We start from the raw sequence: 60,948 nt of genomic DNA, 5'->3' as shown, positions 1-60,948 counted from the left end.
ACCTAAACCACTGATCCGGGTTCGATTCCCGGCCCCCTGGGCAGGTGGAGCTCGTCAGCTGTGGAAGGCAATCCACCTAAGAGAAGGTCACTCTAAACAAACCTACATCCTGGGGACCTCACTGCCACTGTCCAAGCTTTGCTCGGCCCCGGCAGATGAACCTCAGGACTAAAGGGTGGGCTCAGTTCAGCGCACGCTTTGTATCACCTAAAAAAAAAAAAAAAAAAAAAAAAATCCACTGCGCAGGCTGGAAGGGTTAATGACCTTTCCCAAATCTTCGCTTGCGAAGACTGGCCATTAAACCACTGATCCACTCTTTGGCAAGGGGGTCCACTCTGAACTTTGTGAATCAATGGGAGTGTCTCTGTTATCCCTTTGCATCCCTTACTTTTTTCCCTACTTACCCTTTTGTGTTCTTGGTCTCAGCAAAAATCATTGTAGGTTACTTTATAACCATTTTTCCTTTGTGTGCTTTATCTATATTAAGTAGTAGAGTGAACCTTGCCATCAAACTTTGTTGTGCTGTAGCAAATTTATATTAAACCTGCTTTTGCTGGTGATTCCTTAAGCAACCTAAACCACTTATTCGTGGCAGCAACATGAATGCTTTTCCTTGTTTACATTGAGCTCTTAACTTCCATTTTCTTTTGAGGTTTTGTTTGGTTTGTTTTGGGTTTTTTATTAAAGAAAAGAAACCCACACATCATTTTGTAATGATAATTTTTATCCAGATCTACTGACACAATGGGAGTCTTTACTAGAATAATTTCCAACCTGATTTAAAAAAGAGCCATCAACATCCACCTTTAAAAACCACAAAACCCTGAAGCCTCACACACAGCTAGTGCTATTTGTAACATGTTTCTTTATCCAAGTTGAGAAAAAAGCAGCCCTGGAATTCTGAATCCATTTCTGATCCTCCAGAGTCTTAGAACAACCCACCAAAAAGGGGATTGGCTCCAATATTAGAATTTTTGAAACAAATAGAAGCTAACATGCATTAAAAGTATGAAAAACCATATTATCTCATATTAACAAATCCTTTGTGGGTTTTAAACATTTTTAAGGCACCCAAAATGGAAGCTCACTATATGGCCCTAGATGTTTCCTGTGCCACATGTCATTTAACACTTCCTGGGCTGAGAAAATTCTTAGGAATTTTGTTTTCATTTTTTAAATTTTGTTATGAAGAAATTAGTTATACTATAAAACATTATACAGATACAACAGTAGAGTAAGTTGAGACAAGATAAGGTCCCTTTAAAAACCTAATTTTTTGTCTTTGTTTACAAATACCTGCAAATCCTGAACTGAGAACAACGCTGCAATACCAACTGTAGTGGCTGATTCAATTGTGTCTTGAAATCCATTCTCTGACAAATGTTCAGGGAGAAAGTTTTCCCTCTTATATGGATCTTGAGAGATATTGAAAAATAACTGCTTTGCAAAACACTCTGGGAAATGTAGTTCTACTGCAAATTGTTATTTTGCTGACTAAACTTTATTAACACACTGCGTAAAGGGGGATGAAGAGCTAGTAGTGTTTGATAAAACTGCATCTTATAGTTAAAGAGACCATGGCACTAGCAAGAGAGTGTTAGAGTGGAACAAGGGTCCATAACCTTGTTTGGGCTACATTTGGTCTGAGTTATCTGGTGGGTTTAGAGGCTGTGTTTTGGTTTCTTTCTGCAAAGAAGACATGTTTTTTATGAACATAATGTAGGACAGTTTGGTTTGGGTTTCATTATTTCCTATTATTTCATTATTTGCTATTATGAGTCTGAAAGCAACATGCAATAAATCATCGGTTGAACTCTGTTAAGACAGTAGGTTTTGGTTTTTTGCTTTTTTTTGTTTACTTGTGTTTTCTTGTTTTTTCTTTTTCCTTTTTTTTTTTTTTAGTAGTAGTACTTTTATTACATTATTTCAATATTCAGTGGGATGACACAGCGTTTGTTTTCTGTTGTCTGCAGGATGTAGTTTTAAATGGGGTCACCAGAACTGTGTGACACTTTTTTTAGAAATTCTCAGTTAGAGTTGCTGAAAATAATAACTGAGGTTCTGGCTTCTTTGTTTAAATTTTTAAATTATTGTCTGTCAGTAATGGTGGGCAGTGACTCAGGACTGAGCTCTCGTTCATTTTAAAGGTGATACAGTATTCACCTGGGAGGGAGGCAGGTACCAAACATGTCTAATGTGACGTGACAAACCTGGAACAGCACACCTGGCCTCCAGCTACTGCTGCAGATGGATGTGGGCCACCTACAGATCTTGTGCTGTAACATCTCTTCCTGTACAATATATTTCATATATATATATTCCCTAAGACATACGTATATCCACCTTAGAACTTAGTATCACTAGATACTTGTGCTTAGGCAACTGAATTATACCCTTCCCCATCCATGGAGGATTTCTTTCTAGCTTGTGGAAAGTTCCTGAAAGATACCATCTACTTTTACAGACAAAAATGCTTGGAATGACTGGTATTTCTCATCCTGGTTAAGGATTCAAATATATTGACTTCAGACCAAATTTATTCTTCTGTAAATAGTTGAGGTGTATCCAATGGCAACATGCTGTTTCCTTGATGTTAACCCCAAAGAAATCTATCATAAGCTGATTTGTTTTCACAGACTAAATTTACTTTGTAAGGATAGTGATTATAAACACATTGTAAAAATGTAAATACGTGCTCCTCTGTGGCTTAACTATATTTTTTTTTCAGTAGGAATTGAAGCTCCTCACCAAACTTTTCATGTCTTGACAATATTTAATAACTTTATAGTGCTTAAGTAACCTCTTTAATACAAACTAGGATGAGAGCAGATGAAAATGAGTACCAACATAACTGGTAATAGCTATGACTTCATTGAGCCAAAGGTTGTGCAAGTGTTTAACTTCAAACATATGTGGAGACCTCTTATGATGGACTTAAATGAGCCCATTATAATGGGAACAGAGGGCCACAGAACCCTTAGCTGAAATGAACCTTCTGCATCTTCCTGCTTTTTCAGGATTGTGTAAGTCTGTGGAGTGCTATCATCTGCTTCAGTGAGCAAAGGTATCCTCCAAGAAGAGCTCCAAGAAGAGCCTATCTGCTCAGCTATTTTCTATGGCAGTACTTCAGTTAAGTAGGACTCCTTCAGTACAAACAACTTGGAGTAAAATTGTCTCACACCAGCACTGAAGACAGATGGATAAAGGACTGCAGTGAATTTTTAACAGTGGTTGTTTTTTAAGTGTTTGGTCCCAAGAAACGGAAGCCAAAGCCTACCATATGCTTTCTCTGCAATGCTGTGGAGAGAACAAGTTCCCCTGGGTAGACAATCCAAAGACCCTCAGATTCACTAGGGCACTGCTAGTGCCTCAGCAGTTTCCAGTGGAAAACTCTGAGCATGGGAGAAGTCCATTTTTTGTGCGCTCTCTGCAATTTAGTCTCCACAGTCAGTTCTGCAAAGGAGATGCTACATGGACTCCTCAGAGTTGAGAGTCAAAACCACTTATGAGGGAAGATGGCTAACCTGAAAAATGGAAAAAAATCTTGTGCTAAAAGCATTGTGATGCCCTCTTTGTGCAAAATAACCTGCTGAGTTTAAGTCTTAATCAGAAATGCTTTGTCACTGGTGCCTAATGGCTTGACTTAGGAGCGTAGAGTCCTGAAGTCTTGACTTGCCCTCAAGATTATTTCTTGTTTAAATCCATTCTCTGTTGAATGCAAAACATGTAGATACATTCAAAGCGTTTGCCTATGTTAAAAAGGAGGAAAGATTCATATGGTAAGAAGAGAATGGACGTGAAAGAGCAGATTGCTGACTACAGAGGAAAATCTCAAAGCATACAAGTTAGTTCTCAACATTTTCTGGGTAAATATTGCAGCTACTGGGATAATATAATGCCAGATACTGCTGCAGCTTGGTTTTTATAAAGAAAAAAGCTGCAAGTGTATTTTAGCATTGTATCTCCTTTTGAATATATGTCCCAACTGCTCTCAGAAAACATCTTCCAGACTGGGTGTCTGAGTGTCAGCCATTGCTCTACATATTTTCTGGATCCTGACACAACTCATTTTTTGGGCTATCAGGGGAAAAAGGCAGAATTATGTCTGTTTGAAAAAAAAAAAAAAATTGCCATATCCGTTTATAGAACGGAGTTACCACAAAAAACATCCTCAGGTTGGTTTTTTGTATGCACTTTTCATTTTAATTGTGCATGACTATTCCTAAATCCTACAGCTAATTTAGTTATAAAATTAACTTGAACAGCCAGAGAATCCATTTTCAAAGTATATAAGGGATGTAAAAAAATCTCACAATCAATCCTGTAGGAATGTAAACTTTCCTATTCCATTTGCTCTGCAGATGGAAAGATGCAGAGAGGCAGCAACTTACAACATATCTCAGCATCTCCAACTTAATAATGTTTGGGTTTCGGGTTTTTTTGAGGGGGAGATAAGATGTTGGTGTTGAGATAAGCGTGTGTATTGATAAAACCCACATAAATAAACAGGAAAAGCATTTACAGAGAAGTCCTCAGAGCCCTGTTTGTTACAACAGAAATTCCACAGCATCCAAACTGACGAGAAACAATCTGTGTGCATAATTCATTTTATTTGAGGAAAGACGTGAGGAAAAAGCAATGTATTGAAGAGTACTTTTGGTTTTGTTAAACTAAGGGAACCCCTTGGGATGCCTTCTCTCATTTATCAGTTCCCTTTGAGAAGTAAGCTCAACATCTATGTGCATTTCTAGTGTCTCCAGAACAACAGAATATCATCACCTTAGGGCTTAGAAACAGCTATATTGTGTCTTCCTTCCTCAGTTAAAAATACTTATCTGCATGATTTACAGTACATAACTAGGTGCATGGTCTATTTATATATTGTAGCTTTTTGTTTTTGTTTTGCCCTTTTCCATAAAAAAGTGTATAAATTCAGTAACTCTCCAAAGAGTAAATTTTAAAACAAATGCCTTCTAAACCTATCTTTTAGCTCTACAGCTCCTACATTATCAAAGTGGAAAAAATGGACAGCAATTTCCAGATAATAAAGGTAAGTAAGTGCATATTTTCTTAACTTATTTTTATATTAAAAAAAAATCTATTTCTCTACCTTGGTAAAAGCAAACAAAGCTTGAGTTAGTTTTAAGGTAATTTTCAGGACTTATGCATCTGATTTAGTTTTCATTGTTGTGGATCAAATCCAAAATTTCAAAATTTCACTCTCTGACAGTTAAATAGATCGGGGCAAATACTGTCATTCCTTTTTCTAAAAAAAAAAAAAATAAAATAAAAGGCTATAAAAAATGAGGAGCATAATTAATTATAGATGAAAGATTCTGCCAGGTCATGACATTGTACAGAATGTTACTAAGTTTTTAATTAGGATGACTGTTCTGTTCAGCTGCAAGAGGATTGCAGTTTGCAACCCATCAAGAGTCATTTATAGGTTTCCACTCCTACCAACTTGTAGAAACAATACTACTCTTCAGGGAAAAAGAAAAAGAACACAGAACAAAGAAACTTCAGTCCTGTACAAATTAATTTTCCAAATGATTAAGGTAGTGAGTTTCATTTGGTCGAATTTCAGATTTTCTGGAACTGTCTGCCCTGCGTGTCTTAATTTGTAGTAACAACATTGGAAATATAATCTACTAAATGCTCTCTGATGAGGTACTGGGTGCAAGTGGTTCAAGAAACCTGTTCTGGTTGCCTGTAAGCCCAGAAAGCTGAGGCTAAATGAACAACTAAGTTGCTTAATAAAACCAGTGAAACTATTTCCTACCTACAGGTGACTTCTGACATCAAGGCTGGAAATGGCAACTTTTAAAATGAACTTTGTCTATAATATTGTTAACTCTCATTAACACAGTCATGAAAAAACACACACAGGGTCCTAAGTGGACTCCTGGGGACTCTCAGCACAGTCAGCAGTGTGGGGCCAGAGCTGCTTTGTAATCACCGTCTGTGAGTCACAGGAATAGAACTAAACAGCTGGGAGGGACCTACAACAACCATCCAATCCAACTGCCTGACCAATTCAGGGCTGCCCAGGAGTTAAAGTGTGTTGTTAAATGCATTTTCCAAATGCCTCTTAAACACTGACAGGTTCGGGGCATCAACTAGGAAACCTGTTTCAGTGTTTGACCGTCCTTTTGGTAAAGAAGTTGTGGGGTGAAGTCACAGCCCCACAACTGAAGTTTGAGGGGTTTGGAATGTTACAAAGTGTTGGGCCATTTTCCATGGGAGCAGTGGAGCTAATTAGATAGTTCCCATGGACACAGCCTAGAGCTCTGTGGCTGAAGTGCAGGTGCGGCATTCCTCGGTGTTTTTCTGGGAATATGTTTGTGTTGTGTGTGGGGGAAAGTAGAAGTGGGAGAACTGAATAAAAAGCTGCCTGCTGCGCTGAGCAGGCAAACATCTCTTTGTCTCACTGTCCTAGTGTGTCTTGTGTGTCTTTCTTCCCCCCTTTGGACCAAGGCCTTTCGACAGATACCCAGCAACAAGAAATGCTTCCTAATGTCCGGCCTAAACCTCCCAGGCATAGTTTTGAACCATTCCCACATGTCCTATCCCTGGATCCCAGGGAGAAGAGCTCAGCACCTCTTTCTCCCCTTCCCCTCCTCAGGAAGCTGTAGAGAGCAACGAGGTCACCACTCAGCCACCCTTTCTCAAATTAGACAAACCCAGATCCCTCAGCTGTTCTTCACAACACATGCCTTCCAGCCCTGCCACCAGCTTTGTTTTCCTCCTTGGGATGCATTCAAGGGCCTTCACATCCCTCTTAGCTGGTGGGTCCCAGCACTGCACAGATGGATCCAGGTGAGGCCACAACAACAGTGAACACAGTGGGATAATCACCTCTTTTTCCTGGATGATGGTGCTGTGTTTGATGCACCCCAGGATGGTGTTCATCCTCAGGGCTGCCAGAGCACACTCACTGCTGGCTCCTGGTGAGCTGCTGCCCAATGAGCACCCCCAGTTCCCCATCTGCAGGACAGATCTCTAGCCCCTCCTTTCACAGTTTAGACTTGTGCCAGGCATTACTCTGTCCTCGGTGCAGAATCCATCATTTGAGCTTTTTTAAATTTCATCCCATTAATCATAGCCCAATTCTCCAATCTGTCTAGATCTCTCTAAAAAGGCCTCCTGTCTCTCAAAAAACCCACACTTCCCATTTTGGTACCATAAACAAACTGGCCAATGGTGCACCCAACTCCTGCATCCAGACTGTTGATAAATATATTGAGCAGGACTGGCCCTAGGATTGAACCCAGAGGAACACAGCTGGTGACCGATCACCAGCCAGATTCAGTACAACCCTTTGAGCTCTGCCCTTCAGCCAGTTCTTCACCCAGTGCACCCTGTACCCACACATCCCATAGTTGGACCACTTGTCCAGAAGATGCTGTGAGGAACAGTATCCAAAGCCTTACTAACACCCAGAAAAACTGTATCCACCACCTTCACCTCACCCACTTGATGGGTGACTCTAAAATAGAAGAGTATCAAATTATTTAAACACAACTTTCCTTCTGTGAACCCACGTTGACAGTGCCTGAGGACTGAGTTATCTGTTAAATGCCTTTTAGCAGAACCCAGTATAATCTTCTCCACATTTTTTCTAGGAACTAAGGTTAGACAAACAGGTCTGTAGTTTCCTGGATCTTCCCTCACACTGTTTTTGTAGATTGGAATAACAATCAGCACTAGAGGACTCCTAAGCCTCAAAAGCAGATTCCCAGTGTAGTCTGCTAAATAGCTCCCTAAATAGCTTAAAGTTTGTAGTCCAGGGTAGCAACTGCTGTCTTTTTTTCCTCATTGCACTGAAAATTTTAAACACAACCATGTTATGATCTCTGTGGCCAAGACAGCTACCTCCCATCACATCCCCCATGAATCCTCCTCTATTTACAAACAGCAAGTCTAGGAGGCATCTTTCCTAATTGCCTCACTGAGTACCTGTGACAAGAAGTTATCTCCTACAAACTTCAAGAATTTTCAAGACGTGTTTTTCACAGCACTGTGATATTCCTGGTTATGTCTGGGAAGTTGAAATCTCCCATAAAGACAATTGGGTCTGAATAACTTGATTTTATAATTTCACAAGCGCTTTTTATAATAGAATCAGAGAATTATGAAGGTTGGAAAAGACCTCTGAGATCATTGAGTCCAACCATTAACCCAGCACTGCCAGGTCCACTACTAAACCATGTCCCCAGGTGCCATGTCTACATGTTTTTTTGAACACCTCCTGGGATGATTATTCCACCATTTCCTTGGGAAGCCTGTTCCCATGCCTGACCGCTCTTTCAGTGAATAAATTTTTGCACGTTTCATTTTTTCCTCTCTCTCTAGGAAGAGAGGAGAACTAAATGTTTGCTGTTTGTTTCCTTTGTCCAGCAATAAGAAGTAAATAAATACTTCCTGAAGCTTCTGGGTGTCTTTTGCCTGAGGCATGTAATTTCTGCTTGTCCAGTTTGCTGCATTTTTGTAGAGGATAGCTCTAAGGACCTCTCTAAAGTGTTTTATATGAACCTCATTACAACAGTATTGAAGTCCATGGCAGTCATAAATTGAATTATCTGTACAATACTGTGATAATTAGAGAATTAATCTTTCGGAGATGAAGATCCAAAGCACAGAAAATTGTCCAGAGATAAACTATGACAGAACAGCAATTAGATTTCAGCCAGCACCCCACACAGCAAACCACCTTCTTCTGGTGTCCTTCATGATCTGACCTGGGCTAACTCTGCAACATTGGTGCACAGCAGAGGGCAAGCCAGGTATGAAACCAAAACTATTTTGTGTTATTGACCCTGGTTTCTGCTCATAACCATCATCTCAGATGACACACTCTCACGGGAGCACAGCTATCAAGCCTAGAGCTGATTTGCTTTTCCGTAGCTTTGAGTAGAAGCAAACTTAAGCCAGATGTTTCCACCTGCCTGAGCATGCGCTCTTGGCACAGGCGGATATGCCAATCGACATCTGATATTCCCATGGATTAACCTGCTAGACTCACTTGAACATTAAACCTCTACACTAAGGAGGAGCTTCAAATGAGATCTCTACTGTGTTTGTGTCAATGTATTGTGTGTGGTGAAATCAATAATTCAAGGTATAATGTGCCTTAAAATTGTTCACTTTGGGTTTTTACATGTGAGTATTTCTATACTTTATTCTATAAGCAGATCTTTCTGGGTTAAGTGTTGGGCAGTCAAGGCAGATGATATCACATTTGTCAATAAGTAAAGGTGTGTGTGTTTCTATCTTCAAGTGAAAAAGGGCAAATATTTTGCATATGAAATATTATGTGTAACAGCAGAAAAGGAATCAGCTTCAGGAAATAAACTCTTGTCCATATGGATCAAGAGAGATCATAAAGCATTTTAAAGGGCATTTTCCCTATGCTATTTTCATTATAAAATAAGAAAAGTCCTAAATAATGTTTTATTTTTCCAGATTATGGCAACTTTTAAAAATATGGTAAATGCATAAGACCAGAATACTAAGTAAACCCTTCACTGACTGTGATACACGTAAGTGAAAGTCAAAGCTTTTTATGAAGTTCCTTCAGAATCCTGGAATGCAGAATTGAAAAAGACATACCATATTCTTTAAATGCCAAAGAATTATTAATTACATGAAAATAAGGTTTTACTTAGTTGCACCTGGAAGAAAAAAGAAGTTGCATTTTGTGAACTTTTATTCTGATGAGAGGCAGTATATGAACAGGATGCCTCAGGCTTCTGTGGCTTCTCATTTTTCATCTCTGCTGCACATAGCTTTGTTTTTTTCTTGTGAGATTATAATCAAAAGGGTTGATAGAGTAGATGATTAATAAAACAAAATATTAAGGGTTTTTTCAACTGCAATAAAGATCATATTATCATCACTTTCAGTTTTCTCTTTTTCATAACAATTTGCAGTTTTGAAATGTAAGCATTCATTATGTAGACATTCCTTAATTTTTAATTTACAAAGAAGGTCTTTCAAAATCCATTGAAATTTTGGTTTGTTCGTTATAGCCCTCTTGTTTATTACACCACGATTGCTCAGGATAAAGTTAGATGATGCCTTATAATAAAACAAAGCAAAATAAAAAAATCAAACCACAACCACTTCAGTCTCTGGTAACTAGGAAAACTCGCACATCACTCTTACTGCAAACACTTTCAGCACTATTCAAGGTAGGTAAAAACGCACCATCCTCTAAATGCCTGTATTTTCTGTACCTTGCTCATAAGTTGACCTGCACACAAGGCTGTTTTGCTGATGGTCAAAGACCTGCTGCAGCAGGAGAGGCTTTGATCGTGCACTTGCTAAGTGGCAATAGTGCCTCCCGGTGGCTTCCTCTCTCATTCGTTCCTGATGCCTTTAAATTTTACAGCTGTTTTTTTGGCTGAAATAAATCATTTTGTTTCTTTTGTATTTTGAATGCTGAATGTGCACAAGCACACTCCTTTTTTTGTATACAATAAGATGTAGACACATCCATATCTGCATGTGCAGGATGCTTTTTTCTGACTTTTTTATATGATTATTCTACTACAACTGCAGTAATTGAGACTCTGACTGAAAACCCCAACACACTGTTTTATTCTTATTCTTCCATGGAAAGATTTTTTAGGAAGATCCTTAAGTCCAATTTAGGTCCAGAGCAATTCCTTTTGCAGCGCCTGAGCAATCTGATTGCTGGCAACTTCGCACCGTTTTGCAGAAATGATATAATGAGTCTGTATCCTTCAACTTAATTATGTGCATTCAGTTTTTGTGTTGTTTATGACTTTACAAGAACACACAGATCCACTTGACCTGTCTGCACAAAGCCTACTGGATGCCTCAGCCCTGGGAGAGATGACTCACAGAAAGTTGCTGTGAAAAGAAAGGCTATGGAGGCAAGCTGTATGCTTTCAAACAATGGTGTAAAATGAGTTGAGGTAGATATGCCTTTTTTTCCTTATATTTTATTCCATTATATGCGAATTACAGAGCCTAATTAAATGTCTGTTTTACTGACTGTACAACAATTCCCCTTTTTTGAAGGTGAAATAAAATGAGACTTATTTCTTACTTTTTATAATAATACATTTTTTATGTTAATATTTTAGTTTTCTGTTAAAATGACAGTGTATTCAGTTTTGGGGTTGCTTTGTGGGGTTTGGGGTTTTTTTTCCTCACCTTAGTACTGTACTTAGGATCTTATATGACCATGGGAAAGTAGCTGCTTGGACACTCCAGGCCCTGCAAAAGTTACAGGCAACATTTTCCTTTTAAATATTTACCGATTTTAAGTAACCATTTTAAGCATGGAAGTCTAAAATACATGGCTGTCATGCATCCATACATTCTTGACTGCATCTTCTTTTTCTGAGTGGAATTCTGTCCAGAAAAACAAACAAAAAAAAAGAATTGCAGAGGTGAGTAGAGATGTAGGTTGGTCAGCGTGTCTCAGGTTGGGTTTCAGAAACTGAAGAGCCCCAAATTGCTGGTGGCTTTTGTCTCTTTGACTCATGACATCAACTGGTAATTATGGATTTAGACTTACCTTTAAAGACAGGAAACAAATGTGAGGTAGTGTGAATCTGTATCAGCAGCAGTTTCAGAGGCAGATGAGAGTCACCGACATAGGAATGTAGGAATTCTGAACCATTTGCAGTGTTTTGGCCTCACAGAGAGTGCAGATGTCAATTTGCTGAAGCTGTGGGGTAGTTCAACTGGATACAGGGTCATTCTGACCTCTCTATGTCAATAGGTGTGCATGCATCTATACTGTGCGATAAAGGTGTGTTAATACTGCCATGGGAGAACTATTTGTTGTGTTTTCTTTCACTGGAACAGTCCCCAGTGGCAGCTTTGCCATGGTGTTAAATACCTATTGTTATATAATGATATTTATTTCGTGTTCTTAAATGGATTAAGGACATAAAGCTATCAGAGAGTGTCCAAAGGAGGTGTACAAAGACAGTGCAGAGCCTTGAGGGGAAGCCATACAAGCAGTGACTGAAGTCACTTGGTCTGTTCAGCCAGGAGGAGGCTGAGGGGAGACCTCAGTCCACAACTTCCTTGTGAGGACCAGTGGAGGGGCAGGTGACCAGTGATAGGACCCAGGAATGTCCTGAAGTTGTGTCAGGGAAGATTTAGGCTGGATATCAGGAAAAGGTTTTCCCCCAGAGGGTGGTTGAGCAATGGAACAGGCTCCCAAGTGCAGTGGTCACAGCACCAAGCCTGACAGAGTTCAAGAAGTGTTTGGACAATACTCGCAGGCACATGGTGAGACTGTTGGGGTGGTCCTGTGCAGGCCCAGGAGTTGGAATCAATGATCCTTGTGGGTTCCTTCCAACTCAGGATATTCTATAATTCTCTGATATGAGTTCCTGCCTCAGGGTCTGATTTTTACCTGTGTTCTGTGTTCGGCATGCGCCATGTTTGGGCAATGGTTGTGTGAAACATGACAATTAAACCTGGTTTTTCCAAGTCCACATTGCTGAAAAAGAGGAAGAGAGAGTCAAGTTTGTCTTAAGCCAGGCAATCCAAGCAATTAGACCCCAAATTGAATCCAACAAGCCAGCTTGGATGGGGCTCTAAGCAATCTGATATAGTGGGTGGCATCCCGGCCTATGACAGAGGGGTTGGAATGAGGTGATCTTTAAGGTCCCTTCTAACCCAAACCATTCAATAATTCTATGATTCTGTGAAGTTTTTATGTGCTATTGAAGCAATATTTACCTCAAAAAACCCAACTTTCATGTCCACCAGTCTCTTTCTACATCTTTATTTCTGTGGTTTCCCGTTGCCTCATTTGCTGTCATAGGTTTGCTCGTGTTTGTACTCCACAAGGAGATTTCCTTGCTAGTCGAGTTCCTTGTGAGAGCAGAGGCAATCCTTGTCATGCAGCAGCTTTTACTTTGTTAGACACTTTGTCTCTCTTGCACATTCAATTCACTAGTGCCCTGCAGAAAAGAACATATTGCTTGACATAATAGCGCTGTTTAATAAGTGGTTAAATCTTTCTATGTTCCTGATATCTTGGCTTTGAGCAAGATGGAAGGAGGATATTAAAAGCTTTCAGTTACAGATGTGCGCTGGAAGGACAATCTTGATACTGTTCTTTGGTAGCACATAAAGGTTAAGTGTAAGAAGGATGTTATGCATTTGTGATTACATAGGAAAGCATTCTATATCTGCTAATAATCTTTCTCAGGCATACCTGTCTAACTTTTCAGTTTTGGCAAGATCTTAATTTAGAGCAAATTACTTTTTTTATTGCAGAAGTGGTCAGTACAGGTAAATTATGAGTTTTCCCCCTTTTTACTTTAGAACATCTGAGCCTCCAAGGCAGTAATTGTCTGCAACCCTCTTCTCCTGGCTCAAAAGCTCTGTAGAATTACTGTTATCAGTTTTCTGTCCTGTGCCAGTATATTTGAACAGCAGGGATGCTGCAGCCCAGAATCCAGGGCTGATAATGGTTCTGCTGCACGTTCCTGGTGTTTATGACATGTTGTCTGGAGCACAGCAGTACTATGGGAAGCGTCTTGGGTTAAGAAAGATACATGCTGTAACTGAAGCAATATTCTGTTGAAGAGACTGCTGTAAGTAAGAATCTTGAGTGCTGAAAGTTTTTCTTTCTAAACAGTTCCAAATTAATTTATGACACTGAGATGGTGTGTGAGTGCTTGCTATGGCTTTCAGGGGGCTGTTTGCTCACATGATTTAGTCTGGATGTTATTTTCTTTATCTGCTGCTCCATGTGCCTGTATTCTTTTTGCAAATGACAGCTCTGTGCAAAAGTGCCCACATGGCAAGAAGAGAATCCAACTGCTGATGGCAAGAGCAGACACTATATCGGAACACTCTCAAGGTGCTGATCCCAGAGCTGTCATTTTCTGGAGGAAAAAATGTCCGGTGCAGACAGGCATGAGGCAGACAGGCATTGTGTACAGAGGATAATGATGGAGAGGGATCCAGGGGAATGGGCAGTACCTGCAGTGAGAAAGAAAACATTTAACAAGGCAATCCAGCTTAGAGACAACAAGAAAACACAGCAACAGAAAAAGGCAGGGATCAGAGCGTAAAGAAGCATCTTCAGAAGAGCAAAGAGAGAGGGAAAACAGATGCAGTATCACTTCTTACACAAAAAGAGGGAAGCGAATTCAATACTACATTGAAGACTTATCTATGTATGCATTATATGTGTAGGTATTTACTTACACATACGGAGACATGTACTTGTATAAAAAATTCACACATTTTCTTAATACTGTCTGTATAAACATCTGCTGCTGGTATAAAATTATTCTTGTAGTGCATAGTTTGAAAAAGCTTATGAACCCCTTTGGTATGAGAGATAAGAGAGCTTCTCTACTTCTCAGCAGAGGGAATATTCCATAGCATTTCAATACCATTATCTTATTCTAGTTCCTCTGTAATTCTGTGAAGTGGATGTAGAGACTTGGATAATTCAAGTGTATGAGTTAATAAATTACACTTAGAGTATATCCAGTTACCATAATGGCTCTTAAATAATTAAACAAAGCAATCTTAAATAGGATCCTGCTACACTGCACTAACTAGAAAGGTGTCATCAGAGTTACTAAAAACCTATCCCTTAAGGTCCCATTCCACTGTGTACATACAGTACAATTAGTGTCTGCTTTGTGGGTCTAAAGGAATTGAGTGTAAATCAAAGGCACAGAGTGCTTGTAGGGAATCGAGCAGAATTTAATGATGAAAATTATGTGGGTTATGGAAAATGTGAATGATGAGGATGTATCAGATGAACCACCAAGCCTTGCTGCAACTCAACTGACCTGCCTGTAGGATGGCTGTAGCCCTCTTCCAGGTCACAACAGGAATTAATTCTTATAAAGTTCTTTCACACTCTTCAAAGAGGACACTACTTTTTAAATCAACACCTGGAATAAAAATGTTATTGGAAGACAGTGATGTATATCGACCATGCTTCAATCAGGCCTTGAAGTCCTGATGAAAGCAGAAAGCAATGCTCTTGTAATTAGTTCCACTAACATCTGACAATTTATTCACATAGGTGAAGGATACAAGATTAGACCTTTGTTAGGACTCTTGCAGGAGATAAATTTTTTCTGGATAGCTATGAGCTAACAATGGGCTGTTTGATCTTTTGTGGAGACCTAAACAAAAATTTAAAAAAGTACCCAAAAGCCTAAACAAAAGGAAAAAGAATATTTAAAAATAATATTCTCATCAAATTCTCATGCACTTAATAAAAATGAATAGTGATACAAGCATAGTTCTTTTCCATGGAAAGCTAGAGATACTGTCTGAAAACTGAGTAAGGGATATGTTAAGTATATGTTATAGGGAATATATATGTAAGGGAGTATATACGTAAGGTATATGTATATGCTATAAAGCATATTGACAAAAGATTCTCTGGAAGAACTTTACTCAAAGGCTTTTTACTGTCTGTGGTATTTCAGATGTTCTCACAGCAGGTGGACCATATATTGTGTTACTTTCTTTGAGAAATTGCAGGAAGGCAACTGGTGAAATACAAGGTGTCATCCAACAGTTGTTTCACATACAGTAAAGAAGATCAGTAATGCAGGTTTCTATGATTTATCAATAAAGATCCAAATCACATATTGGAGTTGCCTCTAGACAACTCACTCAATGCTCTTTTAATAGTAATAACTAAGATTTATATAGTTTCTCTCATCCCTCAAAGATCCCAAAGCATTTTATGAACTCCTTTGAACACTCTTTTTGAGAGGAAATGCAAGGCCTATGAAGAAATTTTTGGGCAAGAAACTACATATTGTTTGGCAATATATGCAATACCATCATACACCAGTTTAGAAGAGGAAGAGAAAGACAAAGGTGTCAAAACAGAATGACAGATAGTATAATTAGATAAATTATAAATAAAATCAATTTATCCAAGTACCCTGGTACTGGAATCCAGCCATTATACTGCAGGATTTCACTTTCCTTCAGAGAGAAGTTTTTATTTCTTAACATATAATGTGAAATCAATCCAACTCTGAGTGTTGAAATACTTTTCTATGTGTGCAGCTGCAATGAGAATGTATTTTTGTCACTGGTAGTTACACTGTCTTAGTATCCAAAATAAATCAGGTGCTGTTCAGCTGCTGTAGATATAGTTCTGGTGCTGAAAAAAAATTACGGGACAAGAAAAAAAGAAAGTGAGGGATACACAAGAAATTACGAGAGGTGATAATGTTTTTCTCCTTCTTCACACTTAGGATTTGTCTTGATCATCAAGCCTGATTTGCCATTCTGGTTTTCAAAAGAAACCCAGCTTCCCTACTTCATATCAATGGGGAGGTTGTTCTCACCTTCATGTCAATACCTGGGGCACAAGACCTGTGCTTCTACAGGCAGACTGGGTCCAAATCTGATTTAACTTGCATACCATGTAAATGCAGTATAAAGCAGGACAGACTTTGACATGCTGGTTTGTTTGTTTGTTTTAATAAACACTGTGAATGTGTAGGAGCAGGCTGTGATATTTTTTAATTCCTTCCCTTGCCCTTTTGAGTTTTCGGAAGCCCTGGAGAGGGTGCCTCTGGGAATTATTTATTTACAGAAAAGGGAAGAGAAGTTTATTGAGTAGTGAAAATATCATCTTGTTTTGTTGCTGTATTTTCCACTTTTATTCTGAGAGATTAACCTGTACAAGAAAAGCACTTTAATGGAATACAATTGCTCTTTGAAGAGGGCCTGAAGAGATATCTATGCAGTATTTATATGCTGTCTCAATTACCACTGCAAAATAGTTTGATGATTCAGCAAGGGACCCTAACAGTATCTTCAATAATTCTTTCCCGTTTAGATCTCTTAAGAACCAATTTTATACTGTTGCTTGGTCTTTTATTGCCTTTAAGTCACACATTTCAGTACAGAAGGTAGGCTCGTAATCTTCTGTGAGCTGGAAATGCAGATGAACCTGGCAACAAGGCTAAGCTGAATGGAAAACCAAGAGTTTGTAACAATGCAGGCTGCTCTGTACAAGGTATTTTGAGGTAAACATGCCTTGTTTCTAGTTACATTAAAAAAAAAGGTGCTGGGGATATACCCGGCACAAGAACACACAAAACATTCTCAACAGAAATGTGAGGCAGCAAATGAAATACTTTTCTTTAAGTTGTTTGTGTAGTTACTGTGCAAAGCAAAGGTATAAATTTTCATTGTCTCCAAAGGCAAAATCCTGAGAGTTAAGACAAGTGAAGAAACCTAAGAGCAGCAGTTGGAAAGAACTGGTGCACAGCCCTGTGTGGGAGGGGCTGTAAAGGAGAATATTCTCTACCAGTATCAGGGAGCCCATCAGGGGAGTTGGCACAAGCGTCACTTGCTCAGGAGCACACGACAAGCTGTTGTTGGGAGTATTGTGACAAGTTATATGGAGCACCAAGGGATTCTCCAGACTTTATCAAGAGTGAGAGAATCATTCCCACCGCCATAAAAGTATCTTGGCAGGCAAAGGCTATAAATGTAATAAAAGAGGGGGGTTGGGGGGAAATGTTGTCTGTGCCCATAAAAGAGGACAGTGATTGTGTAGTTTTAGTGCTTCATAAAATCCTTCAAGTTAGCAGGAAGGGAAGAAACTGGGTGAAAAGATGAGTACAAAGCAACCCATGACATTTTTTCTGGAAACTGGGAAGGTGGATGAGGGAAAACACTGTTGGATCCCTAGTCTGATTTTATACCTTTCTGTAAACAGCAGCTATTGGCCTCTATTGCAGACAGGACTCAGCAAGCTGGACCTGCTCTCTAATTCAGTATGGATATGTTTTAAATTTCTAACTAAAATAAAAGGTAATTGTAAGACTGAGAGAAGCAAAATAATTTCATTTAAGTACCTGAAGTGTTTTTACACATTCTTAGACAAAGAACCGTACAAAGGGCAGTGTGGAAGCTGGGAATTAGGTGACAACTAATTTCTGGATTTTTTTCTCTTTTTTCCTCTGGAAAGCCATGGCAAAAAGTGAACAAGCAACACAGCTGCTTTTCTTGATAGCATTCCATGGTTGTCCAACCTGATTTTGCATAAAAACCTTCTTATTACTGGTTTCTTTTCTGACCTAAATGATCACATTCATAGCTAGCAAATGACTGATATAAATTAGCTCACTAGCAATTGGTAGAAAAACTCTTGTTCTGTCAGTTCATAAGAAAAATTTTCTGGCAGTCCTTTACTTTTGCCTTATTTTCTTGAAGACATCTTTGAAACTGAATGCTTAAGTTCAATATATCTTGTATACTAACTGAGGCAGTGCTGAAAGATTTTTGGTTTACCCTAATTTTTTCTGCTTCTGTGAGATAGGACATGGGTAAGGATTCAAACTTGAAAACACATGCCACTGCAACAGGAGATTTCAGTTGTTTAGATATAGCAGTTAATGAGAGCTGTGATAGCTCTCTGGAGATACATAAAAGACTACTAATGACTGGTTCATTTATAAGTGATGAAGATCTCTCAAGATCAAAATCCTTCCAAAAATGCAATAAATAGAGAGCTGTGAACTTGTAGTGGTCTTGACAGTGGTACACTGTCATTGTCACCCCAGTGCTGAGATTTCTTTAATGTTCAACTTTTAATGGAACTATTTTTCATTTGTAACATCTTGCAAGACATTTAATTTAGCTTTCTTCTGCTTTGTATCTCTGCTTTGCAGAGCCCAGTGGTTTATGGCTGCCATATGTCAATGTTTTCTCAGTTACATCTTTTTTCTGCCTGCAACTTCAGTTTAAGTGGAGTTAGAAGATTTTGTGCAATTCTATGCAACTGCAATGCCTTCAGAGCCCTTCAGTCGGAAGAGGACTCACAGCCTCCACTCTTTGGATGGTTAGCCCATTTGGGAAATTTCAGAATTATTGTGCAAACATAGATCAGCTGGAAAACATTGGTGCAGCAGGTCTTACACTTGCTGAAACATCAGTGCAACTCTGCATTTATGCCTAGAAAATACTTCTCAGAAATACTATAGACCCCAGAGGCGAATATATGAAATTCATGCTACCCTCTCCAAAACACATGTAATCTCTAGGCACAGAAACACATTGCTATATGTGAACATTGGAATAATTTCTTTATGTATTTATCTCTTTTCAGATTTTACTCTGATTTGTATGCCAGTTCTTACTGAAGCTTTATCACTTAAGTATCAATTATAAATGCAAAATTTGATATTTTTTATGTCCAGATTTACTGAATGATTAAACTAAATCACAGAATCACAGAATATGATTCACAAGGATCATTGAGTTAAACTCCTGGACCTGCACAGGATCATCCTCAAGTGTCACATCATGTGCCTGAGAGTATCCTCCAAATGCTTCTTGAACTCTCTCAGGCTTGGTGCTGTGACAATTATTTACAGAATTGTTTTCTTCTTTTTTATTGATAAAAATACTTTATTGATTACCTGGAGCCTTGAACTTGGAGCAAAATCTAACAAATCTTACCATAAGAGTTTCTCTGAGGCACTGGGAGCTGGACATGAAGAGTAACCCCATGCTATTTGCATATTACTTTATGACTTGTGCATAAAATCTGTTCTATAAACTCAGCTTAGTTCCCTCACAGAATATTCTATGCAATCATGAGAAATAAGTCTCTGTTATTCTTTGCATGTAGCTCTCTCTTGCCCATGTGGGATGAATGGCAAGACAGCCATTAACTCCAGCAATTGACAATCAAGTCCATGATTTAAAAGTGAACTCAAATTACAATGGACAGCATCAGTGTTTCAGGAGCTGAAGAAACAGACGGTGGTTCATGACCTGAAAAGTATCAAGCATCTGTAACTTTCACTGAAGGCAAATTATAAATGCTTGGCACCTCCCAGTGCCTGTCCTGCTATTCTGAATGCAGATTGTGACTAGAGGAGAGAAAATGGCAGTTTAGCAGCAATAATTCTTTAGGAGTAAGCAATCAGAAAATTCAGCAGGATCTGAATTATGTTAAGATGGATGGATCTCGTTGTACCAAAACTAAAATTTTAATATGCCACACATGGATGAAAAGGATTATGACCACTGTGTCACTATAGAAACTATTATAGCTGTGAATAATAATGGTAATCCATTCCATTAACATGGATATTTATATAATATTGCTATCTGATAATGGATAGATCAGTAAGGGATTGTAATTACCGCTATTGATTAGCTCTAAATTATGCATATTTATGACTAATGCTGAAATAATATGTTTTCAAAATCCTCTCTTCCATTTTCACTTACTACTTCTTTTTCCCATTCAGCTCTCCAATCATTCCATTAGTTTGGGAACTTGTGAGGGCACAATCACCTCTTTTCCATTAGGAATTGCCTGAGACCAACAACTACCATATTTTTTGAAAATGGAATTCCAGTCTGACTTAATCCCAATGGCACAAAAAAGGTAAGATGCTGAATTAATAATGGTCAAAACATTATTAATAACAGGACAAAAAATTATAAATAAGTTACTAAAGTGTTAAATTATCTTTTTGTAACATCTGTTTTCATGAGGTCAGTCACCAATTTGGTTTTTGCAGATTTCCACAAAGGCCTATTTTTAAAATGATGATGCAAACAATTTTCACTTATGCAACAAAATACCCATTTCTTGGGGCATTCCCAAAGTGTTTTCCACATGCCAAGTTATATCACTTTCTCTGTGTTACTCACCATCTCTGAGCAATGAAGAAGAAAATTTAACTCAGCCAGAGGGTCATTAGGAAAGTGCAGCAGAGCTCAGATCTGTTCGCTGTGGCTTGACCTGTGGTTATTTGGCATTGAGACTTTTTGCACAGTAGCCTTTTGACTCTTACTGAATTAATTCAGTGTACAACTTAAGTACTTACAAGTGGAGTTTTCTGGTGCCTGGGGTTGCATCCAGATCTCAGAGGTTTGACTCTCCTTGTGATGCAAAGGAAGGTTTAGGCAGAGAAAGAAAGTTAAGATTGTGCACTCAGAGGATGAGGTTTCATGAAAAAGCTAAACTGGGCCAGAGGTACACTTTTCTTCCTCCTCCTCCTCCTCTGTCTTTGTTCCCTCTCTTATGCTAAAAGAAAACTGCTCTAAGAAGGACAACTGAACAGTTTTCTCCTGAATTCGTGAGGTGCAAGGTCTTCCATGGATGTAAGATGCAATGAGAGCAAATAGCCATAGGTAGGTCACTCCTAATGGCCATGAGCTCTTAGTAGCTCGATCATTTCAGAGCTCAGATTGGCCTCTGTCTGTGCAGTCTGTTGAATCTGCTAGGCATTTTCAACTTAGGCTATCTTCCAGAGATAAGAAGTCTCAACAAAGGTCTTTCAGAGGGTTTCAACTAGCTGTTTGGAAGCTAGAGCCCAAAGTCCTCTCTTTAGGGAAAGCCCCCACAATCATTCTCTCAAAGAGCTCATGTGATGATGATTCACTCTTGTCTTTTTAAAGAGGCAGGAAAAGCAGTGGCAGTGTCACTGCTTTGCCTTCAAGAGAAATGGTTAGAAGCTCTTACCCACAAAATGAGACCCTGCTTCAAGGTCTTTCTCAGCCATGATGGTTTCAAAGAAGCTGCTCTTCTCTGTTCAAGCACCATCCCTGCCATCAATAGGGACAGAAATCCTCTAACCCAGCTAGTGCAGTCTGCTGCCTAAGAGGAATCTATCAAGTGATACACTGTATAAAGATGTTGGTAGTACCATCAGATATCTCTGAAAACATAAACATAATCTGCAGCTTCCAGACAGTGGTTGGTATGCTGATTCATGTGACTCTGAACAGACCAGATGGGCTCATCAAGGCACTGTGGACCTACTTTATTTACTCTTTTTACCCTGTCATGGCCCAGGTGGAAAGCAAGCATTAGGAACCTGTGTGATTAACCAGGGCAATTCTGGGTGTGCACAGTGAGTTCAAAGCCAGGAGGAGAAACCTGCTTTACCTGAGGTGCTTCAGTGGTAGGTACTGGCTGAGCTGAGCACCATTTACTCCTTCCACTTCTGTTTCACTTGGCAACACCTTTCCCCCTCTCCACCCTGACCTGGCTTGAATTCCTCTGACACTTGTCATTTAACAAGCTGTTGCTCTCCCTGGCACCTTCATTTGCTCCATTGTCCAAGGTCAAAATCTTTCTACTTAGTTATCAAAAAGCATTTGATGCACCTGGTCCAAAATGCAGGTTATTTAGAGACAATAATGTGGTACAGTTGCTATGAGAAGGAGGGGATTTAGACATGTCTTTCAAACTCTCATCCCTCTGAGAAGTGAGAGGTAAGGGGCCAATAACCCTCTTCAAGCTCTGAAATATTAAGGACAAACCTGAAATGTTTCCCTTGCAGATTTTACCTCGAAGTTGATTTATTGGTACTTAAACACTCAAGTATACTCAGTAAATAGGACCACAGATGTGCCATATTTCTGACTTTATAAGCCTCATGAATTATGGGATATGAGCCCTTTTATCCTGTGCCCTGTGTTTGAAAGTGAGTGCAGTGATCTCAGCCCTGTTTCTAGTGGTCAGGTGTCCACCCTACTTCTTGGCCTCTGCAGTCCTTTCAGATGACAGGATGACAGCTTACTTCTGGAGGCGTATTTGGAGAATAAATAGCTTTAATAACATGCTTGTCAATTCATGACAAAGAAGTTTTGGCGTTTTTTACTCCCTATGCTTTTCCTATTCCATGCAGAAGCTGGACAATTCATTACCTTTTGTAATGTAACACATTCTGCCTTCAACGGAAAAAGTCACATTCCAGCTGAGTTAGTCAATACTAGGGTTTGATGTTCTATCAGTACAAGGAAAAAGTGGCAAAGATGTTTTTAAGTCTTTGTTCCACTCTCTTAGCTCACCTGTTCACCAGTCTCTTTCCCACTTTCCTGCAAACTACAGTATAGGAGCATATACAGGAGCAAAGTATTTCCATGGGTCAAACTCTCTGCTGCCTAAGCCTTATGCAGTCACAGTAAGACAATCAATCCTGTTCCAAACAGTCCAGGACATTTTCCTTCATCTTCTTTGTAGCTTTTGACACTCTTAGAGGAAATTAAACTTATTTTTTCTTCATCAGAATCACTGAATGATTGAGGCTGGAGGGGACCTCTGGAGGTCAAGCAGGCCACCTCGAGTCGGTTGCCCAAGGACTTCGCCCAGATTGATTTTGAATATCTCCAAGGATGGAGACTGCACAACCTCACTGAGCAACCTGTGCCAGTGCTCAATTACCCTCACAGTATATTTTACCTCTTGGATCTGTCTTGTCTGGGATTTTCTCCATCTTCTATATCCATTATTTTCATAAACTGCCTTAATAACATGCACTGCTGCCTACTACAACAGGAATGCAATTTTTATGGTCTATGATGGCTATAAATTTCACCCTTTCCTAAGCATCTCTTTCTTGACATGTACGTTTTCATACGAGAAAATCACAAACTACTACTGTACTAACAAGTCAAGAGTAACCAAGACCATCATCTGCCCTGAAACTATTGGCTGGTGTACACACTCCTGAAACCGTGGCTTCCAGACCAGGGTGGCGACATCCAAAATTTCTCTTAGGAGTGATCCCTACCCTGTGCTGACTCCCCAAAATGTCTAGGGGACCACTGGTTAGCATGGACCAAAACAGCACCAGGGACCATCTGAATGATTTAACAGTGCATACAGAGAATTGAATATCCCTGTGTGGGAATGTTTCCTGGCACTGTTTAAAGTACTGTATAGACATAGCAGTAAATTCTACATAAAAGGCACATTAATGTGGCTATTAGGTAAACAGGAAGAAACCTTTGACCTTAGAAAACACTTTCTGTGCTCTCTGTCATTGGAAGTGTGGATCCTTTAGGTAGTTATGAGAAATCAGTACTTGGGTACCCAGCCTGCTGCTGCGTTTGCTGTGAGCACTGCTGGGGGATTATAGGGAAGAAGTGCCAATGCAAACCTCCTACCTAAATTTAACCTCACAGCTGAGTTAACTCGGCTGATATCAAAATAAGGCAGAATTTCAGACAAATTAAGTGGAGAGTCACAGAACAGGGAATAATTCCCCTGTTTCACACCATCTAGTTTTTTTTTCCTTCCAGAGCTTCAAAGGGAAATAAGGCATTCCTGCACACTGGGCTTTGAAGGTGAGCTGCTTCATGAAAACTCCCTGCAGTGCTGTGTTGCTGAAACCAACAATCTGAAAATGTAAGTTCAGCTTTGCTGTAACCTCTCTTTTAAGTGGCTGTAGAGGCTAAACAAAAATCAAGCAGTTTCTTGAGCTATATCTGAAAACAAAAAGCAAAACCCAAAACAAAACAATAACCTTGACAATCTGAGTTGTGTTTCCCAGCTTCTGTATTCACTTTCAGACCGTGCTTGCATTTGACTTCATGTCCCAATGCGACACAGATACTCTGTCTTTCTTCCTTTTGTCCATGAACTGGGAAGACAGTGTCCTAGAAGGGCCCAGTGGAATTCTCAGCCTGGAAGATAAGGGGCTAAGAGAAACTAGTTGAGGCCTTTGTGGTTGGACAATGATGCCTAGGGATGAACACAGCAGTCCTCCTAGGAATAGGTAGGGATAACTCCGTCTTTCATTGCTTATACAACTTTGCCATGTTTCAGTCCTTCTGTCCAACAGTGGCATCAGACTATGTTCAATGCTTACAGAAAAAATATGAGCAGATCTTTTGTTACTTGGGTTGATGGTTTTGCAATGTTTACTCGTCTGGTGTATCCATACAGACTTGATGTCACACACAGCGGTGCAAAGCAGTTGCATTTCTTTTCTGTGTAAGGTCTCATGAAATGGCATTTGTTGTATGTGTTAGTAATGAAATTATTAACTTCATGTTAGAAAAAACTATTTTGTTGACTTACAGGAATTATATAAAAATTATTTGGTATAATTCCTCACTTAGAATCATGTAGGTTGGAAAAGACCCTAAAAATCATCAATTCCAGCCATTAACCCGGCCCTGCCAAGTCCACCACTAAAACATGTCCCCAGGTGCCACGTCTACATATCTGTTAAATACCTCCAGGGATGGTGACCTCAGCACTGCCCTGGGTAGCCTGTTTCAGTACTTGTACTGCCTCAATTCACCAGTGTTGGACCTGGCTACTATTTATCTTCATTCCCCTTTTGAAAATTGCTGTGAATTCATAAAGGTTTATCCAATGTCCACTAAAGTCAATGGGATATAAAAGGTCTTTTAACAGCAAATTAATTTTTTTCTGGAGGATTAAATGGCTTTAGCTAAATGGCAAATTAAGTAATGTAAATTATCCTTAGCCTAAAGAGTTATTCTAACATTATTAGTTTTACTACAGTTTCCAGGACAAGGTCTGATCTCAATTACACTGGTGTGAATGCAGATAGCTGTTAACTTTGAGCTACTAGACTTTTTCTAAACATTTGCAAATGTTATAGATCAAAATCAGGACTCCTTGTCCTTCTTGGGATTTAAAATGCAGGTTTCCTTTGCTGATTTTCCAGCTGGTATTTTTGGTGCACTCTCCAATAGTCAAACACACTATTCTTTATTAGAGTCAGTCCTCTTTCAAGGCACATTTTTTTTCCCTTTTACCATTCTCTGCTCTTTCTTTGAAAAAGAAAAAGTGATCCAGTTGCACAGATAACTTTATCTTACTACTGATTTAAATCTTCACTTTCTTTAAGAAGCTATTAAAAAAAACCAACAAAAAACAACAAAACCAACCAAAACCTGAGCTTTTTCTCTAACTTTTATTGAAAAGGGACAAGAAAAAGATAATTTCTACCACTATGGGATAACAGTACTTCTATGTCTCTCTTCCTAATAAAATTTTGGGGAACTTTATTTTCCCTAGGTAGCCTTGTAGGTGCATAAATAACAGGGTTTATAAACAAGTGTCCCTATCCATATGGTCACCCATCTGGTGGTGAAGAATCCCAAGAGACATCAATTACTGGGAGTGCAAACATAAAGTTAGGAAAAGCTACTAAGACTGTTAGTTATACACTTTACAAAATGATAAATCCCAATATCACAATGATAATTAAGGTTTTTCTTAAGTGTCTTTCATCTTGAACAACCCTGCAGGTACTTTCCCAGGAGGAATTATTATAAAAATGATTATATGATGAATCATTGATATACAAGGGAATTAAAACTAAAATAACTTTCTGGGGACAAGTGCAGCGTCTGGGGGACAAGCACCTACATGACCCTGCTGTTAAAGACCTGCCTCCCTCTGCTTAAATTCAGAGCCTTCCCTTAGACACATGGATTTCCAGTGCAATGGAAAGGAGAACTACACTTGTGGGAATGGTGACCACTTGGGACTGCGTGCTTCTGTGTGAGTGGGTGCGTCATGTTAGAACAGCAAATCCCAGAGCCCCTTTTTGATTATTTCTTATCCAATCACCTTTCTACCTTCCATCAGACAACAGGTGAAGGAACAGGGACTTAAGATCAGCATGAACACTCTCTGCAAACATACACATGCACCTTCATCCCATATCCTTAGCTATGGCAAGGCTTGAATTTGGCAGGTTGTTTGGAGTGTGTCTGTGCTAATTGCCAGTGTGCTTTGGGAGAGCTGCTGGATATAACTTGACAGCTCTTTTTTAAACCTGTCTGCTCTTATATTTGGATTATCTTTGGATCTCATGAAAAGTACTCCTGAAAAGAAACTGGCCTGTGTAAGGAGCCACAGCAGCGGTGTTTTAAACTCTTTTAAAGATGAACTCAGAGATTTCCTTTTTTTTTTTTTCAATAACAACACCTAGGTGGCTGCACTCTGAGCATAAATTCTCCTGTCAGCTTTCTGCTAAGCGCAGCTGTTGCCCTGAGTCTCATTTTGTAGTATTGTGATTCTCTGTGTCTCATACTCAGAGTCCAGACACACAGCAAAGAGTTCTGGATTCTGCCTGAGGGGAATCAGATTCTAAATGTCATATATTGGTTTCCAGGAATAGGAGTCTCTTATTGGATGCAGCTTAGGAAGCAAAAAGTACACTTCAGGGAATGAGTATCTTTGGTGAGGAAGTATTCACATCCTTTAAATGCAGGATACTGCCACTAATAATTTCTGTCAATTTTTGTTACTTAGATAGTATTTGAATGAGATTTGAGGAAATTAACTAACTAAAAAACTCTCAACTGAATATTTTGGAATACCAAATGATTAATCTTCTAGCAAGATCTGAAAGAATTTCTGATGTTTAGAGTGTTTTGATTGGTAGTCATGGGGAAGATTTTGAAAGGTCAAGTCAGAAGAGGAATGCAGAATCAATCCAGGGAAAGATTGAAGTTTGCTATATAAGCAAGTTAAATTTACATCAAACCTAAAGGGAGGTTAACATTATTTAAATTTTCAGTGCTGAGAAACAAATGGCTGTAAAGTATACTATGCTTCCACAGTGATGCACTACACATACAATAAAGTTTAGGGAGCTCAAACAATTACTGTAGGTATGTATGGTTATTGCAAAACTTTGGATGAGAATTTTAGTTTTTGTAAGATTTTCTGGGAGCAGTGAGCTTGTGTCATCCAGATGTCTGCATTAAAAGAAGTTAGAGCAAATCACGTTTCTCCTCTGATTAGTGGTTATAAAACTGTAACGTATCATTCCAAACCCACAGTGTTCCAGAGCCTTTGAATCAAGTGTGATCACTCTATCAGCAAAAAGATATGTACTCATAGCTGTCAGAGCTGGTAACTCAGTTTGGAATATGGCAGTCACACTGTGCTTTGCACTTTATTGCCAGCAGTAACAATTCAACAACACCTCCATAACCCTATTGCCATTTGCTCATCCCTGAAGTTGCACCAAGAGAAAAATTGTCCTTATAGGGGTGGAAATTAGCATCATGTGAAGAGAGTGGAACCTCACCTGAAGACAATATGGATAAAAAAGTGACACCACCTTTATTGCCAGTAGTGATACAGAAAAAAAAGCACCTGAGCTGTGTGTATTCAGTGGGTCCAAATGCCAGAGTTGTTGGTTCTTGGGGACATGACTTTGGGAGTCAGAAACTCTGGGTGTAAGTGCACACTGGAGCAAATATGGCCCTAAAACACGTCCTCCAGACCCTTGGTTGGGATGTCTGTGTAGCAAACCTGGAAAACACCAGCTCTGGTTATTACAGTGTGGGCATTGGCTTGACTTTGTAGAGCTGGAAGTAGCAAAAGAAAAAAAAACCCTCAGATTTTAAACTGAACTCATTTGATATGAGCATCATTGTCATGCAATACTTATGGATCTCCACAGTCACTTTGAAGTGCAGAAACACAGTGTAAATAGCAATCACAGAGAATTTATAGGACTAAAATTATTTACAGAAAAATAGGTATAATGAGACTGAACAAAAAGAAACCTAGGCTTACATTGTTAGGAGGGATGAAGGGTATGGATTTGTGTCTCTGACTAAGTGGATACTTATCAACCTGAAAGACATCTAGACATAGCTCGACTGTTATGATACCCATATTTCATATTGAACTTAATGTGAATTCTCATCTAAATGTGTTACTGATTGTGATAGCACAGTTTCAATCAAGTTTTTAATTCTGATTACTTAAGTATGACTATTTCATAGTGGTTTGTAACAGTTACACGTGCAGATGGTGTTATGCACATTGTATTCCCCCCCCGAATTTACCTGAAGATGTGGGATGAGAAGTGTGGAATTCAAATCTCCAGAGAATGAAGGAGGAATTGGTACATGAAGAGAAATGCTTATGAGAAATCCAGATAGATCAATGACAAGTAGAAAGAAACTTTTGTGGGACAAGAGAAACCTACTGAGCTGGATGCTCTTTACCTGTTATTTGTGTTGACTTTTGAGATATTTGTGTTTAATAATAAAGAAGCTGTTATTGCAGTCTACTGAGGAAATGGCAAAGGAATCATGTCAGGTCTGGGGAGGAGGTGAGTAATCTTGAACAGAAACCTGCACAGTTTAGCTAGAAAGCAAGCATTTTTCTCTTCAAAGGGCTTATTTGTGGGCAAAACATCAATGTGACTCTCATAACATTGATTTTTCTCTAGGAAGCTGAGACAGTGAGGAGGATATTGGCTGATGAGTGGTAAGGACCTCAGACTACTTGAGTTTTGACATCAGTGGCCTAGTTAAAGGAGTCCAATGTGGGGACCATTTATGACCAGACATAGAAGAGCACTGGAACTGCAATTCCCTGAAGAGAAACAGAAAGGTATGTACAGAATGCAGTCTCCAAATCTGAACAAGCAACTATGAGAAGATATAAGGAGGGAGAAGTGGCCAGTTAACTCAAGTTCTTCACAGCTATAAGGGTCATGAAAACTCCTGATGCCTGGGAAGGAAGCAGGGAAATGTCTTCTCAGTTGTGTATTAATACACTTTCCCAAGTTTAGAGGGTATACTTACTGTGTCATTCTGTCCTATTTCATCCAAAAATGTTCTGTTTATTTTTAAGAATTAATGACTTAAGGATCCAAGGGCCCCCCACTGCTGACTTCTGTAATTTGTGATTTCCTACAATTTCAGCAGTGTTGGTCCATAAACTTGGATTAGTGTCTCTTGGCAACTTGGTTTCTCTGGCAATGTTACGGAACAATATGAAAAGCCTTTTTAAAATGCATTCTGCAAGTCCATTAGCCTCATGCTTACTGAATCTCCATGAAAGTGTGGCTGGATTGGTAAAACAGGATTTCCCTCAACTGGTAAAACAGGATTACCCTTGACAGTTTTATCCAATGCATTGTTTATCCATGAACAAATTGATCTTACTCTTTGTTACAGCTTCAACCATCTTGTTAGTGATACAAGCCAGACTTACTGGTGTGTCTTTCCCAGGAGGAATGTCCTAGAGGGTCTGTTATGGCTTCTACACTTGCTTTTCTACAATTGTATCCTGAACTGGTGTCACAGTCTCGATATCTGGAGATAAAAATGTCGAGAGGTGTACTGTGGAGTGTTGTCATCTGTGGAGTGACATCCTTATGTGGAAAATACTGCAGTAGATTGTTGATAAGGACAGATCCTCCATTTCCAGGATGAAGAAAGGATATGTTCACATTCTGCTGGAAAACTAACCAAAATAGTGATGGTGTCTGCTCCAAACTTCACAAGTGGTCAGCAGCACAGATTCTAGGAGAAAACTAAGCTGCCTTGGGTATCATACAGCTGAAATTGCTTTTTCTGGGTGCAAAATCTCTCTACCAGGTTGGAGAATGGCCTGAGTAGAAGTCTGTTTCATCTCCCCATGGGATCTTGCCTGTCTCATCTGAGGATTTCTACTCTTAATGGAGAACGGAAGAAAATTAACACCTTGTTTTATGTAGATTTTACTTCAGAGACATTCTTCTAAGCAAGAAAATTACTGGTTTTTTAACAAAACCCAACCTAAGAGTCCTTAAAGAGAAGCAGTTGGTTGACACTGCTGGGAAACCTGAGTGTGGGGTTAGGTTTCCTGGCCGGGAGTGGTGGGACAGACTCAGGCTCGTGAGGCCCTGCGCTGACCAACCCTGTGGGGATCCCACACTGCCTTCAGCTGGGGAACAATTTACTTCTGTGACCCCTTGACCGTTAGCGATGAAAAATAAACAACATTCAGCTCCTATAAGTAAAAAAGCAGAGGCATCTGTGAAAAGTTTAGGACAGTGCGTCCAGTTTTCCACAGTCCAGTGCAAGAAAGACATCAGCAAGTGGGAAGGCATTAGGTGGAGGGCCACCGAGATGGTCCATCTGGAGACTCTGCTCAGCCAGCAAGGCTGTGCCATCTCCACCCTTGGAGGTTTTCAAGACACAATTGGATAAATCCCAGCGCAATCTGGACTGACACCATAACTGACACTGCTGGAAGATGGTCCATAGACATCCCAAGGTCTTTACCCCAGACAAATTATTCCAGGTTTCTATAATTCTACTTTATTATTAGCTGTAAATTTTAATAATAAGACCAACTAAGAATAGGTCTGTGCTAAACAGAAAACAACACAAATTCAGCATTGTAGACAATTGCTTTGATTAACTTCTTTATTTCTTGACATCTATTTAGTTTCTTTGATGGAATATTACATTTCTCAACTATGACATTTCAGTTTCAGTTGTAACAACGCGTGACAAGAATGGTGTCTAGCTCTTCAAAAATTAAGGGAAAGTGTAAATTTCTTCATTGATAATTTTAACAATAACTTTTCTTCCTCAAAACCTTCTGTTCTGGACCTTTTCATAGAATATTCTTCAAAAGGTATTGCTTTTATATTGCCTGATGTATTGTTTCATTCTTCTGAAAAGTGATATTTATTTAACAGGCCAAACCCACAGATTTTATATATGATATACACAGTCAGACAAGTCTTTAACAGCATAAATCAATGTGACTTTGAAATCCACGGGGGTATGTTAATATTTCAGAAACTGGTGTGACCATTTCATATGATCTCTGCATATCTATGTAAGGCCTATCTTGGTCACATACAAAATCTCATTTAAGGCCTCATTTCACTTAGGTATTTTAATAGTTGCCAAAATTTGAGCGTGTCATTCAGTTGATTGCTAAAGGATTCATTGCATATTTAAGCACCCTGCTGAATCATGGTAAGGAAAATAAGTGAGGGATATAAAGGATAATTTTAAATAATGGAATATGCCTACCAGCATACTGGACTACTCTGAAATGTATATGCACCTTTCCCCCCCCCCCAGAAAAAACAAAGAGAAAAGGAAAAAAGTGTTACTTCTCTGCAGGGTCCCTGGTGACAGATTTTTAAAGTCAGTAAATTCCTTTGCTGTTTGCTTTGCAGTGCAGTACCTTCACTTTTCAGCTGCTTTCCCTGTAACACAGACCTGTTCTTTGTCACTTGACCTCTGTTTCTCCCTTTACAAACTGCTCTTTTTCAAAAAGCCTTTCTGCTCAAAAGATTGTCAAGTGCTGTCGTTTCTATTTTCAGCTTGCAGTTAAAAGTTCTTTGTTATTTTCACAATCCTCCCTTCTTGTGACTTTTACACTACACAAAGGCTATCTAACTCCTAGCACAAGAATCCTGGCAAAAATGCTCATCAAATTAGGCCAATTGAATGTAAGAGCAAATCCTATCATGTCTTAGATTGCATCTGGAGTAATATGCTTGAGGAACTGAGAAGGAAAATTATACAAGAGATGCTCAAACAATAAGCACGGGAAAGTTTTTTTATAGCAGTAAAATATTGTCCTTCCACAGTTGCTGTGGCACAGTCCAGTGTTCTAATTAAAAGAGCACCAAAGGAAGACTTCAGTGTGGTTTAGCACCACCATCAGTAGATAAATGTGGAGCCACTTTGAGTGGAGAGAGATATAGTTCAATATATGGCAAATATGACTTTAGAGGAGTAGGCACACATGTACAAACAGATGAACCAACCCTGAATGCATTACATTACTCTGTAGGGTATTGTTCCTGTTTGAAATGGCTGACAAATTATTAATAGCTTTTGTATCCCTGAAAATGAATCCATCGTGCTGGACCTCTGTGTCCAGAAGCTTCACCAGTGCCCAGTGAGTCTTCTTCAGTCATCATTTGGGTTTTACTCAATGGAGAGAATGGCAATTGTCCAAAAAATTTTGCTTTGTCAAAACTTCACACTCCGGATGTTTTCGTTTCAGCTGTTAAAGGACTATACTAAATTTATAGCTCATCCAACTTATATTTGTTACGTTTTCTCTTTTCAACCACGCACTTCAATAAACAGGATACGAAGTTGCCAACTGGTTCCCTATGACTCATCTTCCTTTCAAGCTGCTCTTTAGAATACACAGGATGTGGAAATCCTCAAAATCTTTTTTCTAACCTAGGTTTGTTATGTGTTATAAAAGATGGCGTGAGCCAGTAACTGTGACGTGGATGGGAGTTTAGAAGCTCTGGATCCAATGCTTGGTTGTTCACTAGAATCCGCTAAAAGCCTTTGAGCCTTTTTGTTTCTCTCCACCTTAGCTCCACCTCAGGAATGCACAATAGTTAACCTTTTCTTCTCCTCTTCCATTATGCTTTTTACTCTTACTGCTTTATTTGTCAGTAAATCTATAGAACAGCTGAAGCGATGAGCTCCAGTCTTCACTGCCTCACTCATCCTGGATCAAATCACACACCAAATGATGACAATATTGTATTATTACTTGATTTTTATACAATGAGAAAAATATGTGAGAAAACTAAGCCCTAATTTATCCCTTGAATCCAGACCACACTTTTGAGACTATGCTTTCAACAGAACTGTTTTTTATATTATTCTGTCACCTCTTGACTACCATTTTTATCTTCTGACATTTCTGTGATACCAGCACTTCACCCACAAAGTGGGGAAAAATGTTTACTCTGTCTGCTGCATCATGCTTCCAGTTACAGCAGATGAGTTTCTATCACTTTTCCTTTCAGGGATGTGTAAGAGCAGATTCAAATTAGGATAAAGGCTCAGCTCAGCTCTCTGCTGAACAAATTGCTCTGCTTGTGGACAATGGTAGCAACTTGTGAATACACGTAAGAATAAAATCAGTATTAAGATTACAAGATTTAGGAACACTGAAGTTGTCTTTTTCTTCTGCTGGAACATATGTCCGAATCTAATGGTTCCATTTATTAATATGGCTGTAATAAGATCAGTGAGGAAGCTCAATGACTATTTAGTTGCAGGATAAAGTGATTGGAAAAGGTTCATTTTCTTTCCCTTATTATTGTTGCAAAGGAGGTTGAAGAAATTTTTTCTGAAATTGTGTCCAAAAAAAAAACTCATAGGGAAAATATTTTGGGTTTACAATATTGGGGACTTGGAGTTTTGGGAAAACTATTTTGAAAAATGCATTTGTAATTTTTTATTTTATTATTTTGTGGTGTTTCTGTCCTTATTTCGATGTTATTTTAAAATAAATGAGATAAAACAACCAACTACATTTATGACAGTGTCATTGCTACAACTGGCTAACTACTTTCCTGGGGTGGTGGTGGGGTAAAAAGGAGTGTTTACAATCTGTAGTGGTCCCATAACTTCAGACTTACTAGAATATATTGAACAGAAGAAGTGTCCCCTGTATCCTGTTACACCGAAACTAACTGATGCTTTGTAAATTGGAGGTACTGAGACTTATGATGTAAACCTACTCCAAAACATAGACGTTTCTAAAAGCAAACATTTGGACTTTTGACTTGAATCAGAAGTTACAGAGTAAACTTCAGTCACATAAATGTGCTCATTAACTAAATCTTACTGCTTCAGTCTCCTGAATGTGGGACACTTGAACTCAGTGGGTGTTTTGAAAGCCAATGAACTGTCTTATATGGGGCTTCATAACTAGAGGTGATGCTTCTGGAGGAGATTCATGTCTGCTGGAGAAAGATTATTCCCCTGTTTAGAGAGAATTATAAACTTACCAAATGAGACATCTGGCCATTCACCTTCTTGGCAAAAGCCTCTGTAATTGATTGACGGCTCATAGTCCAGCACAAACACAAGGGTCTGCCAGAGCTGTAAATCCCTCTGTTGTCTGTACATCCAGATTAAAACCTCAGTGCTGTTCCTACAGTCCATGTGCTAATAGCAGGCTCAGTGCATTGGCAGGAACAGCAAATGGACTGATACAAACTAAATTTGCTTAACTAAATTAAATGCATAACAACGCTAAAAGAAAGGATTTCAGGGCCTTCAGAAAAGGTAAAGCAGGGGGGGAAAAGTATAGACTTGTTTCCCAGCAGGAAAAATAAGACAAAATTTAAAGAGAGACATCAGGAAAGAAAAAATCTTTTAAATATAATGTGCATATGCACTGAATGCTTTGTGTTTTTAACACATAATCTGGATTTGTTGTTGCTTGGAGGGTGGGCAGGGATAAATCAAAGAAGGATCTGTGCTAGATGAAAATAGAAAGCTTTCAAAGATTTAACCATGTGGTAGAAGCAAGAAAATGCCCTTTAGTTTTTTCCTTTCAATAATACAAGTCTGAGAAACACAAAGTGGCAGAGAAGCACTTGGAAGGAAAATGCACAGTAATTACCTTCGCTTTGAGGTTCCATGGGGGTTTTTTTGCAAGGCCAAGTTCTCCAGTTTCACTCTTGTGAAAATTATCCCTAAATATTAGAGATCTCAGTGTGGCAGCCACTATTGTCTCAGACTCATTAATTATGCTACACTTAGCCAGAGAGAGAAAATATCCTTGAAAATATCCAAGCATTGGCTTGGACTGCTCCTGAAGAAATTCCTGGAGAAGGGAATCCAAAGAGATCATATTTTTTTTCCAATGATCATAACATTTCTAACAGCTTCAGCAACGTTTTTTTTTTCTTTTCAGAGGGTGGATCTGCCCTGTAGAGTGGACGGAGAAGTGATCCATGCCCCCGCCCTATCTCCCTCAGCAGGAGAAGAACTATTAAGTGTCAGGCTGGTCTCTGGACTTTAGGGTGTCTCATTTCTCCCACCTGCTCTCTGGCAGTCCTGCAGCTGGACTTATGCTGCCTCTAGCATGACTTTTCCCAGCCGCACAAAGTCACTGTAGCAAAGCAATAGTAAATCTGGCTGCACTAATAATATCCCCCATTTTCCTGAAGGCTGAAAACTGATGATTTCTTTACAGAACTTATCCTCTCTCTCCCCTCTGCTCAGACTTCATTTTTCATCCCATCATCCTTTCCTTGAACTGAGAGCAGATTTAGGCACAGACCTGAACCACAGACAAGCAGAAAGAGTGGAAACAGAAACCCAAAAATCTGTTCTTCCACCTGATTGTGAAAGGTGTGAGCAATTCCAGGATGTTATCTCTGGGGTCTGGCCAGTTCTCAATCTGGATGTATGAAATGTGTTTATGAAATCATTCACACGTAGCTTGTTTGGAAGAGTGCTCTGACATGTAGCTCTTCTGGCAGTTCCACAAAGTGGTAAAGTGGAAAAAGATGTTTATATTTAATGAATTAAAATTTCACCCAATGTAAGCAATAATGCAGCCAGTTCTTGCCACATTTTCAACAAAAGAGTCACTTTCACCTGACATTTATCTCTTGAATAAAACTATACTTGCTATCTATGTTTTTTCATGCTGAGATTATCAGAAACTGAAAACAGACAAGAAAGTTTGGCCATTCCAGCAGGACAACAGCACAGAATTTATTTACAAGAGTAAAGGAGGTCAAAAAGAAATTGTATGTGTATTCCTTTAAATTACAGGAATTACTGTAATGGGACATCTGGTACTTTACAGTGCAGATTGCAAAGTCACTGTGCTGTATCATGTTAATCCCTGTAAGTAAATGCTCTCTTACAGCTTCCTTTCCTATATTAGTTATTCTTTTGCTTGCTGTCCTTTTATATGGGAAGAACAAATCCAAGGACAAAATGTTGAGAAGCAATTTGATTTTGTAGACGCTTTGTCAAGCTCTATCCCCAAAACTTCTGTGGATGTGGGAGAGGAGTGAGGCTGTGCTGTATGGCTAAATCACATACTTTAACTTCTCAGCTTCAGTTCAACATGACATGACTTCAGGCAGACCCAGAATTTCATATGGGAACAGTTAAATAACTGAGAACATGTAAAGCAGAGCAGAACAAAATCAGGCAGTGAGGGGTAAATGCCCACAGGCTGGCCAAATCCACACAAGAGAGAAAATTGCAAAGCTGTATATTCTGCATAACAAAAGAAATGTGCTTATGATGAGTGCTGGCTAAACTTACACTAGTTTTGGGGAAGAGATAACAATTATTACTATTGTAATCCTGGATAATTCCTCAGTATAATTATCAGCCTCCCCAAAGTTTATTGCGCACATGGTGGCTGGGGATTTGAGAAGTCTGGAGAGTTGTGAGCCTCTGGATCAGGATAGCATTTCACCCTTTTGGGTTTGTTTTAATCTGCTGTTTCAAAAAGCAGATTATTTCCTATTTTAATTTCAAAGATGACTCTTCAGAACAGATAAATAATCTTACTTTGGGCTGATAGTCCATATCCGTGTCTGAAAAAAAATGGTTTGAGTTTTATTGCAAAAAAGAGAGATTTGTAATACTGATTACTGTGTTTACTTCTCAACATTGTTTCTGCTAAACACGCATTTGCTGTATAAGGGAACAACCATCTGTGAATTTCTGAATTTCATTAAACAGATGATAAGTGTTTAGTGATAATGATTTCATTAAACAAATGCTAGCATTTTGTTTTCCACAGGATTAATACATTTCATACACAAGAATTATCATAAACTACTATGGACTTAAACAATTTGCAAACTGGAAATAGTCCCAGAACTACATCATTTGTTGAGTCTTTTCAGATTAATTAAGAAAAACAGGTTACACATCTTAATTATTATTAAAATTTCCCCTGAAATTCAACAAGAGAAAGTGTAGGTTTTTTTGTAACTTTCACAATTTATTTTGGAAATAGCTGACCCTGCCTTTAACATCACTTTGTGTGACTATGAATTTTTGTAAACACTACTCTTCTCTCACAGGTATTGAAATGAAAGATTTCTTTGTGTCTTTCAGCAAAAGTTTTCATCAGAAAGGCTTTCAAACAGACTGAAAGTCATTTTGATGCAGTTGTAAAATGAGGAAATGTTTTGCCTTTACTTTTGGTAGCTGCCCGTGTGGTAATGAAGGTCTAACTGGGATATCATATCAGAGATACTCACTAAGTGAGTAAATCCTAAGGTGGGCACTGACAGCTGAAGTGCTATATAGAAGTCCCAGTGGACAGCAAGTGATGGCAAAGACCATCTCCCAGTACAGGGAAGAGGGAATCTTGAAGGCTTGAATAGTTTTCTACTGTTATTTGTTGTCCACATATACAGACTTCATTTCCCTTCTCTGCCGTGATATGGCTGCTGACAGCAGCAGAGATGACCTTTTTTCCCTTCCTTGACTTCCAGCTCTTCTCTCATTTGCAAAAGCCTAAATAGGAAACACCTGCATGCCTTCCTACTCCTCCTTGCACTGCTCCTCTGACAGCACTTCTCCAAGAGGAACTGATGAGTAGAACAGCTGAAAAAATGTTTCCATGTACATCTTCCTACAATTTCCATCTCATTCCATCTTTATTCCCAGTTCATAGCACAAATTTTTCTTAATCAGTAGCACATGACACTGCGTTCAGCCCAAGCGAGTAATACCCATTTCTAGTGTGGTAGGACTCAGACAAACCACTGCTGCTCTGGATCCATGCAGTCCTGATCTGTGCTTACCACAGCTTTAGTTCAGTGGAGAATCAATAAACTTTTTATGCTGTGTTCAGTAATTAAAATATTAATGGTAAGTCTGGAGAAACACTGGAGAACTTCCCTAATAGCTTCTCTTCAGCATAACACCTCCCTGCTGAGAGCAGCTGGCTGTCAGCTCCCCTTAGCTAAATTCCTCCCCACTTTACAGATGTTACACTGATCCTCCATTTTTCTCCCTCACAAGTGTTTTCCTGTGTGGCACTATGTCTAATGCTCTTGCTGAATTCAGACAGATTTCATCTACTGCATTTCCTTTGTCTGCGTAATCAGTTCTGCTATCAAAGGGAGATATCTGATTATTTAAGCATTATCTAATCTTGGTAAACTATTTAGCATTTTATCTAATTTTCTGTTTACCTCATGTAACTAATGTTCCTCAGTTATTTTTTTTTAAACCTATTGAATACTGAAGCCAAAGCTTTGGACCATATCTTATTACAATCATTTCCCTTCTCCCTCGCTTGATGACGAGCAGTTCTCAGGTATATTGCCATTTACCCTTCTTTGTCCTTTAGCACATCTTCACCTGACAGAGCTCCTAGAGTCTGGAGAAGAGGGACGCCCAGCCTGCCCGCTTGACTCCTTTCTACCTCAGAGATGGAGCTTTCCTTTTCCATTATGACTCATCAACTCTTTGCCCTATGCTTGGTGCCATCTTCCTATTGGAAAATGAAGACACTGTATTGCCAAGGGCCAGAAACAGCTCAGAGAAATGCTTTATCTAGTGCTCACCAGGAGTAAAAGTTCTTTACAGCTCTCCCTGCAGCAGTAGAGGAATGTTGTGCTATTTTTCTTTATGTAAACAGGCCATTCTTTACATCCAGCTAAAGTAATCTCAAACAGCATTTTGACTGCAAAAGCACAGAGGACTTCCCAGACTTAGATGAAAGTAGTTTGTGGAGGTTTATATAATTCTTGTTTGAATTCATTATACATGCATGGAATCATGAATCTTGCAAGAACTTTTCTAACTATGTATTTTGGTGCCTAAGGAATACTGTTCTGCAAAGATAAAAGCCCAAATCCAGCAGACCCTTGTACCAGAAATTCTTATCTAATTTTCAACATTTATAGAAGGATAATTACCTTCCTCCTCTCACCCACCACTGTTTTAACAAGGATTTGAATAAACTTCTTTTTCTTGCAGAAGGTGTAGCAAATGCTTGAGATGCAGTTAACCCTGACTGGTAATCCCAGTTCCCTCATTGGCTCATACTGGGATTCTCATCAGGCCATTTACTTCAGCATTTTCAGGGGTCTTTGGCAAACCATATGCCTTCACTGATTCCTGAGTGTCTAACTGAGAAACAAAAGACTCAGTTTCAATGTTCCAAAACTGTGAGGTCAAAGAGACAGAGTAGGAGGGTGCCAGGCTCCTGGCTGCCAGCTCATGCCCACTGAGGGATGCACTGTTCAGAAACCCTTGATGTACACAGACACTAAATAACAGTAATAATACAAGTGATGTGATACACTGGGGTCTAGAGCATTACAATTTACTATACTTTCGTGAGCCAAATGAATGAAGGAAAGATAGGAAATTATTACTCTGCAGGAACCTGAATCAATCTCTCCCCATTCTCTGACAGACCTGTAAACATTTGGCTCTTGCAAATAATCTTTAATCAGATAGGTCGCACCATTACAGTCAATGGCTCCTTTTGTGAATAAGCACTACTCAGCAGGCGAAACATTTGCTGGACTGATCTCTAAGTCTTAAAATGCTCAGAGAAAGCATAAAATGTTTTTTATTATTCTTGTTGCTGTAATTCACATTTTACTACAGAGTGAAATTTTATTGTTAGTTGTCGTTTATCAGAAAAAAAATAAAAAAAGAGAAATAATAGCAGGACCCAGATGGCATTGTGCTTTTTACATAATTGCAAAATACTTATGTTACAGGCAATTTTCATTATGTACTAATCAAACTTGTGTAATCCTGTCACTGCACTGTTAGTATGATTATCACATCTGTTTAATAAAAAAAGTTGAATAACAATCATAAAGAAAAATAGATAAATTAATGATTTTCCAAACAGAGAACACCAAGTGACAAAGGTCCTGCTGCAGATGTAGTTCTCAGCATACAAGAAGACAGGATGAATTGTAGCATCCATTTGAAATACTCTGGAGAAAAGCAAGTGGTATGACAACAATCAGACAAGATCACAGGAGCGGTTAAGCCAGCTAGAAAAGATTTTTACCATGTCCCTTGTGAACAGCTGAAAGCAGCACTCAGAACCTGCTGTGTTTTCTTTGCCATGCAGAGAACAGTAATACCTGAGAGCATGTTTTTTATACGTGGTTTGGTTGTGTAGAAATTTTGGGACATGAAGAAAGAATCAAAATGTAACAGGAACAGTAAGAGAAAGGCAGAGTGTTCTTGCAGCATCCCAGAAAAAGACATCACAAATTTAGCAGCACGGGCTGTGCAGGGAGGAAAGGACGCTCACAATTCAAACCTGGCGATGGCTGAACAAACAGGCAGTGAAACTGCAAAGTGCTGCTCTAGGACTGGTGTGTGTCAGGCTGGAGACAGTGCTGATGGCCACAGAAGTGATAGTTATGATCACCACACAAAACCACTGCAGTCACCCTTAAATCAAGAAAAACTGTTATGGCTACAGCCTGTACAGCTTGTAGAAGCCTGAATGAGCATCTTGCCTTGAATCTTGTCGAAAGACTGTCTGCATATTACGGTGACCATTGCTGAACTCTGACATCCGGTAAGAGTCACTGCCTTCAGGAGGAGTGAAGACTGTGCCTTTGCTTTCACCGTGGGGCTTTGCCACAACTGGTCACAACAGTCTCCAGCTTCAAACTTGCAGTTTTCAGCCAATCTGCTGCAAAACCCTGACTGGAGCACCTTGAGGGGGAGATCCTTTATGTTCCTGAGATTTTGTGTCCTTGTAGCTTTCTCTGAAGCTGGAGTGATGACAGGCATCTCTGGTGTCCTGACACAAGTGCAGAATCAAAGTAGAACCCTCTCTTTGGTTTCAACCTGCCACATGGCTGTGTGTGACCACCAGCAATTTTGCCCGGATTCAATGTGCTGTTGGCTTTCAAACCTAGTCCACCTAAACCATGCTAATCCTATAAACCACTGAAGCTTTGGTGCCCTTAAAACACCTGCCTACCTTTTCAAGTATCCAGGACCACATTCAGCTCTTGTGTAATCCCCAAGGCACCTGATTCTGCCTATTGACATTCACATGCTACTCGGGTCCTTGGCTGCAGAGGAAGACCTGAAGCAGGATTTTCAAAGGCTTTTTCCTTAGAGCACAGCTGAGATCTCACAGAAGAAATACCTGGAGCCCAGCCAGTGCATCCTTTCTAGTGTGGTCATGGCACTGATTTATGATGCAGGAGGTGTGGATTCGGTCTTTTATTCTAGAGAAATCTTTCAACCCATGCTCCAGGCAAGGAGTCGACCACGAGGCTACTGGGTGCTTTGGTGCTGATTTCATATCCTTCCTTTTGGTGCCATTTCAAACTTTTAGGAATGAGTATTTCTAGAGTGAAGTTAAGTTGTCTACTTCTTTGTGTATTGATCTAGGATTTCTTTTTTTTTTTAATTTGATGATGAAAGTTTTTTTATTTTTGGTAAGTCAAAAAAAAAGATGCAGGAAATGTATGGATATTATCCAGAGAGTTTGATAACTTCCTGTTGAAAAATCCAGTACTGATTTTTGGAGAGAGTTTGAACATGCCTATGGTTCAATGTTTATATGCTCTTAAAAGACAGTGTGCAACAGCATGAACATCTCTGCTGAAGACAGTGAGTTTTTCATAAAATCTGAGTTGTTACCTGCTATAGATAGATCTGAAAGTCTCCAATGTGAGTTTTTTCAGTGATGCCTGAACTTGAAATTTGTGTATTTTGGTAATTCACAGAGATTGAAAAAAAAAGATTCCAAACCAAAAAAAAAAATCTACTGACTATGAATTCTACATAAAGTACTTTATGAATAGTCACAAAAGAATACCATGGCAACAAAGAAAGAAAAGAGATCAAATTATTCGTTATAAAGGACAAATCATATGTTATCTTTGTTATAAGCTTTATAGTCTCTCTCTATTCTCTCTTACAGCATCATAATACACAATCTTGGTTGAAGTACCATGGAACTTTATTTTTTCCTCCATATAAAAACCATTGACTTGCAGGGAAATTTCACTGAGAAAATATCTTCTATATGTAAGCAAAACAAAACATTGCTCTTTAAAACCGGGGATTTGGCATACAAACAAGCAAATAAAAAGCATTTAATCCATAACCAACCATAAAATGGACACTTAAATCTAGACAAGAAAGTCTCAAAGCAGAGAAAAATCACTAGCAGGCAAAAAAATTAAACAATTGCTGCCAAATATTAGCACATTCCTATAAACTTGCTGCTTTTACTTTCTGACCCCCTGTGCTGGTTTTGGCTTTGGTACAGTTAATTTTCTTTGTAGGGAGTGGTATGGGGCTGTGTTTTGGATTTATGCTGAACACAGGGGTGATAACGTTGAGATGTTTTTGTTGTTGCTGAGTAGAGCTTATCAGAGCCAAGGCCTTTTCTGCTTTTTCTGCTGCCACTCTGGAGGGGAGACTGCAGGTACATGGGAGTTTGGGAGGATGCACAGCTGGGACAGGTGACCCAGGCTGACCAAAGAATAGATGACCAGACCGTATGACATCATGCTTGGTACATAAAGTGAGGAGAAGAAGGAGGAAGGTGCGGTTGTTTGGAGTGATGCTGTTTGTCTTCCCAAGTCCCGGTTACGTGTGATGGGGCCCTGCTGCCCTGGAGACGGCTGAACACCTGCCTGCCCATAAGGAAGCAGTGAATTCATTCCTTGTTTTGCTTTGCTTCTGTGGGCGGCTCTTTCTTTTCCTATTTAACCATCTTTATCTCAACCCACAAATTTTCCAGCTTTTATCCTTCCAGTTCTCTCCCTGGTCCTGGGGGGGGGGGAGTGAGCGAGTAGGTGCATGGGGCTTTGTTGATGTCTGGGGTTGAACCACAACACTCCTCTTGTGTTAAAGCCATGTGTTAATCCTCTCTACTGCCTTTTCACTCAGAGCAACCTGCAATCTTAGACACCTTCAAGCTCTTTCACATATGTAAAAGCGATTGTGGTGAAAAAATTTTTTATATTTATATTTATGCTCTCTACGATTCCTAGAAGTGCTGTCTCTCCTCACATAGTCAGGTCTATTGAGTTTCTAACACCAGGTCAAAAAATATGATCCAAAAGTGAGTTAGACTCCAGGTAATATGGATTTCCGGGTGCAATTCTCTAGGACATCCTGCCTGATCTCTGTCTGAAATTCCAAAAGATCTGGGTCTCCCAAGAGTCCTTTCCTATAGCTGATACCTGAGTGAGATATCTAGGATGGTCTGACACATCTCAAAGAAGTGCTATAGGCACCTTTGTTTAGGCAACAGAATCCCATTCCTAAAATGGGATCCACCTCTCCTAAGTTCAGGTGTCAAGAACGGCAACATCCACATTGAAGCTTGTTGCCTTTTCAGTGGAGATCCAGTTGATAGTCAATGACATTTAGAGCATGATGCACTAAACTAAATGTCAACATAAATTTTAAAAATCAATAAACCATGGTCTAAACTTCCTTGGAGACCATGGTAAGTTGTACATACGGACATATCTAGGTAAAGTATATAAATTCCTCCCTGCCTCAGATGAGGCAATGTATTTCCATATGGGTTTAGGGCACTTAGTCCTTTTTTTTTCTCTTTTTTTTTTTTTTTTTTTTTTTTTTTTTTTTTTTTTGCATAGTCATAACTTATCTATAAAAGATGTGCCTGGCAAAGCTGTTAAACTCAGGTCAGATCTTGCAGATGACAATACCTCCCAACACACTCCTCAGTGCTGGAAGACATGGATGAAGAGACAGTCACCCATTTCTTTAGAATCACTGGTGAACCATCTTTGTGCCTGCAACCTGCAAATCTCTGTGAACTGAATGAGTGCGTATGCCAGGGAACGGGGAAGGGTGTAGGGAACACGATTAACATGTCCTGCCCACTGATACATAACTGTTCTTTGAACTTCGGACTTGCTGTTGACTACGCAATATAAAGAGAATAATAATGAAAAAGTGACCAGGCCATTTTCACATGCTCTGATTATTACCTTTACAAGTTAGAAGAGAGGCACATTGATAGGAGTTTCATATTATAGTTAAGAAACATAATTTTCTCTTTATTGTTTCTCTCCTAGCTTTCTCATTTTTGTTTTTGCAATTATTTTGATTAAATTTGCCCCATGATCTTATTTTTCCTTGAAAATCTAATAGCAGGTTAAAAAAATCACAGCTGATGATAGGGCAAAGAATTGTTGTGGGGTTTATTGCTTTCTTTTTTTCTTTAGAAGTTACAGCTGTAGGACTTTAAATACTACATAAAACATCAAAATTACTCTGAAATGGTCTGATAATATAGCACAAGAAAATGCTGCCTTAAATTAGAAATTTACATCAATTCTCGCCTCTATGTGCTGATCCATTTTTAAAGCACTTGCAAGATTTGTTGTTATTTCAAGGCTAGAAAATAGACTTCAGTTCTCTTGTGGAAGGAGATATTGTATTCCCACTCTTTGATAAAAACAAGAGAAAAGGAATTCAGTTCTGTCACATAAATAAATAATAAAAATAACCTCTTCTTGGTGAAACTGCAAGGTCAGTTGATTTCCTTACACTGATCAAAGTGGTCACTTCCTCCTTCTTTTTGTCTTATGAAATATTTTTTGATCTAACCCTGCTGTTGTGAGTTAGTTCTATTAGATCCTCATTTGTCTATGTAAGGTGAATACCAGCTCTTCCTGGGGCTCACATCTATAGGAAGTGTCCAAATGCCAGTTTTGTTTTGTTGTTGTGTTTGGGTTTTTTTTAAATATTTAATTCATAGTGCATTTATTTATTTTTTTTTCCACTGGATAAGCTGAGACCTTACAGTCAGGATCATTCCTTAGTGCAAGGTAAACTACATTTTCCTCATTAGCTATGTCTCATTTATGAAAAATAGAACAAGCAGGTGTCCCACTCAGTAGAAAGGCTCAGGTAAGAGAGCACAATGGAGCAGGAGGAAGGCTGTGTGTTCAGAATGATCATCTTTACACTTATCTACTCGGACTTTAGCAAATTAATGTCAGATGTATAGAATGAGGTATCTACAAATAGCTGAAGATCCTTGTGCTCTGGCTAGTGTGGTAATTTGTTACAGGAAGCACAGATGGGGGGCATTCTTGAGGAGACTTTAAAGAGGAACTTAAAAGAGGGGTGGACTTTAGAGATTATTCCTGAGTTGTAGGTTGAAAAGCACATAAGGGATGCTATAAAAGAGTTGTGTGAACAGGAGAGACCTGGGAAGAAGGAGGTCATGAAAATGTACAAGGGCAAGTGCAACTATTTTTGAACAGATAAAGATGCAGAGGTAACCTCCATTTGATGTCAGTGACTCAGAGGAATTGAGAAGGGGCTCAAGAAAATAGGTATAGTGCCTAAAAAAAGCTAACAGCATATCAGAGAGCAGATTTAATAGTAGAGTAGCAATCAGGAGGCTAGGGGTGAAATACAGATTAACATTCTTTCTGCAACGAACATGGAAAGGATGGCTTGGGTAAGAGGCCAGAGCATCCTATTTTGCTTCAGCTGCATTTAGTTGCCAGCAAGGGGAGAAGCACCACAGATGAAGGTTGGTGGAAGGGACATGCCAAGGGTTGAGAAGCATGTTTACAGGCACTAGTCAAAATTGGCTGAGTAAAATCATGAACACTGCAGAGATTGAACTTCTGAGGACTCCATAGACGTGAGAAGGTAGAAAAGCAAAGTCATAGAATCCAAGAAATGGAAAGAATAAAACCATTAGCAGAAAAGAGGAAAGAGGAAACTGGGGTTACAGGATACCTACTTACAGAAAGCAGAAAAAGTCTAATCTAAAAGAGTAATGTGTCTCACTGTGTGAAGTGTCTGAGGGGTCAAGGCAGATGAGACGAAAATAGAGACTTTAGTTTTATTATGACTAAGAGCTCTGAAGTCCTTGAACAGCAGAGCAGAAAGAAGAAGCCATAGACACCTATAAACAGTCCAGAATCCAGAAGGAGCTCAACGCCTCCTGTAAACACAAATAGATCTGCCTACCACCAATTTTATTTATCCTGTGGAGTCTTAAAGTCCAAGAACGGTATAAGCACAAAAATATTACTTCATGACTGAGAAAAGCATCACTGTGGGTTCTTTCCTGAGAGTGCAGCCAGACTCCCCGACATTTAAAGGAGATATCTCAAGGTCATTTATGGCACTCAGAGACAGGGCACTTTCAGTCTCCCTGCCTTTTGACTTCAAATCCTGTTTCGGTGACATCCTCTGTGGGTTTGGGTAATGGTAAGTGGCAGCCTGGCCAGGAGCTCCTGCCTCCTCCCGCGCAGGGGACTCCGCGCGCTTCGATTAATTGCACGTCGGGGGCTGCTGTGCTGTCCCTTGAAGTGAGCGTAAATCAGAAGTCAATTGTCCATTCTAATCAGATTTAGCCAGAATATATACTACATGAAGTTTCAAGTGACTAGAATTAGCTTACACACAGTAAACATTTCAAGTCTAATCTGATCATTTTAAGTGAAAACTAGTGAGCTCTAACTGTAGGGAAGAAAAAGTCGCTCTATAATCGATAAACAAGGAATGACTGAAGAGAGGGGACCAATGTGTCTGATTAATCATCCTACCAGCTGGTCAGATTTATGACATGACACAAATTAATCACATATTTCAAAAAAAAAAAAAAAAGAGCTTTAAACTATACAAACCTTAACCACAGCTTTTGCTGTGGTAATTTTATTTGTGAAGATTTCCTCTGAGACAGCAATGGGATAGGCTTGCAGATGAAACACATACAAATATTCATAATTCTTTTCTAACAGCTATTGTATTAATATCTTCCTGGACTTTTTTTCTTGAAGTGACTCCCTTTCGTGACTTGGATGTGCATTCTGTTTCTCAATGCTTATACACAAGTGAGAAGATGTAACATGGACTCTCCTCTGGAATTTAATTTCCCAACACGAATCATGTTCTCTTCAAAATAATAAAAACAAGCTTTGTTTCCAGATTGATTTTTTTCCTTTCCTTTGTTACTAGAGTGTCTCCCTGTATGCAGTTTTTAGAAGCACGTTTACAGAGAGATTGATTTTTTTGTTACACAAAGGCTGTTTTCATGGTACCAACCTGTCCTTTCTTCCCTTGTTATACTGGTACTTTCAAGGAAGTGAAAAAGAAGGAAGGAAATGATAATAAGATTTTTTTTTTTTTCAAATAAGATTTTTTTGTAGATCCTGAAGTCTGGACACCTTTAGGTTTGTTGTTGTTTTACAGAGATTTTATCAAAGAGATATGTATCAAGCTCAATATTTCACTTCCCAAAGAAAAGCCAGATGCACTCTCCTAAAGGTGCATGCTAGCACTTGAAGCCAAATTTACCTAGGTACTATGCATTTTGCAAAGGGAGTGTTTCAAGAAACCCAAATAGAACTTTTCAAGAAACCCAAATACAATCCTCAGTAGGAATCAAGTAGCAAAAACTCTGTGTTCTACTGCAAACAGAGTGGATCTTTGTATTCTAATTCAGAGAAACAGAAACTTTATTTTAACTAAACAGTGTAAATTAATAATCAGAAAGAAGAGAGAGGTGAAGATACTGAAAATTTTTTTATTATACCTATAAACATGTTCAGTTCTCTGAATTGAGAGGTCTATCCAAGATTGGAAAAGATTCCTCTATGACAGCCAAAACTGAACAAAAGAGGGGAACTACCCTGTTTTTCCTTTCTCTATTGCCTGGAACAAGCTCACCCACGCTTTAGTCCCCAACCACTGCCTTCCTTTATCCAGTTTTGTCATGTCTTTATTTTTATCTATTCACATTCTCCTGTACCAATACAAAATACTGCTTAAAAATTAATTTCTTGTTGTGGCATTTTTGACCACACCGCTGTCCTGCCTGGTCCCCATTTTGAGTTTCCCCCTCTCCATCACATGAAGCATTCCTTTTTTACTTCCAAGGTCCTTCACAGCCCAGACCTTGTCCATGTTCTATTGACATGACAACTCCCTCCTCACTCATCCCAGAGGTGAGCTGTCCAAGCCCACTGTTTACTTAGGAGTGTCTCCCTCTAAAAATTCCCAAAGCCATTTCCTTTTCCTCTTTAAAATTCCTCTGGTGTGTATCCCGAGTTTGGCACTGCTGGGCTGTAGTTGTGCTGAAACCAGGACCAACCACAGAGACCAGAATTGATGCATTGGCTCCTTCTGCTCTCCCATCTGTCTGCAACCCTTGCTTTCCACTGGGAGCTCTTTCAGCACAGACCATAATTCTGTCTCCTGGTGGTAAAGCCCCTAGAAGAAAAGGGCCATGGTTCATGAGAGTGGCACCTACTTCTAAAGCACTACAAATAGTAAATCAGTGTCATGACACCAGCAATTAATTTGGTCAGTAACACCAGAACCAAAGCAATAAATCACTGAGCCCTAGCCCAAGCCAAGCACAGTGAAGAAAACCACTGGAAATTTTTTATATATTGCACATCCATGAATTCAACATGGTGCAGGTTTTGCCTTTTTGTGACAGCATTGCAGTATTGGTCTGTGTTTAATATCACATCCTTTCTAACCTCCAAATACTACTCTGTGTTGCTGCTGTTGCAATCACTCATTTCAGGGATGATCTATTTGACTGCTGAATAGTCTAACAATGAGGTAGCTTGTGGAAATAGAAGCCTGGCCAAAAAGATTTCTCGTCTGAAGTCATCCTCTGCCAATAACCATCAGCAAGAGCTGTCCTGACAGGGCAGATACATGCTATTGTTCTTAGATTCCAGCAAATGTGAAATTAAGTTGCCAACTTCAGCACTGGAGTTCAAAATATCCATAGGGGTCGGGTCAATGGTGGTGGTGCCACAGCTCTACAGCACATAGGACCCATTGTTCCCCCATTAGTTTTTTCCACAAGTCAGGCGTATAAAATCACAGACATTAATTTAATGAGCTAGTTTTCGGGAGATTAGTCCCACTATGAGCTGGATTATTCTGAACATATGGAGACGCGGTCTGGCTATGAAGTATGTAAAAGAATGGCAGATATTTGGGAATGCTGACTTTTTGGGCTGAGTGAATCTTGTATTAAAATTTTAACTCTTCATACCACTTTTGGGACTGGTTTGTTGTTTGGTTTTGTGGAGTTTTTTTATTCTGTAGAAATGGCAGTCATTGTAGTTAACTGCAGTTTAGCTCTGTAGCAAGAAAAAATGGAGTCCAGAGTGTGTATATTTATGACAAATCAGATTTATAATGAAACGTGAGAAACCAGATCATGGAACAAATGTAAGCTAATGCTGAAGTTTAGTAATGTCTTCGAGCAATAGAGGAAAGCCTTAGGCACAGAAGATATCTGTGCGTGAGAGATTGTCTGAAATCAGAGCCCATTGAACTCAAATTTCAGGGATAAAAATCTCAGAGGCATCCAAGTGACTGAGAAGCCTCTCTTCGCTGTTTTTCGTTGTTTTGGTTTTGGTTTTGGTTTTTTTTTTTAGTATTTTAGAGCTAAATCCGCAGAAGGAGTTAGGTGTCTAACTGCTGCTTAACCACCATCATAGAATTTAGGCTAAGCAGCTCCTCAGTTGCTAACCAAACTCTGCAGGACCAGAAAATATAATTTTTTGGTAGTAACATTGCCTAGGATAAGACATCATTTATCCATTGTGAATAATCAGTGCCTATCTCACCATTGTCCTTTGTTTAAATTCACAGTAAAGACATTATTATACCACCAGCTCTGTAACCTGTGAGGTCCATCTTCAAAGACATTTTAGATGATGAGGAGATTTGTACAGAACATTACACCCTGAAGTAAATTAATTAGAACAAAAAACAGGCTTGGGAGATTCAGCATCATCTCTGCCCTCTGCCTGAGACCTCTAACTCTTAGGAAAGAACCTGGACCACAACTGGAAGAAATTGTATTTGGAGGAAGCCTTTACAATCTCCAGCTCTCCAGCTGGAGCTCATTCCCTTTGTAAGCAGTAGTTGAGTAATAGTTGAGTAGTTGTAGTAGTAGCTGTTAATTGCAGCAACCATTAACATTCCGTTTCTTTCCCTTCCCGACCAGTGACTCAGCCTCTGTGTTTGTAGAATCATTGTCATGAGTTTTATCTCTTGGTGGTCTAATAAATATTTAGGGAATCTGACCGAAGTGAAACAGCTTAAATTGGAGAATTTTAGAGTCTTGTTCTCCAGGCTCCAGAGCTCCCTTTCAGACCCTTTCTCACAAGCCCTGGGCTCTTATGGCAAAGATGGGAATGAATGTCCACAGATGGAAGACGAGTATGAGGCTGAGGCTTGTTTAACCATAGAGAAGAAGAAAGTGACATCAGAATTTCTCAGGACAATCTGGTTTGGATGTCCAGTTCCCTAAAGCCTGGAGTTAGTTAGGTACTCAGTCCTGGTGGACATGGCTTACCCCAACCCTTGTCTTTGGATTTTTGTCGACTACAAAGGGCATGATGGGGGACAGGGCTCAATTCAAGACTCTTTGGATCCTCTCAAACAATGGTCTCCCTGCCTGGAGAAAGCAATGTTATCATCAGATGCTGTGTTAAAGCTGCCTCATTTTGGACATATTTTTTGAAGCCTCATGTAGTACAAGTTTTGGATTAGTTCTGCCTCTGTGTCAAATGCTTCACAGTCATACTTACACTTCACTTACACTGAGATAATGTGTGGTTTAAAGCAGGTGGTCATAAAACATTGTATTTCTCAGACTTGCAAAGAGATGCAGTTCTATGTACTTCAAGGGGCCACACTAATTTTTTTGACTAAGAATTTTCCCCTTTTAAAAAAGTGCTCAGGTATCATGTAGATGTGGTGCAAAGTATATAACTGACACCACTGTATTTTCATCCTTCAGATTCCTCAATGCCTTTAAAATTAAACATAAATTGCTTTTAACATTATGCTTTCAACCAGCAGAGAGTTAGAGGATTAATGCAAGAGCTCAGGTGTGACAAGTTAAAAAGTTTACAATGATCTCCTCTAATTTCTTATTCCCTGAATCTACAAAAAACTGATATAACTCAGTCTTACTCCCAACCATAACATAAAATCAAAAGGTGATTTATTATATTTTATTTAGCACAAGGAAAGTCATTTCAAAAGAGGGGAAAGGATAAGTCTTCTGCAAGCTCACCACAGGCTCCCACTATAAGGTGGTTAACCCATTATATTTATTTCATCATAGATGGTAATTAATCAGAGCTACTGTTAAGGTGTGCTGAAACCTGACCATTTTCAGTGATTTTGCAGGACCTGAAAAAGGTTTCCTGCACAACCTGCTCTCTGTTCTGTTGTACCAGGGAAAGTACCTGTTACTTCAACGAGGAAGCTGTTAGACCTATCTCTGCAGTTTGTCAGGATAATTCAATTGATGTTCTACCTAGAACCCTGCAGGACCACAGCTGCTGCAATGGATAGACCTTCGTTAAGCCTTAAATTACTGATTTAACAAGCTGAGCTAATGAAATGGGGTTTTAATGAGGTGTTTTAGCTAGGTTCAATGTATTTCCCTCTTCATCTCAGCCCTACATTTCCTGAGCTTTTTTACAATACAGCTTAAAAAATCCCCTCATTTTTCAACTAGAATGACCCTTGATATCTCATTTAATAGATGAAAATATAATATTCAGATATTCCAATCAACTTCAACAGTGGCTGTGGCCTTTCTCTAAGCAGCAGCTACTCACCAGGGTAAGGATCACGATACCGGGCTGGAGGCCCTTTAGCCTGACTCGTGGTAGTTCACATGTCCTCTGCTCTCAAATTAGATTTAAAATTATACCTTTGATAAGTGATATGTCTCATCTTTCACAGTGCCATGTTGTAGCATTTAGGAAGCTGTGTCACTTTTTTAATGACAAATATTAAAATCAAGCTCTTTGATTTCAGAAATCAACATGTTTACTTATCAGCTCCTCCGTTTGATCCAGATTCACATAGTCATTAGCAGAGATAATGACAAATTGCCCCGTGTGACTGGGATGTGAGCTGAAGCCTCAAATAAAGAGAAGTAGTACACAGATCACCCAGCATAACTACCTTACTTGAAAGCTACTCTAATTTTATAAAGCAAGTTGTCAAATCAATGTCTCTGCTGTCAAACAAAAATATATTTTTAAAGGAATGCCTCAAAAATCCATAGAGGAAATGCAAGTCTAGCATGACATTTGTTTGATTTCATTCCTCAGGCGATGCCATAAAAATTGATCAGACCACATTTAATGGAGAAATCATTAGAAGTCTAATTCAACCAACTACAGAAATATTTATGAAGAACAGTTAAAAACCACTGATATGATACAGGATGATGCTTGTTGTAGTATTATTAATAGCTAAGAAGATGCAACTTTAATATAGGATTTCTACAGGAACTCTGTAATACATTTTCAGCAGCTTTTATACAATAAATTGCTGTTAAAACAGCACAACCTTCCAAATTGCTGTTAGGTAAAGATGGGCTTTGTAGGACCTGATATTTATCCATTTTGACCTTTAATGCCTTTTACAGTAATTGTTGATCCAGTAAAAATCTACTTTATCAGTCTTACCCTGGTAGAAATATGACTTCAAGCTTTCACTAGCCAGCCCCATGGCGGTCTGTTACTTAAAGTCATGATTTTGTTTAACTCATTTTCCCCCATTTAGAATGATAGAATGGCTTAGGTTGGAAGTGCTCTTAAAGGTTTCAATACCCCTGCTGTGAGCAAGGACACCTTTCACTAGACCAGATTACTCAGAGCTCCATTCAACCTGTTCTTGAACACTTCCAGGGATGGGGTATTCACAACTTCTCTGGCCAACCTGTTCCAGGGCCTCACCACCCTCATAGTAGAAAAAACTATTCCTTAATATCTAATCTAAACCTACTCTCTTTCACTTTAAAACCATTCCCCCTTGTCCTGTTACTACATGTTCCTGTAAATTGTCTCTCTCTATGTCCTCCTTGCTCTAAGATGAGTTGCACTGAATGATCTACACATAAATGCCCAACAATAATTAATTTACTGATAAAGAACGATTGCCATCCTCTAATGCTACGAGTCTGTGTGAAATCTTTGCAACCGGGAAGCAAACACACTAGTCAGTACAGGGCTTTCTGATAAAGATACTAGTTATTTTAGCTCATCGAAAGGCCTTCTTGGTGCTCCTTGTGTGTTTCAAGTGCTCTTTTCTTCTCCTCTCTTTATTAAATTTTTACACACCCTTGCAAAAAACAACAAACAAATAAACAAACCCAAACAAACAAAAAAAACCCCCAAACCATAAAAAAGTGAAAATGGCTTTTTCACTAAAGGACTGTCATCTTAGAGGGCATTTGCCAGAAGTGTGGTTCAGCAGAGCATCTCTTAGAAGAAGAAAGGAATTCTCTGCAATTTGAGAGAGGCTGTATCTCCTTTAGTATAAGCCGAACCAATTCAAAGCACTCTTATTCTTCACAGCCGTTCTAGTCCATGGGGCTGGAGAGGAAGGCTCTGTGGGGTGGAGCCTTTTTCATACATAGCCAGTGCCAGCAAATGCTCATAGTACAGACAAAGCCTTGTTCTTAATCCAAGGACCATAGCTAAAAGACAGTTATGTGCGTTGAAGACAACACACATACACACAAACACATATACAAAATAAAAATCATCTAAAGTCCAGATTCCCAGATTCTCTCATGTCTTCATGCTCTTCTGAGCAGACTCAGCACAGCAGCTTGTCTGAAAGATGAGTGATATGACATGAAAAAAAGTAAGATATAAAATTTAACATTTTAAACTTTATACTTCAGTCTCCTGTCCCTGGTTCTATATAGTCAGGTAAACCTCTTGGTATTGGGAGAGAAAAATGGCTGTTAATTGGCAGGAATTTTATGTACATACTGATTTTCCACTTTGATTTTTTTACCAGCCCTTATTGCTTTCTTCAGAGAAATCTCAGCTGTGGCAGAGCTTCACAGACCTCTGAAGGAACTGCAGCCAGGTTCTGTAGTTCTGGGTCTGGGGATATTCCAGATGTCCCTATCTTACAACCTTAAAGTTAAGAGAAGAAAAATCAAAAACAAGATACCAAACCCAAGCTTGCAGACTGAAGACTGCAGGGTGGTCCACCAGATCATCCACTCAGAGTCACAGAGGTGCAAGGTCTTGGAGCAGATCAGGTGCAGCCCAAGGAGCTGGAGAAGACTGAGAAAATACATGTCCACAGTCCCACTGCATACCCTGGATTGTATATTTTGCAAACAGGACATGGCCTTGTTCCTTCACTTACCCCATGAATCTCTTAGTTCTTGATTTAATCCTAGGGCTAACAGATCATTGGTTAACTAACTCCTTCCAATATTTCTTGATAACCCTGAAGGAAAAAGAGAATGGATGGCTTCCCTTACCAGAATAGCACTGGTGATTTTGACACAAACACTTGCTAAAAATAAATACTGTGTGGGATAAGCTTCCTCAAATGTATTGGAAAACTTGTCTTTCATCCTCTCTACCTTTTATGATCCTACAGCAAGTGAAGGCAGTCATTCCATCCCTGGAAGTGTTCAAGGCCAGGCTGGATGTGCTTCTGAGCAACTTGGTCTAGTGAAAGGTGTTCCTGTCCACGACAGGGGGTCTGAAACTAGATGATCTTTAAGGTCCTTTCAACCCAAGCCATTCTACGATTCTATGATTTATTTCCACTGCCTTCACAGAACAACAGGTATCTGCCCTCATCAGCTCTGCATGCAGAGGGACAAGCACTCACCCCACATGGGGCACTACTGGGAAACTCTGCAGGATGGATAGAAATGCCACTCCTCAGAGGCCAACAGCTGCCTACAGGGTGAGAGAGAGGGTGACATGTCCCTAACCAGGACTCTGGGATTATTGTGACCCTCTGGGATGGTCCAAGACACAGAAGCATGTTAGGAAGTAAAAATATAATGAGAGGAAATATGTGGACGTTGTAAGGCAGAAGGGACTCCCTTTCCATGGGATATCCAGAGAGCTGAAATCACTTTAAAAAATGGGGTTGATAAACAAGGTGAGGAGAGTAGAGAAGCAAGGGCAGAATGCAAAAGGACATTTGCTCACTGAGTGATGACAAATTGGGGACGTGTAGCTGCCGTGTGTGACATTGCAGGGAGAAATATTTTTCTCATGCACATACTGTTGTCTGACCTTAGTTCTTCATCCCCAGAATTGTCTGCTGCCCTCACTCTCTAAAATAAAAATTATCCTTGTCTTATGGGGAAATGTACCCATGGGAAGCGAATCAGGAATCAGGGAATGTGGAGTGGGTTTTTTTGGCCATGTGTCATGGTGAGAGCTCCAAGCAGTAATCTGGGAAGTTTACATGGAACCCTCATATATCTCAGCACTTTCCACCACCAAAAACCCATGTGAGTACAAAATATGCATATGAACTACATTCATTTGATTGGGATAATTTGAAGGAAATCTCTGGTCCACAGAGGTAGGTCATGTAGGATTTATGCACCTTGTGGTGACTGCTGTTTTTAGTGTAACTGGATGATTTTGTGCCTTTGGCGAGAGTCTCTCAGAATCTTTTTAATGCTGAAAATCGTATTAATGTGTGAAGGGCTGAGCAGACAGATTTACCTGTTGCTTGCCCAGGAATATGCGGGAATGAGAGTCACTTTTCACCTCTCTAATATGAAGGATTTTGAGAAGAAACTTCTCCCAGGAATCGGACGCAGTCACCTTCTCACTGATCCTGCTGTAAATATTAGAGACATCTGTGAGTTTTCCTGTAGAATGGTGAAACAGTTAGGGGGGGAGTAATGGACTGAATTAAATGTTGTCATGACTTGTAAAGTCAATTTACTTAGGCTGTAATTATAATCTGCCTGAAATGACAGGAGCTGTGGTGTGGCTTTATGGACCCTGGCTGGGAGAACAGCTAGCACAGGGCGGAGTGGGAGGGGTGCTTGGATCCTGACAATGCCAATGTCGTGGTGTGCTCCTGCACAAAAGGGAAATTCTCCTTGAGTACAGCCAGAAGTGTATCCTGGTAAAGCACGAAGATTTGCAGCTCTTCAGATTTTAATACTGATGAACATTTAGAATAGAACCAGCAATTTGCTGGAAAATTGAGGTTTTAATGGGGGGGGGGGAGATAAAATAATTCACAAATGCTTGTTGAATTTTGTACTTTTTTGGTTTTTAAGTGTGTGTTACATTGTAAAATGCAAAATTTGATTTTTCCATCCATACCTTTCTAGCAATAATGATTTAAAGAGATAAGCAGTAAAATCTCATAAGGAATAAATCTTTTGTTTTACCAACTAGTATATCTAGAAAAAAAACATCATGTAGCATATAAGAACAGCTCTATATTTTAAAAGTTTTAGATTGAAAGAAAATTATTTTCGATATCACTTTTGTTTTGCCAGGACCCAAGATGATCACATTTCTTTTTCATTTTGACTCAAATTACTTTTTACAATTATTAAATTCAATGTCAAACCATAAATAAATGTACTTCATCTAGCACCATCTACCATTTGAGCTCCATGTTATTAATTCATAAATCACTGAAAAGAGCATTTTAAGAATACTTATTTCTAAACTTGCAATGCACTTTGTTAACAGCTGTAGCCAAATAAAAAAGACAGAGAACTAAAAAAGCTAAACAGATACTTTCTATTACCATTTGAAAAAAAAAATACATACCAGGATAAAGAAAAATATTTATTATGTAGATTTCATTAAATAAACAGTAAAAAGTTATATTTCTTCCACAAGTGACAATTCTCCCCAGCAGCCAATATTTCCAAACCAGATGAGTAGGAAATTATTTTATTCACTACAGACTAATACTACGGGTTTTGCTCATTAGTATGTGATCTACAGTCATTTAGATCTGTGCAGTTCCATGTTGAGCATGTTGGGTGGTTTCATGTCGGGAATTTTCAGAATTATCAGAGGTTTTTTTTTTCTTATTGTTATAAGGTAATGTTTTCCAAAATGACTTAGCTACTTTTGCCAGTGAAAAATAGTAACCCTGGAACAACCCATTAAGTTTGGAAATTTTCTCTGAGCTTTTTGTTACTCTTATTTTATTTTTGAGAGGAATCAATTTAAGAAGTTTTGTTCCAACAGCCCAAATTTATTGTTTCCTTCCATACAGATAAACTGAATCATCTCTACTTTGTTTGTGAACTGAGAAAACTGTTTTATGATAAGGCTAAGTCAAATTAAAAAATATTTAATCAAATGTATTTGATTATACACTCTGGAATGGTTTATTTAAAGTTACAAGCTTCATAATTTAGACATTTATCAATTATACTAGAATTAGGATGTCTATCTTTTCACGTTCCTCACTAACTTTAACATTTCCCTCTCCCTGGAAAATCATGCCCTGGGAAACACTGGGAAATGAGAGTTGGAGCTGCTTCACAGTAAAGAGTGAAGTGGTTACTGAAGTCAAGGCATTGAAGTCTGAAAGCCAAGTCCTTGATAAAGCAAAGGAAAACTAGCTATGACATCTGATCCCAAATCAGCACAAATGTATTTATGGTATTGAATAATAATATATTGCAGTTTAATTTTTTCAAAATGGACACCAATTATGAACTAAAGCCATGTAATCAGACACCAATTTTATGGACCAGTTGATTCTAGGGACAGTGACTCAAACTGTGACATTGGTACATTTTTTCTTACCTACAAGTCAAGAGCTCAGCCTCTGATCATTTTTATCATTATCTTATCCTGGAGCTGTGCACCTGCATCTGTACAAACTCTTTATGGTTCAGTGAAGGGATACTGACATTCAAAAGCAATAATTTGTCATACAAGCATTCTCTGAGTGCTTGTCTAAAAGAACATCACAGTAATTCTTCAGGCCTTTAGCAAGGCCTGAAACAGAGAGAACACACTGGCCTTCTCTCCATGTTCACTGTTAAAGCCTCAAACCCTTAGAGTATATTTCCTCAGTTTCCTTAGTTTTCTAATAGATGATTCTTATCTAGTCTAAATAAAATACTGCTAACCATTGACAATTCATTGTCAACTAGAAATTAGAGAAAAAATTGCAGTTGGTGGGAGCAGTAGTTTCCTGCCCTTGTGTTCCTTTCTCATGGAAGATAAGAGAATGACAAGAAAGTAAGAGGATTTCTGGAAAGGGCTGAAAAAATGTGCAGATGAGTCAATCAAGGAGAGATCATGGATTAAAAATATGTGTGGAATTTGCTCCCCTCCTTGAGATGACCTGAACATGTAGTACATTGAGCCCAGGCTTGGAGAGACAAAGAAAGCCCTTGTGCCTTCAGTTTCTAAATAAAACCTGCCATCTATGGAATAAGCAGAAACCTGGGCTGCAGTTCAGGGTACTTCCCTGCTGGAGGCATTGAAAGTGGTTTGGTGGGGTTACAGAGAGCATGTGAACTGTTGAAATGTCTGGGTTTGTTCTGCAAGGCTGAAGGACCCCCAAACTTTGGTTGCTCTGGAGTTGGGTCAGCAGTTGACCAGCTGAGGGGATGACCTAAGGAAATGTGGGAAGACACTGAACTGTGAGAGGTAAATCCCCTACAACTCCATGAATCTTATTTGGAGAATATTATTTGGAGATGCAAAGCGGAAAAAGGGAGAATATCAAGAATGGTTGGTAACCCACATTTAGAACATGGACATTAAAAAATTTGACCAGTAATGTGTAATTTTTAAATTTTGTCCAAGATTAATCCTCCTGTACATTTTGCATTTCCATCTGGGTGAAATATTTATCATTTGCCCGAGCTATGAATACATTTTACATTAGAAATATGTAATAGCCTTAAAAAACAAATGAGAGTTTCAAGTAAAAAGTCACAATGTCTCCAACAGGTGACTTCTGTAGAACAGCTATTCCAGGCAGACCTGTGCAGGCACCCCTTCCCTCCATATTTATCAACCTGTAGAACAGCAATCTCAGCCCAATACCTGGAGACAGGACCACTGGTACAAACTTTTTTTCTGAATAAAGGTGATTGCACCATGCTGTTATTTTTGTTTACAGACACCTCGAGGCTCCCATGAATATTGTTTGTTGGGTGTTTACAGCTGAGGTTGTATGTGGCTTAGTATAGTCTAATAGTTCCTTCATCCCCACTCTGCATCATGACATGGCAAGGCTTTTGAAGAGTAAGTAGGCCATCCAAAACAAAAGCAGAAAATTAAATGCAGCATCCTTAATGTGTGGTGTTTTCCAAAGCTTCTGTTACTTTCATGACATCTCGCCAGAGCTATTTATGTCTGAGGGGAGTTAGGAAAAAGATCACATATTGTACAGAGAGCAGAGTGTTAAATTTATGCAAAGTGAAGAAAAGTGTTATCTCAAAAAATATTTATTTCATAGTTTTTGCCTCAAGGACTGTGCTTTGTTACCACTTTAAGGAGAGCAGTGCTATATTAGCATCAGGTTTAAAATTCTTATAAATATTAAGAACAAGTTACATCTGGAGCATTTATATAAAGCAGTACGTGAAGTTTTCCACATTGTGTAGGAAGAAAGGAAACACCTTTACTGCACCACTGTCTATTCTATAGCCAAACTTGCAAACTGGAAACGAGAGATAGCTAAAAGAAAAGAAAGATGTTGAAAGGAAGCAGAAAGATGCTGCACTAGCCTCTTCACTATATTCCTTGCTTTCACGTGAAATTTAATTCCTTTGTAAGGACTTGAATAGTTACAGCAAAATTGAGGCAATTTAGAGTGCAAAGGAGAAATGTCGGTATCTGCAGCAAAAAATGTTGGTGTGTGAGCAGATCCTGGCTTTGGCTGGATCCCTCCACTTGCATTTAAAATATTCCCTTTCACAGGAACTTTTGCAGAAATGTTTAAGGTAATCAAACAAAGAATTCCCACATTAAAAAATTACAGGTTAAAAACAATCTTGTCTCCAAGGATATCTTAATTACAATGCATGTATCGTTTGGTCTTAAGTACCAACTTGCTTTGCTCTTCAGAAAGGGGTTTTTAAAGGAAACTCACAGCCACAGGCTGACCTAAGTGAAATCCTCTCCCCCAGTCCTCCCCACAGCCGTATGGATGCCAATTTTGTGAACTGATTACAACAGTGTGAGTGTTGGTAGGTGTCAGAGCAGAACCATTTTATTTTTATAGCCCTGATCATCTGCATGTAGGCATAATTTAATGAGAACTAGCCAAAACATTTTCAAAAATATTATTTATCTAAAGTTGGGTGTTTTTTTGTGGATTTTTTTTTTAATCTTCAGGAGTTTCAATTCCCTTGTATGTTCCTTTCTACAGCTTTCATTAATGTCAGATGAATGCGTCATGAATAATTCCTCTAGTTTCCTAAATTGAAGCAGAATTCCATGTTGAGGTCAGTTTTCCCTATCACTTCCTTAGTATGAGCCACTGAAGGTTGGATGCTGCCTCTTTGGGGGTCACTCATGGGTAGGCATCTTCACAGAAAAGATGCCAGTGTGCCCATAGAGGATGTCTCAGAATATTAAATACAAATGAACTCAGATTTCCACTTAACTCAGGCCTACTCCAGTACTTCCTCTAATATCCACTTTTGTCTCAAAAGAAATTATCATATTGTAGCAGCAATAAGGTCCTCCCTCCTGTGTTTGATTTTCTTAATGAAATAAAAATCATAGACCCCATCTCTGTCATTAGCCACAGACAGTTCTTTATATTTTGTCATTCAAAACCAGGAGGGAGCTCCCACACCTT

The 60,948-nt window shown here is 39.1% G+C and overlaps 2 long non-coding RNA genes across 2 annotated transcripts; one reads left to right on the top strand and one right to left on the bottom strand.

Moving 5' to 3' along the window:
- Nucleotides 1-12,766: 12,766 nt before the first annotated feature.
- Nucleotides 12,767-13,378, bottom strand: LOC120323822. Its single transcript, XR_005564694.1, has 2 exons — nucleotides 13,214-13,378; nucleotides 12,767-12,956 (listed from the first exon to the last, which is right to left on the bottom strand). It is a non-coding gene; the product is annotated as an uncharacterized LOC120323822 (long non-coding RNA).
- A 192-nt stretch (nucleotides 13,379-13,570) lies between these two features.
- LOC113982810 lies at nucleotides 13,571-29,859 on the top strand. The gene is made up of 5 exons (XR_005564702.1): nucleotides 13,571-13,595; nucleotides 20,274-20,413; nucleotides 24,064-24,169; nucleotides 29,004-29,167; nucleotides 29,791-29,859. It is a non-coding gene; the product is annotated as an uncharacterized LOC113982810 (long non-coding RNA).
- The last annotated feature ends 31,089 nt before the right edge of the window (nucleotides 29,860-60,948 follow it).

Source organism: Pipra filicauda, unplaced genomic scaffold (genome assembly GCF_003945595.2).
Source record: "Pipra filicauda isolate LSUMZ 115617 unplaced genomic scaffold, ASM394559v2 scaffold34_size3990699_pilon, whole genome shotgun sequence".
Classification (NCBI taxonomy): Eukaryota; Metazoa; Chordata; class Aves; order Passeriformes; family Pipridae; genus Pipra; species Pipra filicauda.
This window is presented reverse-complemented; position numbering and strand designations above follow the sequence as displayed.